Genomic DNA, 72,089 nt, shown 5'->3' on the forward strand with positions numbered 1-72,089 from the left:
TTTGTCTCCTTAGTGAAATTATGGTTTTTATTGCATGTTATGTGTATGAATTGTATGTGTACATGAATGAAAATATTTATTATATACCAAAAATAAAGATCACTATGATCATTGGCCTTAGTTTAATCTTATTTACTATGGTTTTTCTAGCAACCGTAGTTAATAGAACACAATTTGGTAGTGCTCGAAGTAAGTTTCTAGGTTCATCTGAACTACAAACTTGCTAAATTATATCCCTATTGATACTTTTAGGTTCTCATTCACAAAAAAATTATTTTGATATTTTCAAACAATATAACAGTAATTCAACTATAATATACTTACAGAGCTTTGCAAGGTCATTGGAAGGGTAAGGAATCATAAGTTTTTGTCTCGGCTCTGATACCTAAGCTATAACACCCCAAAATATTTAACTCAAAAAATATAAATTTTTTCTTAAAACACAATGGAAGTAAATAAGAATTTTGTTAAATATCTTAGGTGAGTTACAAGTAATTAGAGAGACTTTTTATCTATAAAGTGAATTGTTTAAACATCGTTTGATCAATTACATGCTAATTAAAATCTTAAACAATTAAAAAAATTATTTAAAGTAAAGTTCCTCAAGGTATAATTGAAATATATGGTCTCATGGTGCCACTTGCAGTGAGGCCCGCAACCGCTCCATTCTGATCATTCCTTATCTGAAATTTGTAAAATATAAGGGTCAGACTACAGCCAGTCTGAGTAACACATAAACAATATGTGCATTCATCATGTCAAGAGTACACAACACGTACATATTTCTATTATGCAATAAATATTTTCATTCATGTACATACAATTCATACATAAAACATGCAATAAAAAACATCATTTCACTAAGTAGAAAAATTCTGAATTTTAAACATGATACATTGCAGAAGTGAAGTACAACATTCACATTATCCAAACATACATCTAATTATACAAAAAAATTTATTTAGTTTCTCTAATTAACCTTTCATGTGGGTACACACAGGTTGAGACATTGTAGCAGACCAAGACCACACAGTGGTTCATTATGTAATATTATTTTTTCCTTTTATATAACCCGTGTGACTAGCTATATGAATACCCTAAGGGGACGGTCTGTGACTAAGAGAGTACTCCGCAAAGATACAAACTAGAATAGGATGTATACCGAGACTTCTGCAGAAGACATGGATCTACCATCTAAGATACATTGGTAGTGATGGCCTCCTAACTCTGAGGACTGGGGACGGGACGCCTAGCTTTTACAAAAATAAAATATCTCATTAAGTTTGTACCATCTACTCTCTCCAAGGTAGACCACGGGTCTGATAACATATATCATCTTTCAAGTATACCTAGAATCTAGGGAATCCGATAACATATAACATCTTTCAGGTATACCTAGAATCCAAAAACTTAAGTTATATGTGCATGTATTAATTTGTTTATTTCTTGGTGTGAGTCATAGCACCTCAAGGGATTATCGCAACCCTAACCCCAACCCCAGACATGGGGCGATCTATATACATACATACCTTTCGATGTCTTATAGCATAATTACCTATCATGTCACACACAATCAAACCCAGTGCACATAAGGCACCACAATGGTTTCTCCAAATTGTAGGCTCATACACGAGCCAAACACCTGTGCATGCATGCATGTGATAACAATAGGCACATCTCAACAAGCAATTTCATATGATACAAGTTGTGTGTCACAATTGATATATAGCACATTGCACATAATCATCGATTAGGGTGCCCAATTCATTTCATAAAAATCACCATAATGTCATGCATGATGCATTTACTTGCATATTGCTTTCAATGATAGTATCATGTTTGCCCATTTTCTTACGTTACTTATTTATCATAAAATGCATGCATATGTAAATAAGTTAACATGATTTTGTTACAAGACACATCAATATTGATGTTTCATTAATTTCAAACACTTTTACTATCAACTAGGTTACCATTAGCCCAAAATTGAGCGATCAAGAAGAAAAGTATCCTGATTATTTATAATTTTCAAGGCCCAACAGACTGAGCCTTACACTCATTGTATATATATAAAGGTAAACAAATAGTTTGTGGTTTAGCTGACCCCTACCTGTTATGGAACTTTGAACCTACAACGTCCCTCCATGAGGTGACATATAGTAACAGTCCCTACCATGATCAAGGTCTCTGTTACACAAAAATGTATTATTCTATTTATTTATTTATTTTCGAAATAGGAAGGCTGGGGATTAGACTGATCCCCACTTGTTATCAGTTTTGAGCTTGCATCGTCCCAATACAAAGGTATGTGCACTATTTGTTCGACTGGTGATTTAGCAAGCCCCAACCAGTTCTGGTACATAGTGCCCATTGGTTTTAAACTAGCAACATCCAACATAAGGTGATGTGCTCATCTCTAATAAATTTTTTTAGAAGATAGGGATTTATGGCAAAAATAGTAGAGTATGTCCAAGGTTGGCCCTGGTTTTTAATTAGGTCCCACTTAGAGCATATTTTCAACCTATCAAATTACATTTTTGGGTCTTAAGATTGAAACAAAAGTTGTAGATAAAAGTGTTATCTATCAAATAAAATAAAATAAAAATCATATTAATACCAATTATAGCTTGGGAGATATGATGAAAATTATAAAAGTTGTTTTAAACTTGTCATTTTAGACCTGTTTCACCTACAAAAATGTGCCTTGGCCTAAACCAACTTATCTAAATAATGGGCTCTCGATTTTAGGGCTTCCAAAATATTAAGATAAGCCTAGTAATCCTTTGAAAATAATTTCTTAGGGTAAGTCATGCAATTCCAGTCTTTCATTCAAAGGCAACTTGTTTCGAAGTCATTCATCTAGATGGATCCCAGGTACGCATGAAACATATCTAGATCTGCCTAAAAAACTATAAATAGGGAGTCACCCTCCCTATTTTAGCATCTAGCATTCATTTGTATTTACGTTCTCACTCTACCCTAGTCTTTAAAAGCCCTAGGCTAGCCTATCCTAGCTTAGGACCTAGATCTCTTGTCTCACATTTTTTTGAATCATGCGTCTAGCCGAAGTGTTGCTTGTGCTCCCCCATGCACACCAATGTAAAAAGGGCTACCTAAGCCCAATGTGAGATTTGATTTGTTTTATTCTTTATTTTGTTTATTTGATATATTTTTCCTATTTTGATAGTTCTAATATTTGTATAGTATTTGTGTTGTCGTTTTCCTAAGTTTTGGTGGCTCTCGCATCCAAACTTGTTTTCCTCTAGGTCTCACATATAAGGTATGAATCACCGTAATGCCACCACTCCAAAAAACAATAATTGAGGGTTCTTGGTTCGGCTAATCTTTGCTCATCGGAGGAAAAAAATGCACTTTACCTTGAAGAATGATTCTCACACTCTCGCAAAGTCCAGATCCAGTTTTGGGTCCATTTCAAGAAAAAAATATCTTTTAGTGAAAAATCTCTCTTTTTTTCTTTAAAATCTAGGAGGGATCCACAAAATGACAATCATGATGAAACCGTTTGCATAAATCGAAGATCTTAGTTTCTGAAAAATCGATGCTATGAGGTTGGTAGATTCATTATTTTTGTGATTTTTGGATATTGATCCACCTTGGATCCATAAACCTATTTTTTTGTATTCTGTTATGTCAAATATTGTCTGATTGACAAAGTCATATCTCTCTGTTTGTAAGTCAATTTTCAACGTTCTTAGGCTCATTGGAAAGCAGAAGAATATGGCTACATTTTACATGTTTGGCTTGTCTTCAGGTTTTGTCTCTGCAACCTCTAAAACAAGCATGAACACTAAGAATAATCATTTTAGTGATTGTTTCTCACTTAAAATACCTATTCTTTTATTTGTATCTCATTGACCCAGTATAAAAAAAACTTGCATTTTTGGGCTCGTTAAAAATGATCTATGCCTAGCTTTCAGCAGGATTTGAAAACCCCTCAAGGGCTTTCATTTTTTTGATTCAAAATCAAGTTACAATATTTTCTATATATGGTGAAATAGTCAACTAGGCTGCATTTATGGAGGCTTATCTCTCTTATCACTCAGATGATTGTTGTGATTTTGGTGTCATTAGAAAGATAACATACTCTTTTTTCTTTTTAGTTTTGTTGTTTTTTTGGGTTTTTAGTGCAAGTTGCTGGAAAATAGGTAGTATCAATCAGACCAGGACCAACATTGTCTGTTTAGCACATGTTTTAAGAACGTTCCTGAGACCATATTTTGGCACCCGTTAAAAATTGTCTAGCTGGCCATATGTTATTAGAAAGATCTATTTATTTTCTTTCTTTTCTCAGTTGGGAGTTTTTCCAAATTCTATCATTTTCATAGTAAAAAATTAGTAGGAGTGCCAACTACTATTCTTTGACATAGATTTCTTTTTTAGAAAACATTGCTATTTTTGGATCAAATTTGTTTTTCTTTTAGGTTTCAGAGCCCTAGTTTCTAAGACTCTGTGTTTGCACCCTAATCTTGTGTGTTGTTTGTGGCATTTAGACCCAAGTAAATCTTTTGGATAAGATCCACATTCGAATCTAAAATATGATCCATTTTTTTTCGTGTAAAAATTGTTTTGGATACAAAACCATAGTGTTTTCTCATATGTTTATTTTCTATTTTTTTAAGTAAAAACATTAGATAGATTGTGTGTTTAATTTTTTTGGCTTTAGTTTAGGAAATATCCTAAAAAACCTTGTTAAAAATTTGCATGTCAACTAGATTTTCTTAGGAAAATATCAATTTCTCAACAAGTTAGAAAATCATTTTGATTGAAAACAAATGCTTGCTTCATTTATATTCTCTCATTTTTTATCATCTTTCTTAGGATTTTGATTATAGAGACTTTGATTTTCTGAGTGAATTTTTAAAACCCTTCACTCTGTCCTATCATTGTAGATCTTTGAATCTTCTCAGTAGTACCAGAATCCATCAGCTTGGGTATAACGATGCTAGACCAAGGAGACCGATGTTCCCCTCGCAGTACCAGGAACTTTAGTTTGGGTATATCGTGAAAGATCCAGTAAAGAGAAAAGTCCTTCCTATTAGAACTTATTTGGAGCAGACCTCGTAGATATGTAGAGCTTTCAAAGAGATCTAGGAAACTCAATTTTCAAAAACCTGATCTGTGTGTTATGTAATTTTTTTAGACTCTTATTTGAATTAAATCCTAGATCATGGTTCCATCAATAGAAAAATTCATAGAGAAATCTAGGGAAGCTACCCAAAGGCGCTAGGAAGTTAAGAGCTTTGTTAGTCGGTACTCAATTTTAAGACATGAGAGCACTCCTATTTGGAAAGAGATCCACCAATGAATCTATTGAGGGAGATCCGAATAAGCTTGATCAAGAAGAAGAAGAAGAAGAAGAAGAGGATGAGGAAGAACTTCAGTATATCGAAACCGGTCTAGAAGATAAGGCAAAAAATGTCCAGTACGTCATGTCGCACAAGGGCAAACATATGGCTCAAAAGCCTTCAATCTAGAAGATAACGCAAAAAATGTCCAGTATGTCATGTCGCACAAGGGCAAACATGTGGCTCAAAAGCCTTCGAGAGGATCCATTTTGAAAGAAGTATAAAACTCCAATGCTGCCATGAGGTTGATGATATAGGAGCTACAACAATAGTTCCTGGAGAATGCGGCTAAGTTAAGAGGCTACAAGCAAGTCCATAAGCGGAGAAGCCATGGTACACATGTTAGAAAAATCTAGCTCATGAGTGTGCCAAAATTACTAATCCCAATAGGTAGAATTGTGTCTTTCAATTAGTATGAAAAACATGTGCAAAATCTTGAATAAGAACTCTGAAATGTGACCTATCAGATGAATGGAGATAAAGGATAAAGGAGACCATATGAGATCCAAGATTTTGTCTTCGGTCAAGATAGTGAGCCTTTGGGTCTTACCTCCCAGAAGTTCATCAAATTCAATAGGATAGAGAACCCCAGACTCATGTTAACTTGTTCTTGGATACCTATTCTTATTGTCTCAATAATATTCGGGCTTTGATAAGTTGGTTTTCTAGAAGTTTTGAAAGTGAAGCTCTGTCTTGGTTTTCAACTTTGGATATTCATCAGATCAGACAATTGCAGCCCCTCGTGGAACTGTTCATTGAGTGATTCCAGTACAATATAGATGTTCTGCCAACCACCGACCAACTTTATGATCTTAAGCAGAAGAAGGAAGATTTGAATGGGAATTAGGAGATGTGAAGGGGGGTTGGTGAATGAAATGAAAAAAATGATGGGGTTGGTGAATGAAATGAGAGAAATGATGGGGTTGGTGAGTGATTTAGGGAAACCCATTTGAGTCTTTATACCAAAATCCAACCCACTACCCATATCACTTACAAGATCCAAACATGGATCGACAATATGGTTTCACTCACACTGGATCCAAAATTACCTCATGTGTGTTGACCTATTCTGATCCGTTAAGATCCAAACCCATATGACTTCCAGAGCCATTGGGTCTAATGCGCTCCAATTGAATATTTTAGACTCGGAATTATATAGGTTGATTTTATCGTATCCTTACTAAATTCCAAACCTGAATACCTTTTTTGATCTCGTAAATCCAATCTAATAATTGAATAATTTAGTTTTACCCTCTTAAATTTTAAATGAATTCTTTAGTTTGTTAATTAAATATAGTCGATAAATAATACCTAATTAATTAGCCAAAAAATAGCCATTTAATATAAATTAAATTAAATTTCAGAATAATTGCCAAAAACTTCCTTTTATCTATTTAAAAATTCTGAAAAATTTACGAATGTTACATTAAACCTTGAGATCCCTTAGATACACCTACTTGCACCATACCCAAAAATAGAGTCCACACCAAAAATAGGTTTCTCACTTTGACTTCCATTTTTCTCTTTTAGAGATACAATTAAGGCCCTCTACACGTCCTTTCTTGATCTCTAATTATGGTTGGGGGCACCAAGAAGGTCGGTCCCACTGAGCTCCCCTACATGTGGGTCTCACTTGATCTTCCATGCCTTCTTTAGGAGGGTCCTCACTGGTTCTTCAATGCTACACTGAGGTGGTGCATCTTGCTTGGGCCTCACTGGTTCAAGGACTTGGTATAATGAATTTGGATATGAGTCTTCAATGATTGGATCCACATCAAGTACTCGGGACAATGGATCTCGGTCTTCATCAGTTGGGCTCACACCATTCACAATTAGGCATAGGCCAAACTTAGGCTCTCCACAAATATCCCGGACCATTAAGGGATCCTCCGTTCTTAGCTTGCTCCATAAATAGGGGAGGATGTTCCCCTTTGTGGGTCACATGTGTCACAAGCTCCGGATTAAATGGAGTTCAAATCCAAGTCAACCTGATCCATTTCTTCAAAAAATAGACTGCATCAGCTGTCCAACCTCTGATTATCGACCTGATCTAATAGTGCAAAACTTCCTTCTCTAACATGGTCCACCTTCTCAATCACCTTTTAATGGAAATGGAAAAGGAAGGGAGGAACTGTCCCAAACAACTGCTATGAGAAGTGAGAATTGCCAAGTCCATATTTGTTAATTAAATATGGTGTTAAATTTGCCCATAATTGATTATCCAAAAGAAAAGTTTCCCACAACTATTTTTTTGAAGGGAAATAAATTGTTAATTAGTGTGCCCAATTTTCTGAAATTTTATTTGCCCTTTTCCAGAATACTACCAGAGGTTTGGTAAGGTGACGCAATAGAATTATAGAAGATTAGTTTTACTCCATATTTTTGCACCTTTACTCTGTTTCAGTGACTTTGAATGCTTTATCACGTGAAATTTAAAGGCTGTAAAGGCCCACATTCCTTTGAGTACAAGAACGGGTTGTCCATGGGTCGGATCTATCCCGAGTATACCTAAAGTTCTTGGATGTGATGTGGCATTAAAACTGCCGATGTGAATATTATTTGGGACAAACTCGATCCAAATAATATATAGTTTGCCTTGGAGGTATGATTGATGCAAATTCGTCGGATATGACCTGGGTCAACCTAGATCCACTATGGATTTGGATCATCCGAAAAGTTGGACTGATTCAGGGTTTGGATCTGATTTCAGGTGGCACAACATACTTTTGGATCAGGGTAGTTTATGAGACCTTGCGAGACTAGCAACAAAGTAAAACGGGTTGGGCTGCAGCAGATCCAAACATGGATCTGAACATATTTATCTATTCGGTTCTGACCTGAATCCCGGTATATCGGACTACATCTTTTCTGAATTGGACCTCAATTTAGATACGAGTCATCTGTATGTGAAGATATTGGTAAGATCAAATTTGGATCCAGGTTGAAACTCTAACCAGCCTGCTCCGCCCGATTTTTGTTGAATGTGGCCAACTCTCCACATACAAATTTTATATGTTTTTTTTTTTGTGCAAAATATATTTTAAAGCCCCTTTGAATTATATGAAACGTGTTTTAACCTTTATCCTATGAACCCAATATAACTCTAGACTAATGCTAATTGATTTGAATGGTTTCGATGTAGCTTGATGGGTTAAAACAGCAAAATCCGTTAAGGAGAGCAAGGTTGTTAAATGGGATGAGGCCAAGCGACTGAGCTTCGCCTCTGAGGCGTACGCCTCAGGTATTGAGGTGCACACCTCTCACAACGTGAAACTCTCAAACAAGGTTGTAAATGCGATGAGGCGAAGCGAGGCGTTGAGCCTGCGCTTCCCCTTTGAGGCGTACGCCTCTCACAACACTAAAGGAGAGCACTTGAGCCATATCAGTTTTAATCTAAGAAATAGCTCATGGGAAGATGCTCTAAGCATCCACACCGTCCATCATCGTGACGATCCAATAGCCATCAATTAGGGCAGGTAAATGAGATGAACAAAGGGTGTTTAAGCTTGTTTTGTTTCTTATGTCGAGCCAAGCCGAGCTTGAGCTCATGAAAAGCCCGAGTTAAATCAGCTAAGCGCGAACTAGCTCATGTACAAACAAAATATTTTTTAAAATTGAAAATAATAAAATTTAGATCATAAACTTACTAAGTTAGGTTCAAACTGGCTCGTTTACAAAATAAATAATTGTTTCAAAACGTGTAAGAACAGGATTTGAATTCTAAACTTATTGCTTACAAGCCAAAAGCTGCACCCATCTTCACCTATCTCACCATATTACATATATAAAATATATTTAATATTAATTAAGAAGCTTATACGAGCTTCACTGAGCCAATTTCACGAGTTCGAAGCCGAACATGAGCTGAGCCATCATCACAGCTGCCAATAATGATGTGGTCAGCACTTTTATGGTAGGCCCTACCACACAAAGGGGGACGGTGCAATGGGGTCGACGGTTGGTGGGGATGTTTAGAGTATTTCATGGACGGTCGGGATGTTAAAGTATTTTCTAATTGTCATTTGGTAGATCATAGTATGAAAATACCACAAGTCTATCATAATATATCCACAAACAAAAAAAAAAACTACAATAAAATCACATTATTTTTTAAAACCATTATTAATTAACTAACAAATATCACATTTCTACACACTTTCCTAAAATTTCAAATCTTCTACACGTTAATATTTTCTTAGGAAAAAGAAGAAGAAGACCAAGATATTTTTAATTATTTGCGACGATTTGTGACTTTCGAAAACATGTTAAAATTACTTTTAGTATTTGATGCTTAGGAACAGGAAGAAGGGAAAAACTCTATGGAAAAAGAACAACTGTTTTGAATATCAAACATGGATATGGGTGCTAACTACGAACAGCCATGACCGGACCCCCTTTTCAATTGGGGTTGAATCGAGCCAACAACTCAGGCTTGATAGGACCCGACCCGAACCCACAAAAGATGTGTTTAAAAAGCATCCATGGAACTCTCCATATTGAATCGGTGGAATCATGACCCAGTTTTAACCTAAACCAGATTGGGGACCATGTCAGCCACCAAACACTAGTCAAATCACAAAACATGGATCCCGTAAAGGGCCAGACAACGGACCCCCCCCCCCCCAGGAGATCCGAACAGTCGTTATCGTTTCATTCCAAAATGGATCCAAGTCCAAGTCGGAGCAAAAGTGCAATTAAAGCAACACCGAAACCAACCAGTTTGGGATGTAAGGCAAACATGAACTATCACGATATTTTAAACATATCGCCAAAATTTTGACCACATTTGTGCTTTAACCGGCAATATTTCATTTCATTTTATTTTTCACACGTTCTTCCTTCTTTTTTATTTCAATGTGCCGTTTCTTTCCGGATAAATTGCGATAGAATGAAATTTTTTGAATATGCTACCGGAAAATGGAGGCGAAATAGCTGCCGATTTAAACAATTTTGTCACCATTGGTTCGAGCTTTGCATAAAGCAGGGCGAATTCGAAATTCAAATCTGACAGTGGACTCGGGTTATAAGGTCTATCGGGTTCGACCCGACATTTTGAAAAAAAGAGAACGGGAATTTTCCTGATTAGGTTTCCTCTTCTCCCACCGGCTCCAGATATATATATATAGAGAGAGTGAGACTAGAGAGAGAAAATCTAGAGAGAGAGAGAGAGGAGATCGACCGATCCATCTGCTTTTTCCAATAGAGAGAGGGAGAAATTCAGAGAGACAGAGAGAGAAGGGAGAAAGTTAGAGATTGAGAGGAAACCGATCGATCTATCTGCTTTTCCAAGAGAGAAGACGAAGAAGAAGGAGAAGGATGTCCGAAGATGAGAAGCTTCTTAAGGAAGCGAAGAAACTGCCATGGGAGGAGCGACTCTCCCACAAGAATTGGAAGGTCAGGAATGATGCCAACATCGACCTGGCCTCCCTCTGCGAATCCATCTCCGACCCCAAGGATCCACGCCTCCGCGAGTTCGGTACGACCCCTCAATTCTATCCGTCTCTTTTCGCGCTTTCCCGATCTCGAATTACATCAGAACCCGGGGGATTTTTGCGTTTCTATCCCGATTCGCCTTGTTTTCGGCCGGATTCTTGCAATGCTGATGCAGATATGGGGAATTAAGGCTTTCTTTTTCGTGTTTCAGTGATGGTGCTTTGGTGGTGTTAGGGTTTCGTTTCTGTGGCATTTTTTGTTTCTTTTTTCTTTTTCTTCATTTCTTATTCGATGAGGTTGGGTATTGCTTTTCAGGAGGGAAACTTAATTCATTTTCTGGTGTGTCATTTTCGTGCTTTGTTTTGTAGCCCCGTTATTTAGGAAGACCGTGGCCGATTCAAATGCTCCTGTACAAGAGAAAGCCCTAGATGCATTGATTTCATTTCTACGTGCCGCTGACGCTGATGTCGGGAGGTAGGGATTCATTTCTGTTGAATCCGAGAAATCTTATATCGGAAATTTTGGACTCTGATTGTGGCGTTGTTGCTCCCCTTTTTCTCCTGTAGTATGACGCTACACAAATGCGGCAAGGAAATCATTTCAAATCTTATCGATTTGAAGTGCTCCTAGTGTCGTCATTGTGATTATGGATCTTCTGATCATCTTGATTGGTGTAACTGTCGATAGTTTGTTTTCGAATTTGCCTCATTTGCGGGTTTTGCAATGCAGATATGCTAAGGAGGTATGTGATGCAATCGTTGCAAAATGCCTTACGGGCCGTCCAAAGACGGTGGAGAAGGCGCAGGTGTCGTTTCTACTCTGGGTGGAGTTGGAGGCTGTTGAAGTGTTTCTGGTAAGAATTGGTTCCTGTGGTTCTGAAAATTCATTATCCTTTGTTTATTGGCCCCACATACCAACAAATTTTGGTGGTTCTGGTGCAATGCTGTTCAAAACTGGTTCATTTGGCTCCCGAAATGTTGTTTTTGTCCCTTTCCACCTCTCAAGCTCCCTTCGTGGTTGTTTTGTGGATAGTGTTGCATCTTTATTGTAGGAACTTTATAAGACAACACTTCACTTGTCTTCTTTTATGGGATTTGATAGAATCATTAGTTTCTCTTTTCCCTGAGTGTCTGATGTTTAGTGGCTTGACCTCCACTCTAGGGTGGTCATTGGTTAAATGCATTAGATAAAGCATAGTAGCCACACATTGCTTGCATTCTGACATTCTAGTGTATATAGTACACATGGCTTGCATTCTGCAACACCCAAAGTACACTATGGTATGCTTTAGTGTGACAGGCCAGTGTTGTAACTTGGAGGGCATGCATGTAGGGCTTCTCAATTTTGTCACGAGAGCTGAATATGGTTGCAATTTGCACATTGGGTGTTGCGGAGACCATTTCCTACTCTTTTGTAGGAAGATTTATTTGACTCCCTTAACGTACCATTTAACATGACATCATGATTGAAACACATTTTTTCTTTGTCCATGTTATTAAGCCATCGTATTGCTTACTTGCTTTGCTATGCGACAGCATGTATCTGGTATACGCAACTAAACCATCTGTCAAGTGGTCAAAAAGTACTGTAGAAATTATGTACGTCCCTTTTGCTCTGTGTGAAGTAACCTTCTGAGTTCTCCATTTTGAACCTCTCTTTGCCTTGTTGGGATGTAGATAACAAACCCATTTGGTGATTGGGAAGTTTAGTTTGTCTTTAGAAGCCTCACGAACTCCACCCCAGAGACATAGTCCGAGATATTTGAGAATAGTTCCATTCCATTTTCTTTGCGTCCTCTAGATATTGTCCCATGTGGATCTTATATGTCAAGATGTCTCTAGGTATTTAATGGTCAGGTTGCATGTTCTACAGCAAAAGACTTGCTTTATGGGACTCAGATATCTGGCCCACATCGAGGTAATTTGTTTACACTTGTGAGTCTTGTGACCATTAATTTTGAGACCTATGACCCTTCAGAAGTGCTTATTACCAATCGTGTGTGATTTCTTATGTGGTAGCATTGCACGCAATAGTATGTTGATTGGGTTGATGGGTCAAGGGTTGTTTTTATTGGAAGGTTAAAATGTTGAAGCTAGTTCCTACTCCTTACCCTAGGGTGGCTGATTACTATGGTGTCAAACGTTTGATAGTGAACAGCTTCCTTGTTCAATGCTGTTGGCTCAGAACATCTTAATTTTTTATTGGTATTCCTATGAGAAAAGAGGATGCTAAACATGCCTTATTTCATTATGTTGTGTCTCCAAAAATCTGTCCTTGGAAGCATGTGCCTTGGCCACTTCTCTTCCATCTTATCAAAACCTTTTGAACTTCTTAATTGATCGTTCTATTCTAATGTTTTCAGATTTAATATGAAAACAAAGCATGGTTGGATTATCATTCTTTCCTGGAACTTTGTGGAAAATGTTTTGCTCCATATATGGTCAACCTCTGATATTATTTATTTATTTATTTTTAACATTCTGGAGGTAAGATCATAATGTCTGATTTCTGGTCCTTTAAAGGATGGCAATTATCATTTCTCACTTTTGTGAGCAGTATATTCACTAGGTGCAGTGGTGCACAAGCTGGTTCCTTCAAGCTTTGTTTGTCATCTCCCATTACCTTTTAATTCGTGGGCCTAAAAGTGAATTATTCCTTGATCTTAAATCATGGCCTGATGTAGCCTCAAGTGGGGTGGACCAGATTTGAAATTTAAGGGTGGACACTGCTGGGTAGCCTATTAGATATCATGTAGGCTGCTCCTCTGGTCTGGTTTTGTGCTGCTTTTGGATCTCAAGCTCAATAAAGACCAGGCCTTGGTGTGGTCGGTTTTATAAGTGGGCTGAATTTGAAGGGCCTGCCTGTTATGTATTGTCTAGCTTCACTTTGGCATGGGTAACTGGGTTAAGTCGACCCTCGTCCGGATTCGTGGAGGCTGCTTTGCTTCTTTGTGTCCAAAATTTGCAAATTTGATTGGGATGATAGCCAAAGTCTAGATACACCTTTATGGTAGGTAAGTCGTTTAGTAACAACTGAAGCTCTGTTCCAGCACATGCAACAAAGGAGCCTATGATGGCCTTGACTTGACCCAGTCCTTTGGGCCTGAGAACTGATCTTGCATTTTCCCCACAAGGGGTCCACATATTGGACTTAACATATGATGTCAGTTTCATCATGACCTTGTCTGCATCCACCCCAACTTGTACTGCCATTCATCAGTCTTAAACTCCACATCAACATCCAGCCAACTCCACTACACAGCTATGATGACTGAAAGTCCTTAATTGTTTCTCCATAGAACATTTGCATGACATTTGGATTTGCTCATTTCATGTGTAATTTGAATGGTCTGTTATTTTTCTTGCTCTACTTTTGGAAGTATTTATGAGCTACTGTTTTCAGGATTCTATGGAGAAAGCAATCAAGAACAAAGTTGCCAAAGCTGTGGTGCCGGCTATTGATGTCATGTTCCAAGCTCTGAGGTTTGTATTTCATGTTTTTCTCTCCCCTTAAATGCATGTTTGAAATGATTAAATTCTCTGTTCTTGATGTTCCTTCACTTGTCTTGTTTTGGCATTTAGTGAATTTGGGGCTAAGGTTGTTCCTCCAAAAAGAATACTCAAAATGCTACCAGAGCTTTTTGATCACCAGGATCAGAATGTTCGTGCATCCTCAAAGGGACTGACCCTTGAACTTTGCCGTTGGATTGGAAAAGATACAGTGAAGTCAATTTTGTTAGAAAAAATGCGAGATACTATGGTTAGGATCTTGAATATCATGTTTTTTCTTATTTCGTTCTTCTTGCTACACATAAACTTAATAATGTACTGTTCCTTTTGACACCTGTAGAAAAAAGAGCTTGAAGCGGAGCTTGTCAATGTTTCTGGGACAGCAAAGCCATCTCGCAAAATCAGGTGAGAATCACTAGATCATTAGAACTTTTCAAATGTTCAGACTTTGTGTAAACTATTTTGTGTTTATATGCTAGTAATATTTTTTTTTATGTTCGTTTGTACTTGAGTCTACCTGCTTTATGTCAATTGTCTCTATCTGTTGTATCTGCTTTGAAAAAAACAACAGGAAGAATGCTTTGATCACTCTATTCTGATATTTGCCAAACCTTATTTTGAATTGCCGACTCTTTTATTCTTGGTACCTTAGCTACTTATTTCTTATCCTTTTGTATTTGGAGTTCTGGATTTCTGATTATGCATCCTTAAATCTGTTGCTTCCTGTCCATGTAAATTTTATAGAGTTGCTTGAATAAATCATGTGGAGCTTTTTGAAAATGTTTATTTTGTGGAAATGCATTTACCTGATACTGTTGAATCTTACCTGCAACCTTCATTTCTGATCATCCTTTCTTTCTTCTTTTTCACATTTTATTCCTTTGATGAATGGGTTGCTTGGGAACTGAACCTCTGATAATTCTTATCTTGATGCGAGCGAAACCATAAATTTTCATATTCTTTACTATGATTTTTCATAATACTGCTGTGACACTGTCCATGAGTTGCATATATGGCATTTGCTGTCTTTCTATTTTTTGTATTTTTTTAAAAATTAAAGTGTTCTTGCTCAGTTTCTTGGATGGAGATTGAATTTTAGGCTCATTGACATTTTTATCTTCTTCCTATTTCATTAGATCTGAGCAAGACAAAGAGCCAGAGCAAGATGTGGTGGTTGAGGCTTCAGGCCCTCGTCCATCAGAGGAGTCTGTGGTTGATGGTCAGTAGAAAAATAAATGAAAAACTTATTTCTTTATTGAGTTTAACTTCTATATATTTCCGTTTAAAGTTCTAATGTGTTGGTAACTTATCACTGTTTTCTGGTGTGTTTTCCTTGCATTCCTCTTAATCTATCATGTTCTGATTCTTGTAATGCAATCATTTGAATATACTTTTCAGGCCCTCAGGAAATAGATGAATATGATCTTGTTGACCCTGTTGATATACTTACACCGTTAGAGAAGTCTGGATTTTGGGATGGAGTGGTGAGCCCATTTTTCGTACCATTTGAGAAACACAGCTTATATTTCTCTCCATTTTATTTATGTTGGTTTGGTGGAATGGATCTCTTTTTATTTCGATGACTTCGTTTGACTGTCGTTGTTATGATGGTAGAAAGCCGCCAAATGGTCTGAAAGAAGGGATGCAGTTGCAGAGCTAACCAAACTTGCTTCAACAAAAAAAATCGCTCCTGGTGATTTCACTGAAGTTTGTCGAATTCTGAAAAAGGTTGGTTTTTTTGTGTAACTAAAAACTTCTTTTGTATTCTTAACCACTGGATCACCATTTTGTCTAACCACTAATTCTTGTTCGCAGCTTATTACGGATATCAATATTGCAGTTGCTGCAGAAGCAATCCAAGCAATTGGCAATTTGGCCAAGGGCTTAAGGAACCATTTCTCTGGAAACTCGCGACTTCTTTTGCCAGTGCTTCTCGTGAGTATTTTGGTGCATACAGTTTTTGCATTTTCAGAAATGCGTTGATGCTTTTGAAACTGTTTTTTTTTGTCTAAATTGTCTGTCAAGAATTCCTTTCACAGTGCTTTTCTTTATCATCGAATGATGACATTTGTGTTCCTTAGACATACGTCAAATAAATTCACATGATGTCCTGGTATTGTCTTCATGGTCCCTTTGGAAAAGGTAGTAAAATCATAGATTTTCAAGAAGCGAACATGTTTCAAACAAATATATTCATCCACAGATCATCAAACTGTAAAGATGACTATGCTCTAAGCTTCAAATGTTTATCCATGGATAACTCCCATCTGTATGATAATCTACATAGGGTTCATTAAAAGACCTATATGAGCTGCTGGTATGTTAAACATACCAACATGAGCATGTTTAACCTTCTATATAAGCTTGCTTTCTAAATTCTGATGCTAGACAATCAAATTTGGCTCTATCTGGTTTCACCTGGATGTGCTGCAAATGGGCGTGTTGAATCTAATTGTTCTCTCGACCATGAACTTTACAACTTGGTAATCATTATACTACAAAGAGACAACATAGCTCGAGTTATTCAATCAAAGAATGTATATTTCCCACACGCTATCACCATGGATATACATTGATTTTAGCATAAGTTTGTGCAAGTTAGATTGAAGTCGTGGTTCTTGATCATGAAACAATAAAGTGATTTCCTTGTTGGAGGTGGGAAATGTGCAATTAATCCAGCAGAGTGTTTAAAAAGTCTATGCCCGATTCAACTGCCATTTGTCTGGTGGTCTTCTGAGACCCATCAGCCAATTGTTGTGAACCAGTGGACAAGCATAATGCATCCAACTAGGCTGAATTAAGAAATTTTCCAACTTGACATGCATATGATAGATAGTGATAATAAACAAGCAAATATGACTTCAACTGGCTTGACTGCTTCTGCACAAAGTGCAATCACATCTTTCTTGTAGCTATGGAGTCCATTGCTTGATCCCCATGCATTACAAAGAGATGTCAAGTTTGATTAGATTAATATTCGAGATTATGAAGCAGTGGATGGATTTCCTAAATGGAGGTGACAAACTTGCATCTAGTCCAGCATGATTGTAGTGGAACTGGTTCTTCCTATAGAACTTTGTTGCATCAAAATGTACATGCTGACTATGTCATCCTTGAACCATCTTCTGCATGTGCAAATATTTCACTGGCTGTGCTGGTCAATTTTTGTGCATGTGCAACTATTTCTGGTCATTGCACTACATTCTTTGAGTTCTTTTCCTCCCTCAAATCATTGCACTACTGTGTTCATGGGAATTTCCAAAATTGCAAATAATGAGGGGAGAGCCAGATTTGAGTATCTTACACATAGTGATAAATATTGACTTTCCACTGCAAGGATCTCATTGCCTTTTAACTTGCCCAGTGCATTGACAGTAAATAATTGAATGTTGCATCCCTATGAAACTCTTTCTGGTAATACTTCTGATTGTTATAGGTAACCATGGCTTCCTCTGCTACAGAGGTGGAGATTTGCTGCTTTTTTTTTGGTTTTGCTTGGTGGTTGTTTTTGGAGTGTTAGACTAGGATGTGATAGAATGCTCATTTTCTAACTATTAATGTTTTCTCAATTTTTGTCCTTGCATTGGTCTGCAAGTTGATTGGCAGAACTTAGATGCTTGCATGAAAAGATTTACCATACATTCATACCATTGTCCGCTATGCAGTGCGCAGTTTCCCTTATCATGACATTATTAGTAGATTTATTGTTACTTGAGATTCCCTTCTTTATTTTTTTGTGAAGTCCATGGATTGTCATCAATGTTTCTTTGACCAGTAAAATCTTTCTGTTACGATGGATTGGTAAAATAATCTGGTCGTGTTTTAATTTTGTTGCTATTGCTTTTATTATGAGTGTTATTTTAGGTCTATTAGGATGCAAATGATGTATGAGATTTGTTTCTGTTTGTTTGCTATTGTAATCCATCTCTTAGCCTGATTTTTCTTGCTTTGTGCGTTTGTACATGGTATAGGAAAAATTGAAAGAGAAGAAGCCAGTTCTCACAGAGTCACTTACCCAAACACTCCAAGCATTGCATAAATCAGGATGCTTGACTCTTGCTGATGTTATTGAAGGTAAGTTACCAAGCTTTCACGTGCTAAGTTATTGTAGATTGTTTTCAATACTTAATGGCACGAAACCAAAAACTTTTTATAGCTTAGTGATAGCAGAATCCTGTGCTTTCCACACTATGTCACATGGGTGCGGGTGCGGGGGTGCGGCACTTTCAAAAACCTTGGGTGCGGGGGTGCGGCAAAATAATATATATAGAAGGGGGGTCCGGGGGTTCCCACCGGCGTGGGTCCCCCCAAGATTTTTTTTTTAAATTTCTGCAGACCATTTCATAGGGCATTTTTTTTTAAATAATAATCCAAAAATGGACCAAAATGACCCTGGGTGCGTTGACCGCACCCAGGGTGGGGTTGACCGCACCGGGTGCCGCACCGGCACCGGCATCGCGTCGGGTGCGGCACCTGTCTGGCCAAATCCCTGTGACATAGTTTCCACATAACCTTAAGACTACTTCATTAATAGAGCAAATGTATTAGCTTGACATCAGTTTGTTTTTTTAAAAACTCCAGACATTTCTGGTTGTGCATGCAGACAATCTATTCTGAAACCACATAATACCAGCTTACAAGTTTTTGGGTTGTGATGGATTGTGGGGATGATTATAGGAAATTTCTTGGGTGGATTGATGTAGACACCATTTAAGAGATATCTTGAGACTTATTGATTCTCATATGTTCTCATGTGCGTAACAGTTTCTAGTTATAACTTGTAGTACACTTCAGTTCTAGAAGAGAAACGGTCTATTCTTATTCAGTAGTTCCATGTTATGGAACATCTTTATCTATATAAAAGTGATCATCAATTCTTGATCTGATTCATCTACTCAACTGTTCTTTTTGTTGGCTTAATTTTTCTTTGCTTACTGCTGCTGTTCTATGCTACAGATGTGAAAGTGGCTGTGAAAAACAAGGTTCCACTTGTCAGGTCATTGACATTGAACTGGGTTACATTTTGCATTGAAACAAGTAATCGACAAACAATTCTTAAGGTGCACAAAGATTATGTTCCTATCTGTATGGAGGTTTGTGATAATTTTCTTAGTTTTCTTTTCTTTTTTACTTTCTTCTGTTATGTTCTGTTGTTCCTTATTATATACGTTATTATCTACCCCTGGTTATTTTTTTCATAGATTGGTTTTCATTTACATGTAATGAATGTCTTCTATCCATGCAGTGCTTAAATGATGGGACACCTGAAGTCAGAGATGCATCATTTGCAGCTTTAGCTGCAATTGCAAAGGTACTTGATGTTCCTTTTTTCCCTTTAATCTATGCTTATCTCATGAAGAGTTATTTGTTTAGAAGATAAAAGAGAGAGAATATACTTCACCTTTCCTTTTCTCTAGTCGGTTGGCATGAAACCACTGGAAAGATCTTTGGAGAAGCTTGATGAAGTGAGGAAAAAGAAACTTTCAGAAATGATTGGAAATGCAGGCGAAGGACAGCTTGCTGTATCTGGAACTGGTTCAAACTTTTTCCTTTTACTTTTTGTCTTAATTTGATCATCTGCCCTCTTTGTGCATGTGTGTGTGTGTATTAATGTTTTTTCCTGTTTTTCCTGCAGTTTCCATATCCAGTGTGAGTTTTACTCGTTCTTCAGTTTCAGAGGTAAGTTGGGGTTTTACTTACTTTTTTGGGTTTAGAAAACAATTGTTTATTTATTTCTAAGCCTGCCATGCTGTTGTTTGGAAACAAAGATGGAGATTGAGCACATGCTACTCGAATTCCTGTGAATGATTGGATTTTTTGGATTAACCATTGTTTTGGCTATCAATTCAGTTGACAGCTTAGTGCATTTTAGCCTAAAAATAGTAGGTCTTCCCTCTTATTTTCCTTTCAATTGTTATTTTGGTTGCTTCATAAAATAAGGTTAACTAAGTAAACATAAATGAGAAATGATTTCATGAGAAAAGTACAGTGACATGGGCCGCACATATTCAAATGATGCAATTACCACCTCTACAGATGGTAAATGGGTGACAGGGTGGAGGCATATTCTTGTAAATGGGTTACACGTGTAATTCACATATAATGTGTTTTCTGAGATAGAGAGATAGTGAGAGGGAGAGACAAAAAGAGAGGGAGAATGAAAGACAAGAGAGAAAGAGGGAGAGCAAGAGGTGAGAGAGACTGAGAAAGAGAGGGAGAGTGAGAGATACTGAGAGGGAGAGATGAGAGAGAAAGAGAGAGAGAAAGGGAGACCACATCAAGAGAGAAAGAGGGAAAGAGGGAAAGAGGGGAGAGGCTGTAATCATGGCCTCTCCCCTCATACAGGACTGAGGCACATGCCTCATAGCTCCCGAGGCATGCACATCAGAGGGTTTTATGCAATAATCATGTGCCTCATGGCGCAAAGTGCCTCGCCATAAGGCAAGGCATGCCCCTTTGCACCTTGAGGCGCTTTTTTAATAACATTGCTCTTCACAAATACCAAGTTGTCACCCATGCATTTGGTCAATAAATGCATACATTTTTCAAACCTAATAGCTCTTCATAGGTACCAAGCTGCCACTCCTTAGGCTTCTTTAAAAGTTTCCTCAATCTTCATGCCACAACACATTTCTATGCAAATTACCCTCCCAAGCCAATTTAAGAACCTGCAAATACTCCAAATATATACTGAAAACTGAAAGAACTCTCCAAACACAGGTTGCTGCCCCTATCTATTAACTGTAAGCACTGTGAAAACTTGCAAATGAGTGAATACATGTCTCAAATCATTTATTCAGTGACTTCTTCTACCAAAACGACCCTAATAGAAGCAAATTAAGGCCCCCAAAGCTTTAAATCATAAAGCAGATCTGGAAAAAAAGAAAGTTTACGTCCGAGGTTTCAGAAAATATTCCGAAAATATACAAAAAGTTCGAAATTCCCTTTCTGGAACTCCAAACAAACTCAAACTTGTCTTTTTTTTTCTGTGAGTGCTCAAAGCGCCTCAGATCAAACCCCTTTAAGAGATGCTGCGTTTTTTGGTAAGTGATGATGTCAGCACTTAGTTTGTATCAAGCTGCATTAAGCCTAGACGATGGACCTATGTCACATGGGTGCGGGTGCAGCACTTTCAAAAACCTTGGGTGCGGTAGGGCAAAAATGTAAAAAATTATATATATATATATATAATTTTAAAGTTTTAACAATTAACATTGTCATAATATTATTCATCGTGCATGCAACATATCAACCTAAATATCAATCAAATAAGTAAAGCAATTATATAAATCAACCTAAATATCAATCAAATAAGTAAAGCAGAAAAAAACTAAATTACATACCAAAACTATATCCTACAATGTATATGACGATGAAGTAATGGATCTTAATAATTTTCTTCTTCATCATCAAATGCATCGTTAAAAGAAATACTGGTCTCAGCTAAATCCATGTTTGTCATGTTGAAATCATGCTCTCCTTCGAAGTCACACTCTTCTGGGTTTACATCCCAAAATTTGGATGCTTCTTGTCTGCGTTACAAACCCAATTTGAAAATGTTAAATACAATGCAAGTACATTTAAATGAAAACTAGGAAATAATCAAATAATTAAAAGAGCAAATTAGTACCTATATTTATCATTGGTTTGCGAAAATAATCGAAGATTTGAATGAACATATACTAAATCCTCTGCACGCTTGCTGATGAGTTTGTGGATTTGAGAATATGTGCTCCAATTTCTTTCACAATAAGATGAACTAGCAGGTTGCGATAACAATCTTAATGCAAGACGTTGGGGAAGTGGTGTTTCTGATCCAAATGTTGACCACCATGTGATAGGATCTATATTATCCTCCTCTCTCGCGGATAATGCCGGCCCATATAATCTCGAATCTAGAAAATTTTCAAACTCTTGTGTGACTTAATGTAGAAGATATGCTTCTGGAAAATGTCTTCTCATACACATATTTCTATGTCTTGATAGCTCTGGGTCTAAATTTGGAGGGACACGACCAATACCACCTGCCCCTCACTTATTTGCATAATATTTTGGATTAAGAAAATGTGCCATGCAATGCAAAGGAGTGTTGCTCTTATCCCATCTTCTGACTAAAATTGAATGAATATGGTTAAAAAATTCTGAATCATCCAATGCAAGATTTTTTTTTCTTCATGCTTGAAAACTATAGCTTGTATTTTTTCTATCATATTATCCGACATTTCATAAACTCTGTGAAGCATAGGCTCATCCTTATCAACTTCTCTTAACATTTCTCAAATAGGTTGCGTAAATTGAAGGAACTATACCACTCTGTTCAAAAACTCATCATCAAGAATGAATTTCTTAATTTCTTGAGCGTTGATATCATCATCAACACGATAGAATGTTCAATTTTCATAAGTCACGATGTTAACCAAAGCATTCTTCACTTTTTTAATCCTCTTCACCATCACAATGATGGACGCAAAACGTATTTCAGCGACCTTCAACAATTTTAGGTCAGAATGCCTATTAAATATAGCATTAGCACGATGGTGGTTAACAACAAAATTCCTAATGCTTTTGACATTTGTTTCTAAATCTTCAATCCATGAACATAAAGCATATGCTTGTGAATTTTCTTCTTCATTGGGGTTGCAGATGCTCTTTAGGGCTAGATTTAAGCTGTGCTACATATAGAGTTCAAAAAATATGAGGATACTCACTCTCAAAACTCAACGCTGCACTTTTACAAACTAGAGCATTGTCTGTAATGATTTATATCACTTTCTGATCACCCACTTCTTTTATGACTTTTATAAATAACCCCTTCAAATGCTCTGCATTTTTATATTCTCCAGATGCATCAACCGCTTTCAAGAATATTGGGCCACTAAGCGAACAAGCAATGAAATTGATCAGTGGACGCCTTTGAATATCTGTCCATCCATCAAAAGCAATAGAAACTCTATTTTGCTTCCATAAATATTTTTTAATCTCCAGCAACCTCTCCACATTTGCCCTCTCTTCTGCAAGAAGTGTGGTTCGTATCTTTTCTGAGATTGGAGGCACGTAGCCGCTCAAATTACAATTTGCCAAAGATGTTACTAAATCCTTCCAATAAAGATTCCTAGCCGCATTAAATGGGAGTGAACTAGAATAAAAATACCTCCCTACTTTTCTATCTATATCCTCCCTTCCATATGTATTGAATGCTGTTTGTATCGTTCCTCTATCTTTTACATTGACTTTTTTTTTCTAGCATCCTCTTAGGGGCTTCCAAATGGCACACTTATTGCACAAGAATCACTCATTGTCTTTCTCTTCTCATATTCTTCTTATATTTTCTTGTATTGTCTTCGCATTGCCTCATCAACTTATCTGCATCCTAAACTGTCATGTCCTGGTATCTTCAACAAATGAGCATTCACTCTTGTGTAAGACCCAATAAAATCTCTTTCGCAGAGCTTGCATCGAAATCTCTTGTTTCCACTACCTCCTTCTCTAGTTTTTGCAGGCTTATCTGCATGTACCCATAGTGATCCTACATCATCACTCCCACTACAACTATCAACAAAATTAACAACAAAACTCACATGTGGGGATGAAGATGACTCAAGTCCTTTCCCTTTATCCATTATTTTTTCCTGAAATCACAAAAACGAATTATATTAAAATCAATTATGCAAACAATCAAGATTTATAATATCAAGTCCAATGATAAGTTGTGGAACCTGATTCAGAGTTTTGGGCTCCCCTCCCCCCGACGCAAAATTTTTTCTTGGGAGGGGCTCGGCCCCTCTCCTTAAATCACAAGAAGCAGGGTGGGGGGCTTGGCCCCTCCCCTGCCGAAAACAAGGAGGGCCCCCCTGAAATCAGAGGGAGGGGGGCTCGGCCCTTCCTCTACCGAAAACAGGGAGGGCCTCGGTCGCTCCCCTGAAATCAGAGGGAGCAGGGTGGGGGGCTCGCCCCCTCCCCTGCCGACCCAACAAGAGAGCTAGAGGGAGCAGGGAGGGGGGCTTGGCCCCTCCCCTGCTGACCCAACAAGAGAGCGAGAGGGTACCTGCGACGAGGGAGAGGAGGAGGTGGCGTCGGGCTCCCTTGCGAGACATCAGAAGGAGAGGAGGTGAGCGAGAGAGCGGAGCTGCGCGCGAGAGGAGAGGATTAGGGCAAAATTTTTTTGCCCTAATCCTCTTTCGCAACCCTTTTGATCGGGCAACAATTTTTTTTTAAGTTAAAAAATTGGATGAAAACGACCCTTGGTGCATTGACAGCACCCAGGGTCGTGTTGACTGCACCGGGTGCCTCACCTGCACGCGCACCCGCGTCGCGTCTACGCGGGTGCGGCAAAGCGACGCGGGTGCGGCACCTGCTTTGCCGAGTCCCTTTGACTTAGTGATGGACCCAATATACCGTCTGATGCAAATTAGGAGCTCCTTTTGTAGCTTTGGTACCATCTTCATTCATTTGTAAAGAGGTGCAATCACATCTTCAAGCCTATGTAACATAGACACGCCGGATGAGGTGCCGTACACGTGTTGAGTACTGGTAACGGACTCAGTGCGGGTACACCCTGGGTCGGGTGCTGCACTGATTCGGGTCAGGTCCAACCCAGACCTGACCCAAACTTGTTTTTAGGGTTTTTGACCTTGGTCAAACCAAGGTCAACAGGGACAGATCATTTTGGTCCCACCCTCACCACAATACCCCCTCTCTCTTTGGTTTCGTTTACCCCCTCTCGATTTCCATCTTCTCTAAGATTTCCCATCTCTCTCTATTTTCCTCGTTCTCTCTTTGGTTTTCCGTCTCGTTTCCCCTAGAGAGAGAGAGAGAGAGAGAGAGAGAGAGAGAGAGAGAGAGAGAGAGAGAGAGAGAGGAGGGGGAGGTGTACCTGGCATCCTCTTCTTCTTCTGTTGGTGTGCTGTAGAGAGAAAGAAAAAGAACATAACATTTTATTTTATAAAAGAAATATCAAACTGCCCCCTCCTTTTTTAAAAAGAATTTCATCCACAACCCCCAATCTCCCCAAAATATCATCCACACCCCTAATCTCCTCAAAATATGTATAATATATATACAAGCTGGATTGGGTCTAAGCTGATCCAAAGTCCAAACAAATTATATATATATATATATATACCCGTACTCTCAATTTTTGAAATCGCCGTGTCGTACCCTATGCACCCGTACCCATAGCCATGTGACATAGCTTCAAGCATTTGGAACAACATACAAACAGTGTGGAGAGCCGAAAGCCTCAAACCTTGTTATTCAAGTCGCTTGAAAAATACAAATGAATAAATTATTTCTAATATATTCAAGGAAGGAAAGTAACTACACATATTATAGAACTGTACATAATGAATAAGGAAGTATCAGTTACGCCCTTTGTTAGATTAGAATACAGTTTGCATATGCGTATGGATCTGAATCCAGATCCATACGCATATTATAAGAAACACATGTTAAATAGGATCTCATTAATGGCATTCTTGTAAAATGTATATATTTTTACTTTATAATGTTTAGGGTTCAGGAGGTCGTGTATCGTAGTGCCGCCCCAAGCCATTTGTGAATCTCTCTCTCTCTCCCCTTATCTCCAGAAAATAAATCTGATATGGTATTAGAGCTCAGGTTAATCCTGTGCGTGAAGAAGTTCTGACAGATGGTGGTTCTATCGTGAACAACAAACCCAGCGTGATCATCTTCAGATCGTGGTTCTATCGTGGTTCTTCTTCGTGAACAGCAAGCCCAGCGTGATCATCTTCAGATCGTGGTTCTATCGTGAACAGCAAACCCAGCGTGATCATCTTCAGATCGTGGTTCTATCGTGGTTCTTCTTCGTGAACAGCAAGCCCAGCGTGAACAGTCCCAACGTGAGAAGCGTGAACAACAACCCAGCGTGAGATCATGGTTCTTCAGCTTTCAACTTCTTCAGCAAGCTCAGTGTAAACAGCAACCCCATCGTGACATCTTCTCTTAATCTGAAAAAACCCAGCGTGACATCTTCTCTTAATCTGAAATTTCATCTTCCAAGCTCAGCGTAAACAGCAACCCCAGCGTGACATCTTCTCTTAATCTGAAAAGCCCAGCGTGACATCTTCTCTTAATCTGAAATTTCATCTTTTCCTCAATCTCAACGACTGTTTTATTGCTGTTTTAGTGTTCATCTTTCCCTCAACCTCAACGACTGTTTTATTGTTGTTTTAGTGTTCATTCATCTTGTTTGCTTATTCATCGTTTCACTGCTATGGACTTCTCTTTGTCATCTGGTCCCTCTGCCAATTTCTTGAGTCAGCTCGTTACTGAAAAACTTACTCATTCTAATTTTTGACCTGGAAGAGGCAAATCCTTCCTTTTATACGGAGTCATGATCTCGATGAACATTTGGGCGGTTTAGTTCCTATACCACCATGGCTTATTTTGCAGGAAACCAAAGATGAGAAAGGTGACACAATTACCATTTCTATTAAGAATCCAGAGTATACAACTTGGAGGAAGCGGGATCAGTCTTTGGTTGCTTATATTACGTCAACACTCTCTCAAGAAGTGTTGGTTACTCTTTCAGATGATTGCACTGCGGCAGATCTGTGGAGTAAGCTGTCTCAGACATACTCTCAGATATCAGAAGCCCGAGTTATGTACTTAAAACATGAATTTCAAAGTTTGAAGAAAGGTTCCATGACACTCATGGAATACATAGGCCGCTTGAAGAGTATTACTGATCAATTGGCTGTTGTTGGAAGTGCTATTGCAGATAAAGATAAAGTTCAACAACTTCTCAATGGATTGGGTCCTGATTTTGACATGTTTACTACAACTTTATCATGCCTTCCTCACTTGCCCACTTTCGACGACCTACAAGCGAAACTTCTCCAATATGAGATGATTATGAAGCAAAGGGCAGAAGGAAATGAATCAACTCGTCCTCATTCAGTTTTGGCCATGGACACTTATGTAGGTTTTGGACGAGGGAATGGAGGGCATCAAGGAGGCAGAGGCCGCGAACGTTTCGGGCAGGGAGGACGTGGTATCTTGCCTACACCTAATATTTTAGGGGCTTTTAATACAGGGAATCAGAGGAGAGTGCCCACTTGTTTCTTATGTAACAAAAGAGGACATGTGAAAGCTGATTGTTGGTTCAATCTACAGAATAGAGGAAAAATAAACAAAATTGAGAATAAATCAGCTACTGCTCTGGACACAAAAGTGCCATCCACAGATGTGCAACAACTTTTGTTATCAGCATTGTCACAGATGACGATCAAGCAAAATGAACAAGGCGAATGGTATGTTGATTCAGGTGCCGCCACACATGTTACGGGTAATGCGGGTAAGTTATCTCACTTATTGCCTTATTTTGAAAAAGGTAGTATAGTTACGGGAGATTGAACTTATTACTCCATTAGTCATACTGGCAATGCACATATCCCTATGTCAAAATTCTTTCTTCATTTGTCAAATGTCCTTCTTGCTCCTAATATTAAAAAGAACATTGTTTCTGTAGCTAAACTTGTTGACGATATGAATTCTTCCGTCGAATTTACTCCCTCTTCTGTTTATGTTAAGGATCTACGAACGAAGGAGACGTTCACTAAGGGGGAGCGACAAAGAAACATGTACGTCTTCAAGGAGATTCCTTCAGTGTCTTCGCCCTCAGTCCCAATCCTCCAGTTGAAGTCGTCCAAGCATTCTTCAGTGTCTTCACCTTCAGAGTCTTTGTTTTTTCCTTCATTGGAAGTTTTTAATTCATCTCATTGTAATAAGCCAGATATTTGGCATAGTCGTTTGGGACATTGTAGTCGAGGTTTCGTTGAAAATCTTGTATCAGATGGTCTCCTTCCAGAGTCTAATTTAAGTTCATTTTTTGATAATAATAATAAATGTTCTTCATGCGAACTCTGCAAAAGCCATGTTCTTCCTTTTCATAATATAAATAAAAGAGCTTCAAAGCCATTTGAGATTATTTGTTCCGATGTTAAGAGACCCGCACCTATTCCTTCTCTTTCTGGCAGTCGTTACTATGTTGTCTTTATTGATTCCTATTCCCGTTATACTTGGATATATTTCTTAAAACACAAGCATGAAGTTTTTCAAATATTTCGGGAATTCCATTCGATGGTCAAAACAAAGTTTGCTTGTGATATTGTGCATTTACAATGTGATGGTGGAGGAGAGTATTCGTCGAACGAGTTTATTGCCTTTCTTCGGGATAAAGAAATAAGCCGACAGGTTTCTTGCCCTCATACTCCTCAACAAAATGGGGTTGCGGAGAGGAAACACAGGCATATTGTCGAGAGCGCGATGAGCATGTTACATGATAGCAATGTGCCCGTTAGTCTCTGGACAAAAGTTTTTCACACATCTGTTCATATCATAAATCGTCTTCCTATGGCACTTTTGGGTCGGAAATCTCCCTATTATACTTTATTTGGGCAACATCCCTCTTACGATGAGCTGCGTGTTTTTGGTTGTGTATGTTATGTACATATTGAGTCATCTCTGCGAAATAAGTTTCAGCACAAGGCTGTCAAGTGCATATTTGTTGGGTATGCAGATGAATACAAAGGTTATCGATGCTATGATCCTACTACAAAACGTATTAGGACCTCCAGAAATGTTGTTTTTGACGAACAAAATTTTCAGGTCAATGACTCTGCAGTGTTGCCACCTCGAGAATTAGAAGTATATGATCCATGGATGAGCGCAAATCTTTTTGCTAATACAGGAGAAACATGTCAAACAAATTGTTTTTCCTTCGGTTTGAGTAGGGAGTTGAATGACTCACAAATGCATGTTGAATTATCTCCAGTTGAGCCACCCTCAGTAGAACGTTTCTCTGGACAGATATACACTAGACAGAGCAAAAATACAGAGCCGAGGAATATGGAGGAAAGCATCGCCAATGATTCGACTCAAAGGCCGTCACGCATTAAGCATCCTATTCAACGATGGGTGAGTTATGAGACCTTCTCCCTTGATTTCCAGTTGTTTATGTCTCAGCTCACAAAACAGGATGAACCCACTTGTTTTAATCAAGCTCTTCAATCCCGTCATTGGACCGAAGCTATGAATGAAGAAATAGAAGCTCTTCATGAATGCCAGACTTGGGAAATAGTCCCTCGGCCAGAAGGAAAGAATGTAGTTGGCTCAAAATGGGTTTATAAAATAAAATATAAGCCTGAAGGAAGCATTGACAGATATAAGGCACGCCTTGTTGCTCGAGGATTCACACAACAATATGGTGAAGACTACGACGAAACCTTTAGTCCCGTAGTCAAAATGGGTACTATTCGTATTATCATATCCCTAGCAGTCGATCAAGGTTGAAGTCTTAGCTAGATGGATGTTAAAAATGCATTTTTGCATGGAACTTTAAAGGAAGAAGTGTATATGGAGCAACCACCTGGTTATGCCGAGAAGAATCCTATTGCCTGGGTGTGCAGACTAAGGAAATCTCTGTATGGGTTGAAACAGGCGTCCCGTTCCTGGTTTGAAAGTTTCTCTATGAAGATTCAGAGTTATGGTTTTAGAAGATGCTCTCTGGATCACTCACTCTTTATTTACCAAAAGGCGGACATTGTTGTACTTCTTCTTATATATGTTGATGACATTGTGATTACTGGGAGCTCAGATAGTCATGTGCAAGACGTGAAACAGTTTTTAATGAAAACTTTCAAGATGAAAGATTTAGGGGAGTTGCAGTACTTTCTTGGTGTGGAAGTTGACAGACAACAAGACACATTGACACTCATGCAACAAAAATACACTCTTGATCTTCTGGAAAGAGCCGGGATGACGAATTGCAAACCAGTCAGCACTCCTAGTGTATTACATCAAAGGCTGAGCTCTGAAGATGGTCATCTTTGTGTCAACCCTACAACGTATAGAAGTCTCGTGGGGATGTTACAGTACTTGACCTTTACCAGACCTGATATAGTTTATGCTGTCAATCAGGTATCCCAGTTTATGCACCCTCCAACAGAGGGTCATATGGAAGCTGTGAAGCACATTCTACGCTATTTAAAAGGAACTATAGGAGACAGACTTGTTTATCGCAAGAACGATAATCTGCATAGAGGACATGCACTCATCACTTATACAGACGCAGATTGGGCAGGGGATCCAGATGAGAGATGATCTGTCTCTGGATATTGTGTTTATATTGGGCACAATTTAGTGTCCTGGAGCAACAGAAAACAAAAAGCAGTGGCACGATCGAGTACAGAGGCTGAATACATATCGATGGTTGCAGGCACGGCAGAAGCCACGTGGATTAGACACTTATTGAGTGATCTTGGGGAGACAATTATTCAATCATTTCTTTTATGTGACAATCAAAGCGCAATAAACATTGCATATAATCCTATCCAGCATAGCAGAACGAAGCACATTGAGATTGATCAACATTTCATACGGCAGAAAGTCGAGATGAAAGAGATAGAACTACGCCATGTTCGAACCGAAGATCAAGTGGCAGACCTGTTTACCAAGGGATTAACATGACGTCAATTTTGGCTATTGAAGAGCAAGTTGTACATGCTCCAAAATCACGTACAACTTGAGGGAGGGTGTTAGAATACAATTTGCATATGCGTATGGATCTGGATCCAGATCCATACGCATATTATAAGAAACACATGTTAAATAGGATCTCATTAATGGCATTCTTGTAAAATGTATATATTTTTACTTTATAATGTTTAGGGTTCAGGAGGTCGTGCATCGCAGTGCCGGCCCAAGCCATTTGTGAATCTCTCTCTCTCTCTCACTCTTTCTCTCTCTCTCTCTCCCCTTATCTCCAGAAAATAAATCTGATACCCTTAACACTACCAACCTGTTATTTTCATTGGTTCTATCATGGACTGAATTGCTTCCGGAGCAAATTGGGTAACCCATATCTCTAATCCAAAAGTATAGCCACCAAGACTTAGATGTGAATCCATGCCCAATCACATGATGAAGCCTTTAGATTTTCGTTGCCAATAGGAGAGCAATCATTTGCATCGTAAATGATATAGAAATACTCCAATCACTTTCTATCTCATGCTAGTTATTATAAGGGACTTTGTATCAGAAAACCCCAGGTATGGAACTCATGGACCTAAAGTCTTCATTTCAATGCCAACTAATCATGTACTTTAGAGCCAATCCGTTAGGACAGTTGATTACATCTTGTATATATTTGTATATTGTTGGTGATGCAATTCAGAATGTGACAAGTAACCCATAAAATAAGATCGTTCAATATTATTTTTATTATGATATTTGGAGGATCTGTGGAACTTCGTCTGTTCCTAAACATATCATTAGAGATTATGGTCTATGAAAGACGTGCAAGAGTATCTTGTTTTCTCAAAATGAGGTTCACAACCCTGTCATGGGACAATGATTGGCTGGTTTGTTCCTAGAAAAGATCTGGAGGTCTGGAATCCTTGTTCTTCTTATTGGTGAATGTGGGATATGATCTGCTGGATGGATTTTGAATGAGCTAACTATGTTTTTTATAGGTCATGCAAGGGCATTTGTGATGAGTACTTTAGGCTTCGTTCATTATTCTTTGCCTTGATTCGTTTCTTGTAGACAGTTGGCCCTTCTTGATCTAAGTTTATTAACTTAAAGCTTGCTAGTTATAATCAAGTAGTCCAATAATGAGGCACAATGTGAATGTTAATCTCGTTGTTTGGGGTTTTCCTTGAACATAATGGCATTAAATTGAATGATGAAAACGGCTGTCCTTCTTAGGTATTATTCTTGTTAATATTGCATGAATTCTGTTTGGTTCACTCAAAAGTTTTATGGGAAGTACTGAGGAATTGTTGTTTTTTCTGAAATCTTTATCCCCTATGCGATTTGCATCATGTTGAACTTGTAGTTTCTTAATCATTTATGCTGCTTTTGGTGCCTTTTTAGCCTTTAAAAAGTAAATGTAAAAAGCTAGTAACTAGTTTTTGAACATCATTGATTGTCATGGTTTGAGGCTTTGAGCTAGTCCTGGTATTTCTGTGGGCTGGTTGGTTTCCTTAAGATACACTTTATGGAAGTGAAATAATTTCATCCGGCTTTTAGGGGTAAATGTGTTTGTTTGGCAACTTTAACATAATATGAATTGCTTGTTCTGCAGAGTGCGCAAAGCTCATATGTTAAAAGATCTGCTGCTAGCATGCTTAGTGGGAAAAAGACAGTTCAGGCAACTGTGAGACTCTTATCTTATATTCTCTCTTAGGTGTTTGATCAAATGCAGTTTGAATAATAGCCTTTGTATATTTCTGTTATTTGATTTTTTCTTTTTTGGGTTCTTGAGCAGGCTTCAGTTAAAAAGGTTGGTCCTGCAAAAAGTGGTGCAAGTAAGAAGGAGGGTTCTGGGCAGCAAAGATCTACGGTATTGGCTGTGGTTGAAGACATTGAGGTAAAATTAGTTCAAACTATTGTTTGCATGGTTATTCTGAAGGCAGTCCGGTATTGCATTATTGTTTTATAATTCCATCCTGCTAAGAAAATATTTATTCATTTATTTGTTTCAGCCAGGGGAGATGAGCCTTGAGGAAATTGAAGGAAGATTGGGAAGTGTTTTGAAAGCAGATACAATCTCTCAATTGAAGAGTAGTGTTTGGAAGGAAAGACTTGAAGGTTTCCTTTTTTATTCTTCTGCATTTTTGTTATCTTTGTACTATTTGTTGGTGACATCATTTGAGATGTCATAGTGGTGAAATTTTGAAATGTATGTTGTGGTATCTTGGTCCCCTATTCAGATTGTACAGTGGGAAGTTTATCATCTTTCATATGCTACTTTTCTATGTATGAAAATATTTTCTGTACCTGTATACAATTATGCTTCATTGATCTGTATGTTTGGTCAGCTATTGTTAGTCTTTATCCTGAAGTGATTGCATTCGACATGGTCTGGTCGGAGTTGTTTATGCTATTTTTTCATAAGAAATATTCTCTTTGGGTAATTTGCTCCAATGATAATAACAGATTGCATAAGTGCTTGATATTCATGGAGCTGCTATTATTTGCCTTTTGTCGAGTTCTCATATTTTGTTCCTTAAAATCTGAAGGTGAACCCTTTATAATTGCAGAATGTTTTTATCAATTTTGTTCTATTCTGTTTGCTGCACTTCTGGCGATGCTGCTATATCACTGTTGTATCAGCAACATTTTGGCATAAAAATTTCTTTGAAGGATTGAAAGCATTTATTTTCCAGTGAAAATAATTGATAACTATTTTATAATGTAAAAAGATAGAACTGAACAAATTGGAAGAATATGGAAGTAAAATGATGGCTTTCTTTAAATGTGGAATAAATTAAGAAATGAGAATAACATATGGCAATTTGGAATATTTTGTGATAATGTTGTTCTGCACTGAGAAATTCTTTTATTTTCATAAGATCATGATGGCATATCTTCGCTATGAATTTATGCAAGTTTCACTATTATATAGGAAATGATCATATTTTTTTTACTGTTTTGCTTTGACATTTTGATGTATTGAAATTGCTAATATTACCATATACTGTGTTGTTGACATACCTTTGGTATCTTTTTTTGGATTTATAACCCGAAGAAACTGCACCTGGCACGAAGACCTGGTTGCACTGGCTCAGTCTGCCATACCTATGGTTGTCATGGCGCAGCGTAAAACTCCAAGGCTAGGATCCCTGCCCCCGGTGCCTATGCTTTGCATTCCCTTGTGCAGAGGAGTGACTACCATGGGAATCGAACCTTGACTGCCCGTCTAGCAGCCAAGGCCCCACCCCACTATGCCAACCCCCATTGGGGCTAAAAAATTCCGTGGGCTTATCCCTTGCTCCCAGGGAGTCACCACGTTTTGGCTTTCGCAAGGGGTGACGCGCATGGGATTTGAACCTAGACCACCTGCCTTGTGGCCCTACCCCTTTGGGGATACCTTTGGTATCTTCTTAGTGAAAATCTTATGACATTGTCATGTTTTGAAAACATGGAAATAGTTGTGGTTATATGTGAACACATGCATTTAATCATTCAGATAAATGTAGTCTTGGTGGAAAATCCATTATTTGGGAAGCATATCTTTGAATGGTATTCTATAGCATGCATGTTGTAATTTTATACGTTTAGTAGGATCTTTGCTTGTAACCCTTATGAATTACTTCTAACTAGCTTTGTTAGATTTTCTATCTCCATGTAGCATGAGAAAGTTGCATATAATCTGATAAACTTTTGGCGATCGCTTTGCTTATGCATGTTAGTGCATCATTGCAGCTATTTCTTTACTAAAACAAGAAGTAGAAGGCCTTTCAGGCCTCGACCAGGTAGCAGAAATTTTGATCCGATTGCTGTGTGCAGTTCCTGGGTGGGGTGAGAAAAATGTCCAGGTACATTATATGTTCTTTGTGTGGACTTTCATATTGAGTGACTTTTTCTTGTAATCAATTCAAACAAATGGTTGAATTTGCTCTGGATGCAATCAGGTTCAACAACAGGTTATTGAAGTGATTACTCATATAGCTTCTACAGTATCGAAATTCCCAAAAAGATGTGTTGTGCTGTGCATCCTTGGTATGTGTTAGCCTCTAATGCTGATCTGCTATTGCAGCTGCTGATGACCAATTCTTCAAATTGTCATCCTTCTAGAAGTAATCTGGTAGCTGTGCATGCTTCTACTATATTTTTATTTTGGAGATGTCCTTTTCAGGAATAAGTGAAAGGGTTGCTGATATCAAGACTCGTACCCATGCTATGAAGTGCCTAACTGCGTTTTCTGAAGCAGTAGGTCCCGGATTTGTTTTTGATAGGGTAACCTCTCTTCCCCTTGAACAGTCATTCTTAAGTTACTGGAAGTGTAATTCGAATTTCTGTTTCTTTTCTTAGTGCAAGTTTCAAAAATGTTTGTTAAAATACTTCATTTCATATTTTAGCTATACAAAATTATGAAAGAGCACAAGAACCCCAAAGTTCTAAGTGAAGGAATTTCATGGATGGTCACTGCAGTTGAAGATTTTGGTGTCTCACACCTCAAATTGAAGGTGAGTTAAATCCTAGTTAAAGATCAGTAAATTTTGTTTGCTTGATATCTTTACTTGTAATTTGTTTGATTTTATCATGTTTGTTTTTGTTCATTTGTATATGTCTGCAGGATTTGATAGATTTTTGCAAGGATACAGGATTACAGTCAAGTGCTGCAGCCACCAGAAATTCAACTATTAAGCTGATTGGAATGTTGCACAAATTTGTTGGCCCAGGTGGGCATATACCTTTTTACCTTTTCTGGTATTGCATTGGTGTTATTGATTTTCAGTTTTTTTACTTCTCTTTTTACTGCAGACATCAAGGGGTTCCTCTCTGATGTGAAACCTGCACTTCTTAGTGCTCTTGATGCTGAATATGAAAAAAATCCTTTCGAGGTTTGAAATCTCATCCTGGTATTCCTTTTGGAGTTTCTCATAGACTTCTATATCATATTATGCTCTGGTGCATGTTATCAACAGGGTTCCAGTGCAGCTCCCAAGAAAACTGTGAAGTCTTGTGACTCCAATTCTGCAACTTCTGCTGCTGGGTTCGACGGGTTACCACGGGAAGACATCAGTGGGAAGATTACACCGAATCTGTTGAAGACCTTAGGTAGCCCAGACTGGAAGGTATTTATTAATTTAATTCTGTCCTTATTTCATGAAACACTATGTTCTTTTATCTGCATTTCTAAGAATAATTGTTTATTTACCTTATAGGTTCGATTGGAGTCCATTGAGTCTGTCAATAAAATACTGGAAGAAGCTAATAAACGCATACAACCGACTGGAACTGGTACTGAATCACAGCCTTTCTTCAATAAGAATGGATATGTTATGTTTTCTCAAATAGTATTATGGATTTATCCTATAATGTTATACTGCATTTGCCCTTCAGGTGAGCTGTTTGGGGCTCTCAGAGGCCGTCTTTATGATACTAACAAAAATCTGGTCATTGCGACACTTGCCACCATTGGTAATATTGCATCTGCCATGGGTCCTGAAGTTGAGAAATCAAGCAAGGTTACATTTTTATCTAGTGACAATTAATTTTTTAAGTATTTTTCTTCCAAATTTTTAAAAAAATAGTGGTATTTGTTTTCCTTCAGAAATTGTTGGCAGATGTCCTAAAATGCCTTGGTGACAATAAAAAGTTAATGAGGGAATGCACATTGAAGGCATTAGATTGCTGGGTCATTGCAGTTCTATTGGACAAGATGGTACTTTTTCACCTATTCTACTCTCAGAAATTTTAGATTACAGTCCATTTGCATTATCAGCTTTCAGGATTTCCTGTTTTAAGTTTTTGCCCATTTTTTTGGGTGCATTACAGGTTCCGTACATATCAGCTGCTTTAGTTGATCCTAAGCTTGGTGCAGAGGGCCGAAAGGATCTGTTTGATTGGCTAACAAAGCAGCTTTCTGGGATAAATGACTCAACTGAAATTTTGCAACTATTGAAGCCAACAGCTTCTGCCTTGACGGTATACTTTTCTATCTTGGTTGTCGAAAGTTCTCTTTCTTCCTATTTTGTGCTATTAATATCTATAAATTTTATTCAGTGATCTTTGTTGGGAAGTTAATATGTATTTCCCTCTTTCTTGTTTAGGACAAATCAGCAGAGGTTCGAAAATCAGCAGAGTCTTCATTGGCTGAAATCATTAGAGTTTGTGGAAATGAAGCAGTATGTGTACTTTTCTAAGAAGTTCTATTGCTGTTTTGTTTGGATTATATACATAAATACTTGCATACATATCCATGTCTCGGAATTGGACGATGCAAGGGCCGATTCCTATAAGATCAATCATGTATAACACATCTGTATGGTCAGATTCGAGAAAAACACAGAAATGAACCCTTCAAAAGCTCTATAGGCTGCAGTAGGCACGGACCAGTGTAGGCAGCTACCCTCTGCTCTATAATTTGTGTTGTAAAATTTTAAAAGTATTGTGAGCCATTGAGTTTTCAAGTATTGAAAAATATGTCTAGATGTCGTAAAATCTTCATGTAGAGCATAACAAATATATAAAATCCGATCGATGAAGCACTTGAACATTGTAGGATAGCTGTTTGCTAATCATTAGTTGTAGATTTTGGACCTTTTTTGGTGTGTGTGTGTGTGTGTGGGGGGGGGGGGGGTAATATACTCTATCCTCGTGGGGAAGGAACCCTCTGGTGGAAAACTCTATTTTTTTTAGTTTTTAATTCTTTTTTGGTGTGTGTGTGTGTGTGTGTGTTGGGCTTTGGTAGAAACCGACCCTTGGATCATGTTTTTCGACGTTCATGCTGGATTTCCATCGGTTGCAAAGTCAACGACCTACAATTTAATGAATTTCCAACACTCAAAAAACCGTATTTTTACGTCAAAAAATATGACCTAACAGTCGAATCCTACAACTTTGACCATGCTGAACACATCCACGGGGTCAGATTTGTTCAAAACAACCTCCTCCTTTGAGTCTCAAGTAGGGGGTTCCTTGCCCACAAGGGTAGTAAATACTATCCCATATATATATGGAGAGAGAGAAATTGGTTCCTCATACCATTCATATGGTGTGGACAGTGCTGATTTTCAATGTTCCAAGCTATGTGACATGGATACGGATGAGGGAACGGGGTACAATGTGGATTCACTTGGTACGATTCTGTAATTATCAATAATTAGGACACAGGGCCACGACTGTAAACACACATAGATGTATGTATGTGTGTGTATCTATAAAACAATTATGAATCACTATAATTAGGAACATCAAATAATGAAAGTAAATTGAAATTAAAACATAATGTAATTGATGACAAATTTTTAGAGAATAAGAATTAGAGTGAATAAGTTTATAAAAGAAAATAGATAAAGTTAATGACACAATGTTGATTTTGTGAAACTGGCTTGACTGTGCCATGTTGTGTTCATGAAGTGTCCGAGTGCCATATCGTGTCGATGCGGGATACACATGTTAAGTGAAGTATCCGTGTGACATAAGTTCTAAGTCATGTTTTGCAAATCAGACCTCACCGATGTGTTCAGCATGTTTTATTTGCTAGGAATTTACTTTTCGATTTTGTTCTTCTGATATAACAATACAATCTAATGCACAAACTATGTAGATCATATCCTTCAGGTCAGATTAGGAAAAAAAGTAGAAAGCAAAATAATTGAGAAATCAAAACCGACCATTCCCTGCTACCCGGGTAGGAGGAACCATATGTTTATGTATATGTATATGTATATACGTATGTATTGTATAGTGGATATGAAAAATGCTAACTACTTTACTTCTCTTGTTAGGTGACTAAGGGAGTGAAGGACCTGCATGGTCCTGTTTTAACCCTTGTTTTGGATCGAGTAAAACCTGCAGGTGCGCTTCAAGGTTCATATGCATATTTGTAGTTTATAGAGTTCATATTTTTCCACATGTTGATGTTCATGTGATCATATTTTTCCACATGATCAATGTTCATGTGTTCATATTTTTCCAAATGATCAATGTTCATATGTGCTCTTCTGTGGTGCACAGAGGCTTTTGATTCATCAAAATCTGTGTCATCCGGATTTACAAGGGCAGGTTCAAAGGTTGTAAAACCAGTTCCAAATGGCTCATCAAAACATGGCAGCAGGGTTGTCGGTTCGGTAATTAAAGTCTTGCTATATATATTATATATATGTATGTATATATATTCTTATGTTGTTGGTTGGGTGCTGACTGTTGACTCTTGGAACAGAAGGGCATCCAAATGAAAACGTCTAGGCCAGAAGCTGTAGAGATAGCTCAAGATCTTGCTGTCCAAGGCCAGGCTTTGTTCAATGTTAAAGACTCAAACAAGGTTTCCTAAGCATCTATCTGCCAAAAAATATTACTCTTGATGAATTACTAATGGTTGTTATGCTTGCAGGAGGACCGAGAGAGGATTATTGTACGTAGATATAAGTTTGAAGAGCTACGTTTGGAGCAGATACAAGATTTGGAAGTTTGTAACTGATCCTTTTTTATATCTGCTCTTTTTATTGTGTCAAATAAAATGTCATTCAAATTGATGTCATGGCATATTCCTGCAGGTTGACATGATGAAGTATTTTAGAGAAGATTTGCACCGAAGGTTACTGAGCACTGACTTCAAGAAGCAAGTGGATGGTCTGGAGATGTTGCAAAGGGTAACATTTTTTTTTTTGAAAATTTTAGATCTTTTTTAAAAATTTTGTCAAAATCCCAGCTTGTTTAACCTGTTTTACTTTTGTCATTCTTGATCTACAGGCCGTTCCATCTTTTGGGAAAGAAATATTGGAAATCGTGGATATCCTTTTGAAGTGGGTTGTTTTAAGGTTTTGTGAGTCGAATACAACATGCTTACTAAAGGTAGCTGCTCGATGTTTGCACTTTCTTTTCCAGGGTTGTTTGTGCTCTTAAGTGTCTTGGATATTTACCAGTTGAGAAATTTGACAGGTGCTGGAGTTCCTACCAGAGTTTATTGATGCCTTGAAGAATGATGGTCATACCTTAACTGAAGCTGAAGCTTCTATATTTCTTCCATGCTTAATAGAAAAGGTTTGCCTGAGAAAAAGTATAAGTGGTCATAACTTTTGTTCTATCGTGCTTCGTTTTTTCCTTTCCTTTCCGAGCATATTATCCTTTGTGGTTTCATAGAAGTACCAGTTCAAATATGTGCAACCTCTTCTAGTGCTCTTGGTCCTAGACTTGGCCTTGCACATTTCACTTTCTATTTTCCTGTTTAAATTTATTGTTAATAATAAGATATACAGTGTGGAATGGTCTCTGGATTTTATAGATTATTGATGTTTTACTGCATGCTACATACTCTTTTTCCTTCCCATTTATTTTCTCTTTCATTTTTAACAGTCTGGACACAACATTGAAAAAGTACGGGAAAAAATGCATGATCTGACAAAGCAAATTGCATGCATATATCCAGCCTCTAAGCTTTTTCCATATGTTTTGGAGGGACTACGTTCCAAAAACAATCGGACTCGAATTGAATGTGTGGATCTTATTGGATACATGATTGATTGCCATGGGCCAGAGGTAGGGCGTTGTTGATTTGACTTGCTCAGTAGTTCATTGCTGTGGTTAGTAATATTTGTATTAACTTTTGCCAGATTAGCGGGCAACTTAAAGCCTTGCAACTTGTTGCCAGCTTGACATCTGAGCGTGATGGTGAAATCAGGAAGGCAGCATTGAATACAATGGCCACTGCATACAAAATCCTTGGTATTGTCTTCTCTGCACTCGGATTATGAATTGGTATTTTGCCTTTGTTTTTCCAAATACAAAAGTTGTGATACAGTGTTGACACATGGCTATTCTTATGATGAGTTCACATTTTGCTTAAGCATGTATGGGAGTATATGATCTCTTTGTCTTGATGCCTCTGAAACATTAGTTGCTGTTGCTAGGTGATTAGGTTATATTCTCATCCGATTCAAAATTAATTGTGGTCCTTGGATTGGTATCTCATCTATATGACATTCAAAGTTTGACTTAACGAGATAAGTTTGTATTCTTATTTTTGGCTTTCTCTCACTGATAAGTGAAGCAATTGCTGATATGGGGGTTCAATGGAAGCAACTGTTAGTAGTTGGGGTTCTTCAAAATAGTTGATATCAGTTGAAAGAGTTGGAACTATATCTCTTACAGGCATTACCGCTATTGATACAAATTTCTGTACCATTGTTCTCTGTTAACTATGTAATGTTCAAGAATCTTTATAATGGAGCAGTTTGATAGTGTGATTGCTTTCTAACCTATAATGTATTGTTTTTCTTGACATTACGAAAACATTGGCTCTTTATAATTTCCTTCACTTTGAAAATATACTTGAATTTCGGTAGGTTCTCTCTCATCTATCTCATTTCCCTCTGCTGTGAGTTGTTTTGCCTAGTAGGATGGGTTTTGTTGTCTTTGTTCTAAATATTCACATTATTGAAAAGCTGTTTTGGAGGTTACTTTTACAGTAATTTGCAATGCACTCAACTTATCTGGTATTTACAGCGAACAACCTACTATTGGTTATTACATTTACTCATGTATTTAACATCTTTTTCAGAGACATTCTAGGTCCTAAAATCACTTAGTTGAACATTGTTTAGTAAAACAAAATGATTAAAATGGCCTCAATACTTATTTCTTTAACAAAGGACACGAGATAAATCATTTTATCAACAAAGGTCAAAAGGATATATCTCATGCAAATATTTGGAATACTGTAAGCTGTCAAATGTAAAATTATCCGACCGAAATCTGACTGTGGTTCAGCTTCAGGTTAGGGTATAACTGAAATTATAGACCAGTATGGGTGATTGGCGTCAGGGCCTTTTTTTTTAATCGGGTCAGATAAACACTTGTAAATTGAAAAGCCTATAAGAATTACTATGTTTAAGCATGTTAAAATTTAGAGAGGAGAAAAACATTATACGGACACTGATCAATATGGCATTCAAAAAAACAAAATCGGTAAGTTTTTAATAAACTATTCATTGAAATTGTTATTCACGTGAACATGCTATGGATTTGATCAATGCTAATGATGTTTATATTCAAGGATAGAAACTGGTTTGGGTATAAATGGGGTTCAGTTTTGTGTCAGTTGGGGTAATAAGCTAGGTCCAAAATGGTTTGGGTTCTGGTCGTCTCTGGAAGGGTTTGGGTATAGATTGCGTAGAACCTTTTGGATCAAATTTGTATTTTCTTTATGTAAGACCTCACCCATTTGTCAAAAGGTTCTAGATTTCTGGCCCAGCTGAACCCATGGGTTTATCAGGATAAGCTTGCATCGAGTCTAATCAGTTTGGGACATTGGTTTAGTCGGGTATATGAGGCCCAGTTGTACTCCTAAATGTAATAACAGAATAGTTGGGCAGTTTTCTGTAACTGATAAATTGCACAGATTTTTGTTATTTAGCTACGTTTTATTTCTCATCCATTTTTCATCTGCTGTCATGTACAGGTGATGATGTTTGGAGGTATGTTGGTAAGCTATCAGATGCTCAGAAAAGTATGCTGGATGATAGATTTAAGTGGAAGGTTCATCTTCTTTCTTGTACACTTCTTTCTTTCCTTTTTTCAAACAATATCTTTTATAGTGAGGAATTTTTCCAGGCACGAGAAATGGACAAGCGAAGAGAAGGAAAACCTGGTGAAGCTCGGGCAGCATTACGCCGCTCTGTCAGAGATAATGGGTACATTCATGAGCTTGTTTTTCCTTTATTTTTTTGTTGCATTTATAATTTGTTTTATCTTGTTTATATTTTTGAGTTTTCCTTCTTTGGTCTATCCATCTTGTTGATAGGATTTTGAATTTACATCTTGACAGTAGGTATTGGCTAAACGTTCATTCACTTTGTACACGTCCAAATATGAATTCCTCAAGAAATTTTTTTGTACCTACTGAAAAGCCCATGCCCTTGTACTGTTTCATTCTAGGGTTATTTCTTGTTTTGGATTAAAAGATGTGTCCTTGTTGTCTGCTAAAATATTAGATGTTCTAAATATTCTGATGCGTGTAGGCTTGAGGTAGCAGAGCAAAGTGGCGAAGTATTATCAAGGTCGGTCTCTGCTCCAGTCTTAACTAGGTATCTCATGATCGTTTGATCTGCACTGATTTCCCCTTTCTGGGACGTCTTTTTACTTCTCATCATGTTATTTAATTTGCTTATTTATTTCTCTATTATTTTCATTCAACAGTGCCAGAGCTAGCAATGGGCATTTCGAGGCTCATATGGATAGACATGTCCTGCCTCGGCCAGTGTCTGCTGCAAGTGGCCCATCTGATTGGAATGAAGCACTTGAGATCATTACGATGGGTTCTCCTGAACAGGTATCCACAATTTCTGCTTTTTTCATTAAAACTCAATACATTGGAATTCTGTATAATTTACCCAGAAAACATTCTTCACAAGTTTTATGCATTCAGAATTTCAGAGATTTAGTCCTTTTTGAGTTAGTGATATACCCCACGTCAATTTCAGAACTCAATTTTTTTCCACTTTAGGAGAAGGAAATGTGCTATAAATCCTCAAGTTTCCAAATTCAATGATAACTAGATTATTAGCTATAATCATAGTCACAGATATTGCTGATATATTGAAATTATCGGCAATATTTTAAAAAATTCTTTTATGGTGATATTATTGCAATAATATCATGATATTTTCAGTTATATTTACTTTTTAGATCTTTTATATATCTTAAATGTTTTTTCTGGTTTCTTTTATATTTTTTTATGTATTTCTTTTTTTTATGTGTATTTTTTTATCTAAACATGTTATTTTATTACTTATTTCTGCTATTTTTATATTTTAATTTTTTAACCCCTGAGATTTTCCCGAGATTTTACAATTAAACCTCTATTATCACAAGGATTTGCCTTACCAAGATATAGCTGAGACCGATATTTGTGACTATGGTTATAATGGTATTGTTGAATTCTTTTATCTCCCTAGGTCACATGGTTTCAAACACTAACAAGCTATGTCTCAAACATATGCTTGGTGTAGGGCATGGCATGCACATGGTTGACACAGCATGGCGGTTTTATATGAGTGCTCTAGAACATGATGGTGCATGTATACACATGTATATCATATATTATAGTCTAAGATAATACATCATCAGTACCACATTATTATTGAACACAGTCACAGATATCGTTTTCAAAATATCGCAATATTATTGCTGTAAATTCAGCAAACAATAATATAGGTAAAATATCGTGATATTTTGAAAACATTGCCAATTTGATAATGTTGTGATATTATCACAAGAATATCACGATATTCTCGTGATAATATCACGATATTCTCGTGATAATATCACGATATTCTCGTGATAATATCACGATATTCTCGTGATAATATCACGATATTATCAATTAGTTTTGCTGTTTTTATTTATCTTTTACATTTTTTACTTATTTCTTTTATTATTTATGTATTTTTTGTCTAAACATGATATTTTCTTACATATTTTTGTTATTTTTTTAGATTTTTTTAATCTCCGAGATTTATCACCAAACCTATAATATCGCAAGAAATAGCCTCACTGAGATATAGCCGATACCGATATTTGTGGCTATGTTATTGAATAAAATTCTTATCTGTTATGATTTACAAAACTAGTGAGCTTGATTGTGCCTGGGTTAATGCGGAAAATTATCTATTCAAGTGATTTTAGGGAGTTCTGATTGGCTAGGCAACTGGGGATGTCTATTATGTGGTTGTTAGAGTATGAGATCTGTTCTATAAAAGATTTTGGTTGATCCTGACATTGACCATGTTTATTGTGTCATAAGTCATCCTATGTCTGTGTCCAGAAGTGTTGACATGTGACATTGAGGTTAGGGAAAATGGACGATGATCATGATGTTGACCATGTTTGCATCAGAGTCTCCTCACACGGCTTCTCCATGTGGAGATACTTTTTTGCTATGTCACATGGGTGCGGGTGCAGGGATTCGGCACTTCCAAAAAACCCAGGTGCGGGGTGCGGCAGGGGCAAAAATGTAATATATATATATATATATATATATATATATATATATATATATATATATATATATATATATATATATATATATATATATATATATATATATATATATATATATATATATATATATATATATATAAAGGGGGGTCCGGGGGGGGGGCAACCCCCCCCCCCCCACCACCACCAAGTTTTTTTTATAATTCCGCAGCCCATTTCATAGGGCAATTTTAAAAAAAAAATCCAAAAAATGGACCAAAATGACCCTGGGTGCGGTCAACGCACCCAGGGTCGGGTTGACCGCACCCGCGTCGACGCTGGTGCGGCACCCTGCTAGCCGAATCCCCGTTACATAGCTTTTTTCTATATATCCATTCTATGTTTTCAAAATAGATGATTTCTTTTGCAAATCATGGGAATCTTAACTGTTTGTATGTGCAGTCAGTTGAAGGCATGAAAGTTGTGTGCCATGAGCTGGCCCTGGCCACAAACGATCCGGAAAATAGTTCTGTGGATGATATTGTGAAGGATTCAGATAGACTTGTTTCTTGCCTTTCTGCTAAGGTATTATATCTACATATCTCTATTTGCTTAGTTCGATTAACATCTTGTGACAGCCCTTCTGAGATTGAACCTTGACAGGTACCAAAGACTTTTGACTTCAGTCTTGCTGGAGCCTCTTCAAGGTCATGTAAATATGTTTTAAACACGCTTATGCAGGTATATCACTATTTATTAATTTATCATCCTTTGAAAATAGAGATGGAATATTTTCTACATTTTGTAGTTGATAATTGCCTCAAGCTTGGAGTAATGTTGTCAGTATCATCTCGGACCAAACGGTTCTGGTGAGTCAGGCGATACCGATTCGGAGGTGAATTGATCTCAATCGTCCAACTTTTAACCACGGAAAGACACATGTCAACAAAATATTAAAAAGCTACTTTGGACTATTTTTCAGATTTTTTTGAAAATTAGCCGGTTCAGATCATATCTGTCTTGATTTTCTGCCACTACGATACGTATCGAGCGATTCAACCTGATACTGACAACATTGGTTTGGAGCATTTGTGTGGTCCTCATAATAAACTGAAAATTAGACAGATGTTGCTGCTGTCAGTTTGTCACTAATTGTGTTCTTTCCTTTTCTCTTTTATTGCAGACATTTCAACTTAAAAGGCTTGCTCATGCTGTCAAGCAGAGTACCCTTAACAGCCTGATCACTGAGCTGCTTCTATGGCTTCTGGATGAGCGGGTTCCTTTGATGGACGATGGAAGTCAACTTCTAAAAGCCCTTAATGTTTTGATGCTTAAAATCCTGGTTGGTTCTTCCTGCTGCTTTGCTCCTTTTTCTTCTATGACTTATAATTTTGTATTTATGTGAATGGTTCCTCTTATGTGTTCACAGGATAATGCTGAGCGCACATCATCCTTTGTTGTGCTAATTAACCTCTTGCAACCACTAGATGCCTCAAGATGGCCATCACCCGCATCTGTGGAGACCTTGGCTGCCCGAAACCAGAAGTTCTCAGAGCTTGTTGTTAAATGTCTCATCAAATTGACAAAAGTAACACATCTTTTACTGGTTTTGACATATCTAACATTTAGTTTTCCCCCCAGAAATCATCATCTAGAGCACTCTTTGTCAGGTTCTTCCAAGTACAATATATGATGTTGATCTTGATCGGATTTTACAAAGCATACATGTATATCTACAAGAGTTAGGAATGGAAGAGATACGAAAGAGGTTGTTGCAAATTTGTTTCTCCTCTCGTTTTCTTTACTTTTTGGTGTTTATTGGGAATAAAAGTTGTTCACATTCTGTTTATTTGACATATAGTCCATTTTGCTAGGGCTGGTGCTGATGACAAACCATTGCGCATGGTTAAGACAGTGTTGCATGAATTAGTTAAGCTTCGTGGAACTGCAATTAAGGGTCACTTGTCTATGGTTCCTATAGACATGGAACCTCAACCTATAATCCTTGCATACATTGATCTGAACCTTCAGGTTTGGATAGTCAATTTGAGGTGTTACTCTGAAATTTATAATATATGCATGTATTTCCCACCTGCTAATGCATTTAAAACTCATCTTTCAGACTCTTGCAGCAGCTAGAATGTTGACACCATCAGGTCCTGTTGGTCAGACTCACTGGGGTGATTCTGCTTCCAACAATCCATCCACAGCAACACATTCAGCTGATGCACAATTGAAGGTACATTACCAAAGTCCATTTCTTTATGTAGTTCAAGTGAAGTTTCTTAACTGACATGCTTCTCCAGAGTTTTTACACACTGAAAGAGTATGACTTTTTAATGTGGAGCTGCAGTAGGCTTGGGATGTGGCCTGCACAGTCTCATCCATTATTTTTGAATTTGTCTTTGTCAGACATCAATGAAGGCTCTCATCATTCTTCCAACTTACCTGTTCTCTGATTTTGATGTTTATGCAGCAAGAGCTAGCTGCAGTTTTCAAGAAAATTGCTGACAAACAGACTTGCACCATTGGCCTGTTTGAACTTTACCGTATCACACAGTTGTATCCTAAGGTAAATCATGTGTTTTATTGTGATGCTGCTTTAACTTGTTTATGTGTTTGCTTAAGTTCTTGTAGTGCATTGTGTTTAGAACAACAACCTGGGTATTTTGATGCCAAAGACCTGGTGCAATATATGAATCATCTCCTGTTTATTGTTATGACATATGGTATGCTATGTACTTCATTGTATTTATTATTATTTATCAGTGAAACCTGTTTGAATTTGTTTGCTCTCAAGTGAATTTCATTGTTTTACTTGACACGGTATTGCAGTTATGGGCTTTTGAAAGGACTGACTGGAATTTCACTCATTGGTGCTGCATGAGGTCTCTTTTGTTAAGCTGCAACTATTCCACAATTAACAACCTTGGGTCTACTAGATTTCACAATTTTTTTCCTTTTTTTTGTGGTGGGATGGGAGCTTGATGAAGCCATTTGACCAGCATCCTGAAGTATAGCATAATCGGCATTTTATGTTTTGAATTTTGATTTGTCAAGTTTTCTAGGTTTTTAACGGCTTTTGTGTGCATGCTTACTTTGTTGCATATGAAGATTCAAGGTTGGTGTGTTGGTTACAGATTGTTGTAGTTAAGGATCTGAAGTTTGGTTATATTTTTTCCTTTTTGGCTCCTGATGGTAATACTCTGAGGTGTACGTGCATAACAATTCATGAGAGAAGCTCTTTGCTAAGGTTGTTACTTGTTGCTTCTTAGAGTTCTCTGAAAGGCATCACAATACCATCACTAAGAGGGGCTATCTTGAGATGTTCAGTTCTTTAGCATCAAGTCCTACATCTTAGCTTCTTACGTGATTTATTTCTTATTTCTTGTTCTCTTTCATGTTGGTGCAAGTGATCTTGCGCATATATATTTGTGCTACTGTTTTTTTTTCTATGCCATTGTCAGCCTTTTTTTCATCTTCGGATAGAAGTTCTTCTCTTAGTGTAAGGCTTAGCTTGCCTGGTTTATACATAATTTGAGCCTTGGACTTCATTTGAAGTGTCAAAAACTATGAGTGAGGACCTTCTTCTCTACACATAATTCTCATGGCTTTATCCTCGGGCAAGAATGACATTCAGTTATAGATGGGTCTACATACATTGGGATTTAATTCGCTTCTTTAATGAGAGGCTCTTACAGAGCATACAAACAATATGAATTCTAGGATCCTGTAGCTAAGAAGAAATCTTATATTTGTTTGAATGTTTTCCTTTATAGGTCTACTATATTATTGATGACTGTTCAAACGAAATTTCTTCTTTATCCTTATCATAAAGATGCTGGCAACTTTGAGCATATACATGTCCAAGTATATGGCTGGAAATCATTTGGAAGTTCCGGGCTATGATTGATCATTTATGAAATGGAGTTTTTTTTTTCTAAATTTTCTGTCCTGTTCGGTTTATGCTTGTACTAGAACATGATCATTAGCGTGGTTCTAAAACTATTTTGACATTTACTTATTTTTTCATATTGAAGTTTCCTTTTTCATCATGCAGCTTAACCTGTCTTAGTTCATTCATATGTTTAGTGTGACCCACCTATCATATGGTGTTTGATTGATAAGGCATAAAGTAAGATTGATGTAAAAGCTTCACAAATTGTTAATTATTGAGATATTTGCAATAGTTGACCATATGATGATTAGGTGATCCTTGGGATGGTTGCTGTATTAGGTATTCTTTTCTGAATTATGTTTTTCAAGGGGAATTATCCGTGCCCTTTCTTTTGGCGCAATTGCTTCCTAAAGAATTTATGAATTTGAGGGTACAAATCCATAGAGCTTTTTATGGACCCAATGATGTTGCTGGCATGATTATAGTAGGTGATAATTCAGCTGCATTAGTGTGGTCAAACAGAAAATTGGAGATATTTGACATGAAAGACTTTGGATTATTCTGGTAGTTTCTTAGGCTTGAGATTGCTTATTGTATAAGTGAGCAACACAACTTTGTCGCTTTGGCCATTGTTATGCAAGTTGATACCTTTATTGGGATGGTATGGAACTGCATTTTCCCCCTAATTTCTTGTGTTTCTCCACTATCCATATATACTTTTTCCCGGTTTAATGTTTCTTGTGTGATTCATCTGTGAGTTAGTTATGACTTATGAGTATGCTTAGCAGTGTTGTGAGAGGCGTACGCCTCAGAGGCGAAGCGCAGGCTCAACGCCTCGCTTCGCCTCATCGCATTTACAACCTTGCGACTCAGTCTCACGTTGTGAGAGGCGTACGCCTCAGAGGCGAAGCGCAGGCTCAACGCCTCGCTTCGCCTCATCGCATTTAACAGCCTTGATGCTTAGATGTGTGAATTTAAGTCCTTTTCTAAAGGGCATGCCTGACATATTGGTCTGTCCTTTTCTTTTTCCATCATCCTCTTTATTGAAACTTTGATCAATCATTCAGATTTGTAGGCTTGACTTCTAGTTGGTGATTCCCCACCATGCCTGAGTTCGGTTCTAGGGAGCAGCTAGCCACTCTCCACGTGTCCATCCTATGCAGGCTATGGTACCCGGATACTCCATTTTTCCCTCGATACCTGTGTCGACACACGTATCCCTGTGTCGGCAAAAGTCGACACCCGCATGCCCCATTTTACCCTCTGTACATACAAGTTTGTATTCAATTTATAATTTATAATTATATTTTCAGTTTATAACTTTATATTTTCAGTATATAATATATATGTTAGATATAGCATACACATTTACATTATATCCAGTTTATTTTGTATTTATGTGGTATTTAATATATATATATATATATATATATATATATATATATATATATATATATATATATATATATATATATATATATAGCCATATCCCCATACCCACTTTTTTTGGAATTGCCGTGTCAAACCCTCTACCCTTACCCAGGTAACAGTTTGCAGGTGAGAAAATGTGGGGAAAATGGGGGCAATGTCTCCCCATTTTGCCCTTTCAAATTAAAAAAAAATATAGAAAACATTCTCTCCCTGTGCAACTGCCACATTTCCCGCTTTCGCTTCCCCTGGCGTACCTCGCCACGCCCGGCAAAGAGGTGGTGCACCTCTCCAACCTCGAGACCCAGTAGGGGCTCGACTGCAGCAACAGTGGCACCATCTACAAGGCGCGTCACTGCCGGACCGGCGAGATCTATGCCCTGAAGGTCGTTCATGGCGGCTGCAATGCCTCTGCCCAGCAGCAAACAATCTGTGAGATGGAAATCCTCAAGAACATTGGGTTCATGAACGTCCGGTGGTTGTTGCTTATGAACGTCGGGCTCCCTCCCGGCTGGTATCCTGGCAGCAATCGGCTGGACTTGTATCACAGCCCTCTCCCTGTGTACTGCAGCCCACTGGAGTTGGACAGGGAGAGGGCAAAATGTTGAGACATTGCCCCCATTTTTCCCCATGTGCAAAGGATGAACACGTGGTGAGCGGCTATATGCCATGGCATATAGCAGCTCCCTGGAACCAAACTTCACCATGCCCTCTATTTTTCATGATGAATTTTCATTTTCTTGTTGCAATAAGAAGCAATTGAAGTTAGAACAGTTGATTACTGAGTGTATAGGCCATGGTCCCTCACAACGGGTAAGATAGTCTAGTTTCATTGTTTTCTTTTTGGACAGAGGTTCTGATTTTGGAGCATACTGCTCATTTGTACTAAGAAGTGCTATCCTTGTGAGATCTAGGATTTATGAGGAGCTATACCACATGGATGCTTTATTTATACTGTTGTATCATATCGGCTTATATAGTGGTGATGATTGGAAACTCATCAAATGATTATATCCCCGAAATGAGTCTGTTGTCTTATTCACCCTTTTTCTATTATATATATATTAAATTTTTTCTTGAATATTTTGCATATCTAGTTTTGACCATAAATCAATAATCAGATTAGCAAGTTTTCTCAGGTAGGTTTCAATCATTGTCGCCAATATAGTTTTTGGCAAATTCTCGGCAAAGTTTTTCTTGGGATTTTCTTAAGTTGTTTTTCTTGGGAAATATCAGAAGTTTTGAATTTTAGAAAAATAAGAAGAAGAATAAAAAAATTATAGGTATAATAGGTTTTTCTTGCAAATATAAAGAAACAATTAGAAAGTTTTTTAAAATAAAAAAGAAACAAAAAACCAAAAAACAAATGCTTAAAATATATAAAAAGATGTTTTTTTTAAAATCTCGGGAAAATATATTGATACTATATCGTGATAATATCACAACATTTTATGTTCTGGAAATATTTTGAAAATTTCAGGAAAATATTGACTGACCTTGAAATATTGATAATATCACGATATTTTCAAAATATCGGCATTATCAGTGAGTGGTTTCAATTTGTTCTTAATGTTTGACCTGAACCATGCATAGGTTCTGTACATAAATTTCAACTGAGATGCATTGTAGTTTTGAACACAGTTCTAGGATTTTGTGCTTCAGTTCAGCATGTTCCCTTCTGCACTGGTTTCAGGTGGATATATTTGCTCAGCTCCAGAATGCAAGTGAGGCATTTCGGACGTATATTAGGGATGGTCTAGCGCAGGTGCGTCTGTCTATTATTGCTGTCCACAACTCCAGCACTGTTAACAAAGGAAATACCCATCTTTTCTGCACTGGTGTTTTTTGCAGATGGAAAGTAATGCTGCAGCTGGCCGAACTCCTTCCAGCTTGCCAATTTCAACACCGCCTCCTGTCTCTTTGTCACATTCTTCACCAAAACTTGCACCGCTGTCTCCTGTTCATGCAAAGTTGCAAAACATAAAGACAGAAATTACTAGCTCGAACCTGCAGTCATCACGTGATTCAACAGATTCTGGGAGGAATGCAGTAAGTTCACCTGGCAAGCATAGTGATCAGCCTGACTTGAGAGAGCAATCTGATGTTCACAATGAAAGATACATGACTTCAGGTATTGGTTCTATTTCTGGTTAGGCATGGATAGGCTGTATGTGATTTTTGATCTCAGCCTTTGTACACAGAGGACCAGTTCAATAGGGACCTTAGTTGTGGCATGTGGCTAGTGGTCAGATTTGTTTGGTTTGAGGGTTAAATGTCTGATCTCAGTTTTTGTCTTATATACTTTATTATTTTCAAAAATGAGGTTGATGACACTGTTACTATTTGCAGCCGTTGCACCTGCTGGTGGATTGGATGCCCTCAAAGAAAGAATGAAAAGCATACAAGCAGCAGTTGCTGCTGGAATGACAGAAGGTGGTAACCGGCCGCTAATATCCTTTAATGGTTCTATACAAAATTCAATACAAGAGAGCCAGCTAGCCCATGGATCCGATTCTCATGATGTGGAGGCTCCTGTTCAGTCTAGCATTCTTCCCATGGATGAGAAGGCTCTTTCAGGACTCCAAGCTCGCATGGAAAGGCTCAAAAGTGGATCTGTTGATTTGCTTTGAGTATCTGGGTTGACAAACTTGTGTTGTGATGAGATAAAGGTCAAGTTTCATTCTTTTTCTTGACTGATGGGCTTCGATCAGAGCCAACAGTTTGTGTAACAACCAGAGATGAGCAGGTTGCAGAGAATCATGCGTTTTTTTTCTATTCCTGGAAAAATTGATTATCCAGTCATCTGCAACTGGCTGGCCATGATTGGCAGCCGGCACGTCTTTTTCCATTTGGTTCTGGATGTTCATCATCCCAGGTATGTTTCAGCCGAGATTAAGTGAAAATGTGAATGATAGGTGATACCATGTGTTTGTATGTAAGTACCAACTACAAGAACTTCATTGTTTTATATCATTAGTTTTTCATAATATCAATGTATCTATATCTTTTACCAATAGCGTGGACATTTTGTTTTCACAATCTCTTTTACCAATTTTCCTATAACGGTTGGGTTACATCAAGGATCTGCTTTGAGCCCTTTCCTATTTGCTATAGTGATGGATGAGCTTACGAGATCAATTCAAGAAAATGTGTCGTCGTGTATATTGTTTTGATTGATGAGTCTAGAGCTGAAGTTAATGCTAAGTTAGAATTATGGAGACAAACATTGGAAGCAAGATGTTTTAAGTTGAGTAAGAGTAAGGCAGAATATATGGAATGTTGGTTTAGTAAGCAACGAAGTAGTGATAAGAGTCTAGTAAAGCTTGGTGAGCAAAAAATACCAGTGGATGATTGTTTCAAATATTTGGGATTCATCATTCAAAAGTATGGAGAAATTGATGGATAAATCATAGGATAAAGGTTGGGTGGATGAAATGGAAAAGTGCAACCGGAGTGTTGTGCAATCGTAGAATGCCATTGCGGTTGAAGAGAAAGTTTTATAGGATGACTATTAGGCTCGCTTTACTATATGGTAAGGAATGTTGGGCTGCCAAGAGACATCATATTCAAAAAATGAGTGTAACTGAGATGCGTATGCTTAGATGGATGTGTGAAATTACAATAAAAGATAAGATTCAGAATGAGGAGATACGTAAGAAGGTAGGCGTTGCACCCATTGAAAATAAGATAAGAGAGAATCATTTATGGTGGTTTGAACATATTCGATGAAGGCCTAATGATGCTCCAGTTAAAAGGATGGAGAAATGAGAAAATATATTAGTTAAAAAAGGTCGGGGTAGGCCTAAGAAGACTTGGATGAAGATGATAGGAAAGGATATGAATGCTTTGAACCTCATCGAGGACATAGCATTGGATAAAAGTGATTGGAGGAGAAGATTCATGTGGAAGACCCATAATGATTTTCTTTGTTGGTTCATATCGCCGACCCCAATTGTTTTGGGATAAAGGCGTAGTTGTTGTTGTTGTAATCTCTTTTTACCATAGCATGGTCAAACAAGAATGTTTGACATGAGTCATGAGTGCACACTGAAAAAGATACTGTTAATCTATGGGTAAATATTGGCTATTAATGAAGGTAAGGAACTAATGAGTATAAATCATCTTTTTTCTTTTGAAGGTTATCATTTTTTGTAGATCAAATGTTACGGATGTGATCTACATGGTTTGTTTAGTAGGAAACTTGTTTTGAATCGTGTGATTATGACAAGTAATTAGTTTTCTAAAGGAGTACACAATCAATGGCTCACAAATTTTTAAAATTTTATAACTCAAAATATCACATTTTTACATAAAAAAAGCGCGATCCAAGGCTTGATTCTTAGCAAACAAACCATGCTGAATACATCTTAGTGGTTAGATTGACTAGATACAGCTTCCACCTATAATTTCTAGCTCATTACTTCCGTACCTTCATTAGTAGCCAATATTTAACCAAATCTATGCAATGGGAGGGTACCCTACTCTCTAGTAGGGGTGTCAATGGGTCGGGTTTACCCGGACCAAACCCTATAGGGTCCGGATATGGTGACAAATAAGAAGACCAAATTAAGACCTGGGTCCAGACCCAAAGGTCCTATAATACATGGACCCAAGTATAGTTTGTGAAATTTTATGCCTGACCCGGGCCCGACTTGAGTTCCAGTTAAGACCCAAAATTTTTTAATATAGAAATGACATTATTATTGTATCGGGTATGTTCCAGGTCTGGTTCATGTAGTTCTTATTGAGTCCGAGTATAGTTTCTCTTATAGTAGGTCCGATTAGACTAGGGTTCAGACCGGGTACCATACCAAAAAAAATCTGGTGCAAGTCTGGTTCCAAACCAAAGCCGACCTGTTGACACCCCAGACTAGTAGGCCAAATAAGTTTTACAGGTTCTCACTGAGTGTTTTAGGGATCTGACAGTAAAGATGTGATCTCCACAAATATCTTTTAGATCGTTTTTTCAACTTACGGCTAGTCTGCAGCGATAGCAAATAAAAGGTTGGTGAGTAGGTTAACATTGTCCTAATCGTTGTTTAGGGATACAAATGGCAGTCCAAGACTCGAGCCTTCTCTTGTCGTTGCCCCCACAAGGTACTCTACAATTGTTTCTAATATTTGATACGCTACAATGAGAATGAACAAAAATAAGCTACAACTGTCCAATTAGGTGAGCAGAATACAATAAATTGTATGTTTAATTGGGCTAATTGATAGGCTTTTAGTCCTCTCAGATCTTGCGAATCAAAGTTGGTGGAGTTATTATTTTACTTGAAAAAAAAAAAGAACATGATGATATCATGGAAACGAAAGAGGGAAGAAAAATAAGATGATGCTGAGGAAGGAGCGAGGAGATAAAGAATAGAAGACAGGTAATTTGAAGTAGCAACAGAAAGAAGGATAAGAGTAATGAGAAGCAAGTGAAACGAGGACAAGTGCTTTTTACATTATATATCCCTTTTATATAGAATGTCACAATCAATGTTATGGGTATCAATGGATATCGGCCGATACACATAGTATGAGCAGAAAATCGATATGTTTCACCCCTGAATGGCTATTTTTAATAAATGTGAAAAATACAAAATTTAATTTTTTAATATCATTTTAATAGTTTTATCACGTCACATTATGATTGACACGTAATATTTTTTTTGTGACAACCACTTTAAACATGCTGCTATTTTCAAGCAGTCAATTGTAAATTTTTTGAAATATTTCCTTTTTCTTTTTCAAGTACTCCATGAAAGAGCTCTCTCTCTCTCTCTTTGTTTGGTTGGTGGAGAGCACCAGCACATTTCTAGTGTTATGAAATGTAAACCATATACATTGATGTTTTTTTAGGTTATTAGGCCCGCTTTACTATATGGTACAGAGTGTTGAGAAAAAATGAGTGTAACTGAGATGCGTATGCTTAGATGGATGTGTGCAAATACAACAAAAGATAAGATTCGGAACGAGGAGATACGTAAGAAGGTAGGCGTTGCACCCATTGAAAATAAGATGAGAGAGAATCATTTATGGTGGTTTGAACATATTCGGCGAAGGCCTAATGATGCTCCAGTTAGAAGGATGGAGAAATGAGAAAATATATTAGTTAAAAGAGGTCGGGGTAGGCATAGGAAGACTTGGATAGAGATGATAGGAAAGGATATGAATGCTTTGAACCTCACCGAGGACATGACATTGGATAAAGATGATTGGACGAGGAGGATTCATGTGGAAGACTCAAAATGATTTTCTTTTTTGTTTCATATGGCCGACCCCAATTGTTTTGGGATGAATTGTAGGTTTTTTTTGAAAAATAGTCGGGGCCTTTTCAACCCTTGCAAGCCTAGAGGTTAGCAGCCGTTTAAGTGCAGGCAAATTGATGGTTCTACCCTCAGAGAGGACCATTTTGTAAAAATCGAATAAGACAGGGTCTAATTCATAAAAAGTGAGTATAAAAATGACTATTTGCTCTCATTAAGGACCATTTTGCAAAAACAAATAAAGCTGATTTGCAAAAAAGGAAAACACATTTTAGAGGGTTTAATGGTCGTTTTGGTCAATATATGAGCATGGTCAATGCTTGACCATGCTTAGCTTGATGCCAAATTAACGGAAGGACCATTCTGCATTAACGGATGGAAAAATTTGCAAAATCTGATAAGGCAGACTATTCTGCAAATTGCCAATAAGATGAGCACGATTTTATAAAATCCTTGCATTATATAATATGAAATGTCGTAAACCATGCATGTTATGCTCAACAAGGGAGTGTGATTGATGACACGTTTAAGATTAGATGGAATAATAGAACATAACAGACAAAACACATGTTCTGTAATAGCTGTACTGCATCCAAAGTTTATTTTGACTGAACAAGAAGTTGTGTTTCTTGTGTCTAGTGTTTGATTTTCATGTTGTGCGGACAACTGAAACACATATGTATATGGGTCGGATAACTTTGTTTTGGATCGTACGATTCGATCCGTCAAACTATATGAGTGTTTTAACATGTTTATTATGGATTTTAACTCTGGATATGGATTGTGGATTGGATCTAAAAACAAAAAAATATTTAAAATTTGAGTAATTTAAAAAAAATTAAGAATTAGTATTTTTTGATATATAAATGCTTTAATCGGTGTCATATTACAAAAATTATAGATTTTAGCCCCCAAATATAAATGTCAAACTGGATCAAAGTACAAAAAAATATTTGAATTTTGAGTGTATTAGGAAAAAATAAGAATTTATATTTTTTTATATAAAAATACAAAACCATAAATAAATCATAAAACCATAAAATAAAAGAAAATAAATCATAAAAAAACCATAAATAAATTTAGAAAACCATAAACTACAAGAAAAGTAAACCATATAATCAAATAAAACATGAATAAATCATAAAATTGAATATAAAACCCTAATTCAAACTCTAATATAAAAAGATCAAAGAAAAACAACCCTAAACAAATACAAAAAAGCCTTAATCAAATTAAGTATAAAAAATTTTAATTAAAGAAATTTGATTTAAAACCCTAGTCAAAGAAAAAAACCTAATCAAATTAAATATAAAAAACCTTAATTAAATATATTTGATTTAAAACCCTAATCAAAGAAAAAACTCTAATCAAATTAAATATCAAAAACCCTAATTAAAGATATTTGATTCAAAACCTTAATCAAAGGAAAAAGCCCTGATCAAATCAAAGAAAATTCCTAATAAAATTAAATAACAAAAACTTTAATTAAAGATATTTGATTTAAATCCCTAATGAATGAAAATCAAAGAAAAAATCCTAAACAATGAAAACAAAAAAAAACTTAATAAAAAAACAAAGTAAAAAAAAACTTAATCAAAGAAGAACGAAGAAAGAGAGAAAGAAAGGAGCGAAGAAGGGGGAGAGAGAGAGAGAGGGTCGGGGTTAGACCCCCTCCGCGTGTGCTTTTTTAAGTGGCGTCCCTCACAACGCGCGAAACACATGATCAAACACCCCCTTAGGGTACGTGTGAATGATACCCAAAACCAGGTTTGGTGAATGTTTGGGTGGACTCAAAACCTGGTTTCTATGAATAGCATGTTTACCAGTTTTTTCAGTGGGTAAACCAGTTAACCGGGTTACCCCCATCCCCACCCCATGACTACCTTGCCTCTCCACCCCACACCCATTCCACCCCAACCGTTCCTCTCTCCCTTCCATGTCTGGCTAGTGATGGACCGGGCAATGGCCGGCTTGATGCCACCCACATCGGGCAGCATCGATCAGACATTTTCCGACTGAAATTTTTCCTCTTTTTTTTTTTTTTAAATTTACTGCCACAAAACAATTTTCTGGCTATCCACCAGCCGGAAAATGGCCGGGCTGGTGCCACTGGGCAAGGACAACACTGATCAAGTGACTTTTTTTTTATGTTTTTTCTTTGTTTTAGGCTACTCGGCCATTTTCTGATAGCCACTGGCCGGGAAATGGCCAATAGGATTAATTTTTTCACATTTTTTTAAATATTTTTAACTTTTTTTGTTTTTAGGATATCCGGCCATTTTCAGCCAGAAAATGGCTGGACTGGTGACTGACTGGTAGCACTAGCTTGACCATTTTCCGGCTGGTGGCTGGTTGAAAAATGGCCTACTTATTTATTTTTTTAACAATTTTTTTTTTTGTTTTAAGGATATCTGGCCAGTTTCAGACCAACCACCAGATGCAAAATTGTCTGATCCATTCCTCCTTGCCTGGTGGCACCAGCTTGGTAGGAAAACAACCCATTTTTTCTTATTATAATGTTTTTTTAATGATAGCTGACCATTTTTCGGCTGGTAACTGGTGCCTCCCTTGCCGGGTGGCACTAGCTTGCCATTTTGCAGTTAGTGAATGGCCGAAAATTGGCCTAACCATTTCATGTTGTTTTTTACTATATCCGGCCATTTTCGTCTAGCCACCAGAGCTGTGCCACTCGGCAAGGGAGGGGCCTGACCCTTTTTTTGAACATTTTTACGTTAATTTATGTTTTGGCCAGAAAATAACCTAGTGAACATTTTTTTTTTCATGTTTCTACATTTCTTAATTTTTTTATGTTCTTTTGTTTGAAAATGGCTGAAAATAGTTAGCAATCATCTTTTTACTTTTAATCTTTTTTTTTTTAGTTTTGGAAACAGAAAACCTGTTTTCTGAGGTTTTGAGTCATCCACAAAAGAGCCGAGATCTACGATCGTACACACATCCATAATCACAAACACGTAAAAGAAACAAATTAGACAATGTTTAACGTGGTTGGGTTCTTCTCAGAATCTACATCCACGGAATCCTCACTTTCCCTCAGTGCAGTAGGCCTTCCATTAAATATATATATATATATATATCTAGAGAGAGAGAGAGAGAGAGTACAAAAAAGGAAATGGAATGGCACAGTGCCCATAAGAGCAATCCCTAAGATTGTGCCAAAGAAACAGGCAACAAAATTTCCTACGTGATTTGTGAGGATCATGCTTGAGTTGGATAATTTTGAGAAGCCTTATCTTCAACTACTTGCTCATTTGGATGCATCTCTAGATTCTTCTTGGCATACGATATTTCTGTATCTTGATTACTGGATTTATGCTCAGGTCCATCTTGACGTGTTCTAACAACCCCCACAAATGCAATGGGCCAGCAGTCAGGATGAGTTTGGTGCGGAGCTGACTGAATTGAGGAGCCGGTAGAGGTTTTGTCAACACATCTGCAAGCTGATGTGAAGAGCATGGATCTGGCACTTAGCAATCTCATCTCTGTCATAGCGGTCGATTTCAATATGCTTACTCGGGCTACGAAGCATGGGGTGAGCAGTAAGATAATGTTGTCACACCACATGATAGTGTGGCCTATGGCAGGATATCCCTAGTTTATGCAACAGAGACTTTACCCAAGAGAGTTCAGCGGCATTATTCCCCACAACCCGCTACACAACTTCACTGTTAGATTGAGCAACATGTTGCCTTTTGGAGTTCCAAGAGAGAAATTTGGGACCCAAGAACACCACATATCCTAAGGTAGACTTCCGATCATCTGGTCAGCCAACCCAGTATGCATGTTAGAAAGCACAAATCGAAGAGAATGAAGATGGATGTAAGAAAATTCCCATATGAATAGTTTTCTTTAAGTAGCGAAGAATTTGCGTTACTGTTGTCAAGTGGTTGTTGGTAGGCTTGTGCATATACACGGATTGACCACAAAAGAGAGATCTGCCAAGTGAGAGTAACATATTGTAATACACCAACTTTTTTTGTACATGGTGGGATCATCAAATGACGTGCATAAGTTAGCAGTAAGATGTACACTCAAGGATGTCTAAAACATATTTGCATTGAGACAACAAAAGGCCTTTGCTTATACGAACAATTTCAATTCCAAGAAAATAAAAAAGCTAACCAGGACTTTCAAAGCAAAACTTTGATTTAATTGATGGATAAGAGCTTGACATAACTTTCAGAACTACCAATGATCATAATGTCATAAACATAAACTAAAATGCAAACAATCACCATAGGAGAGCGAAGAATAAACAAAAAGGCATCTAAGTGGGATTCAACAAACCCATAAGACAAAAGAGTGAAACTGAGGTATTGGTACCACACTCTAAGGGCTTGTTTTAAGCCATAGATAGCTTTGTTGAGATGACAAACATAATTCAGATGAGTACTTTGGAAACTCAAGGGTTGTTCCAAGAACACTTCTTTTTCATGAGTCTCGTTCAAAAAGGCATTATGGACATCTAATTGGTGAACTGATCAGCTTTTTGATAAAGCAATCAACAAAACTATTGATCCGAACCCAATTCCTACAAACCTAGATCTGAATCTAATGGTCCAAGTACTTTGGTCATAATAGCCATCTTAGTACCAAAATCTCCACTTACATCCTTAAAGAGCACACAAGCTGAGGACATTAATTATTTGTAAAAAAAAACTTATTTTAAATGTCTTTCACCATGATATCTTTTAATGCCCAATAATCTACACAAAACCTTTATGTGCCATTTTTCTTCTTCATCAAGAGCACTATTGAGTATAGGGATGACAACGGACCGGGGCGGGGTGGGGGACAAGATCTCCACCCCCGCTCCATCTTTAAAATTTAACCTTCATCCTCGGTCCACCCCTGTGGCGGGGGAGACTTTGAACCTCCACTCCTGCCCCATCTCAAAATACTAATCCCCGTCCCCACCCCGCCTCATCCCCTGTCCCCACCCCCACCTCCTCCCCCGTCCCCATCCCGCCTCCGCCCTCGCAATTTTACCCACGCACTAGACACCATGGCTTCACGCATCTAATCCGCAAAGAATGGAACAAAAGCGGGTAAAGCAAAACCAAGCGACATCAGTTTGGCATTTTTCGGTGATTCGACCGATCAATCGGTAAGATGATAGAGGAACCAAAAGTGGGAGCAGAGCAAATAGAAATAGCAAAGGAAACCAATGACGGTGATCGAAATCGAGGAGGAGATAAAAGGATACCTGCGAGTACGTGGTTGAGGGCGACACCGGTGCTGGATGGCTGCGGGGATGCGATTGGTGTCTCTGTAAGCGAAGATGGAGACAGGGCCTCTGTAGTCCATTTCGGTGAGAGCAGAGCTTATGTTCTGGGTGATGGTGTGGGGTCAGCCCCGCCCCCGCCCCATTGTTGTTTGGCATCTTCCAGAAGCTCAACGTCGAGGACCTACTGCTGAGCATGCCGCTGGTTTGTCGCCTCTAGAGTGTCGCGTCCCTCAACCCTCTCTGTTGGACCTCACTCGACCTCCACACATGGGAAAGCCTCTTCTGCAGGTTCTTCCCCCAGGGAATGACCCGGATCATCCTTGACTTCGTGAAGTTTCTCAAGTTCATCGTCGACCGCAAACGCAAAAACCTCAAGTCCATCACCTTCCCCAAGCGCGATGTCACCGATGGGATCTTGCTCTACGTCGACAGAGATGGAGTGAGGGAAGAAGGAAGGAAGGAGGGAGATATGGCGTCGGCCAACGGTGGTCAACGACGGCTCGACTCCAGCGACAATGCTGATAGGGAAGAGAAAGAGGCCACGACGATGACTCCGACAGATAAAACATAGGGTTAGGGTTTATTTTTTGATTCAGGGTCTTTTAGTATTATAGGGCAGGGCAGAGATGGGGCGGGGCGGGGGCGTGGATGGGGCGAGGCGGGGGAAAGTGTCAGTCCATCCCCGCCTCCATCCCCACACGAGGATCAATTTTAACATTCATCCCTGCCTCCATCCCCATTTCATGCCCTGCATCTCCGATCCAAACGGGGCGAGGCGGGGCCCCACTTTCCTCCGGTTCACTGCCATCCCTAATTAAGGAGAATGACTCATACTAGGGTGGATGATCTCTTGGCCCAACATCTCTCTCATGAGTTTTTCAATCTCATATTTTTAGGAGTGGGCATATTGATAGGACCACATACTCATATGTTTCATGCCCTCCTTTAAGGGTATTTAATGGTCTTGGGATATATGGTCTAGGTGGAAGCCCATATAGCTCATTAAATACATCAAAAAATTCAGCCAACAAATCTACTATATGAGAAGGAACGTCCATGGGGACCAGGGTGTTTTTTGCTTCACCGCTTAGGCGATGAGTATGTAGACAAAATGGGTGCTACATAACATCTTCAAGTACCCTTTTTGTTGCATTTCCTCCACCGTTGAAGGTCTAATAGAAGCAAGTTTAATCTCTCATTCATTCTTCTAAAAAGATATCTCTATATTAGAGAAGTCTCAAGCTACTTTTCCTAAAGTTTGTAGCCAATGCATACCAAGGAGCACAATCACACCATGGACAACAAGGACGTATGGATCCACCACAAATTTTGCTCATTGAAGCTATAAACACATATCAGAACATACCGTTAAACATTTAAGATTAATCTCGTTCTCAACCATTACAATAAAGAAGTGGTGCTCCTTGAATTTGAACTTGATTTCTTGAACAACACTCTCACAAATGAAGTTATGATTGCTTTATGTGTCAATAAGATTATCGATCAACCAAGTGCTTAGGCGGACATAGATCCATATGGAGTTGGGCATAAAGATGCCTGAGTGTGTGTGGTAGGAGATGTCATGCAAGGCTCCTCTTCACTTTCATCCTTGTGTGGTGGATGGTCGTTCAATGACTCATCTTCTTCGGAATCTTACTCTACCACTTGAAAGATGTGATAACGCTTGCATGCATGACCCTTAAACCACTTCTTATTGTAGTGGAAACACACACCCTTCTTGATTTACTTTTCACATTGTGCACATGAGATGGGTTCCACCTTAAAGGTTGATGTCAGTTTCCATCAGAGACAAAGTTGACTCAATCCAGTTCAGTTTCAGTTAGGGATAGATTGAATTAGATCCAGTTGAGTTTTAGTCAAAGACATACTCAACTAAAAAAAATTTGTGCTTTAGTAAACTTGTCACATGTCCTTGACTCTCTAAGAAGGCTATCTCATTTGAGTGAACACGTTCTTTGTCCAGTTGTCTTTGAGAAAAGAACCCCTGTGCTTTCAATGTAACTTCCAGGAAGTAAAAGATTCTCTACCGAAAAAGAAAATAATCCAAAAGAAAGATCTTTGTCCTCTCTATTAAAAAATAAAGTCCCCTTTCTACTAAAGTTTGGCAAGACCCCCCTTCTCCTAGGGATGGCAGTGGACCGGGGGAAAGCGGGGCCCCGCCCCACCTCGCCTCGTTTGGACCGGGGATGGAGGGCATGAAACGGGGATGGAGGCAGGGATGAAGGTTAAAATTCATCCCCGTGCAGGGATGGAGGCGGGGATGGACTGGCACGTTCCCTCGCCCCGCCCCATCCCCGTCCCGGCCCCGCCCCATCCCCGCCCCAACCCTTTATATTTTTCTCTTACTGTTTACTAACCCTAACTCCCTAAGTTCCTAACCCTGGAGTCGCCGAGCCGGGCCGTCGCCTCTTCCCCTTCCCCAACTGCATTATCGTTGGAGTCGGGCCATCGCCGACCACCGTTGGCCGACACCGACCATCGTTTTCCGACACTGACCACCGTTGGCCGACACCATCTTTCCCTCCTTCCATCTCTACCGCTGCCTTGTGCCACTGTCGTGAGCCTCCTCTGTGGTGCCATCTCCTTCCTCTTTTTTTTTTCCTTTCCCTATCTGTGGCCTTGCATCGTCGGAGCAGCGTCGTCGCCGACCCCTCTCCTCACCTTCTTCTCTTTCCCTTTCGTCCGAACGTTGGCCATTGTCGACGCCCCTCCTCTTCCCATCTTCTGCACCTTCTTTTTCTTCTTCTCCCCGTCTTCAAGTATTTAAATGGATCAACATGAAAGAAGGCATCACTTCTCCTGTAGTACAACAACCTAGCTTCACCTGTGTACATGAGTGATAAATGGTGGAGCATGTCATGAAATCTTGCAGGCTGGTATCAGTGGTGGTGGAAGCTTACCTTTGCATGTGGACAAGTTTTTTGAGGTTAGCATAATTTGAGTTCATATAGAAATTATACTGAACTTTATCTTTTATTTGATTATTTATCGCATTGTTGACAGGCAATTGGGATTAAGTTGCAGAATGGTTATGGTCTGACAGAGACATCGCCTGTTGTCGCTGCACGTCGACCCAAGTGTAATGTATGTGTGTCTCTTAAAAATAAAGACAAATCATCTTACAATAATTATTATGTTCAAATACTTTATGGCTTATATTTCCTAGATATGCATGAATCCTATAGAGTCACTATTAGGTGTTAAAATTATTTACTTCACATTACCGCATGTGTTTTCTATCTATGAGCGATGTAGCTTGTAATGCTGTCTTCTTCCAAAAAAAATGAAACTGGTAACTTTTGCAGTAAATAAAATATCTTTACAGTACTACCAGAAATCATGCTCTTTAGAGCTGATCTTTTGTGACAGATGGCCCTCATTCCATTCATCATAGTTTCATATGCAATGGAAATCTGATGACTTCGTATGCATTGTGATGCTGTGCAAAAATAGATATTATGTAATGTCACCATATGTACTTCATGTATGCAATCTCACAGTTGATTGCACATGAAGTAAGTTTGGTTCTTTTAGTCTGTTATCCTCACATTGAGAATGCAGGAACTTTGTGCCCTCCATGATATCGAGAACCTGCTGCCATAACATTTCATTATATTTCTCTCTCAATATTTCAATGGCATTTTGCCCTTTTCTTCTTTTGCCATTGTGTAATCAAATATTACCAGTTTACCATAGAAGAGGCAGTTCACTGGCACAGAGCTTTCAGCTATTGATTCTGATGAAGCCATTGCAAGGTTGTATCTTTTTCATCTAGAAATACTTTTAGGAATTAATTAAAATGAAAAGTTTAGGGAGGACCAGCTAGCAAGAGAATGAAAAAGGTTTCACGCATGATGCCTAAAGATGTCTTGAGGAGGTTTAATTTTCTAGTTCAATTAATTTTTGGATATCCAAAGTGTAGAGTTTTTATGTTGTGCTGAAATGTCATTACTAGGCACTGTAGATCTGATTCTCATTTGTTTAGTGTCTTATGTTTCCAACACCACTGGATTTCAGAGTTGTTGGTGGACTTTTAAGCACATATAACCTATCGGGCGACAAAATATTTCTTTAAAAAGCCAAAGACATTGCCGATAAGTTGCTTCTTGCTTGGAATACTCTTTCAGGAATTCCTTATAACCGGATTAATTTTGCAAGCAGACATGCATATAATTCAATGCCATATTGATGTCTAACAGTGCCATATTGGTTTATCAAATTAGTATTTTCTTTTCCATATTGGTCACATTTGTTCAAGTTGTTACTGTTTCTGTTTGTTTCTTGCATTTCAATTTTGGTTGGTTTCGGTTGGTTCAAGTTGTTTCTGTTTCTGTATGAAATTTTAATTGTGGAGAAATCAATTAAAGTTCATATCTGATAAGCAGTTTGGAAATTTGTTGATAGTCTCTTTTTTGTGAATGTTTTGTAGATCTATAAGTTGGTGGCCCGTAATTTGATATGGAAGAGGAAGAACCAATAACCAATAAATTAAGTTCTCAACCTTCCAGTTCACATAGTATGTTTCAAGCTCTGGTTACACCAGTTGATAGCAACCATGTTTCAATGGAAGACAATGAAGATCAATCATCTGATTCAGGTAGATTTGCACTTGAACAAACAAGTAGACATAAATCAGTTGTATGGAAACATTTCACTAGGAAAATGATTGGTAGAAAGGATAAGTCAGAGTGCAATCATTGTCATAAATGTCTTGCTGGTGGTGCCAAGGCTGGAACTACTCATTTGCATGATCATATTAAAATCTGTCCTAGGCTTAAGCATAATAATATGAAGCAATATATTTTGGTTACAAACAAAGCTACAGTGAATGCCGAAAAAACAATAGAGAATTGACAATTTGTTCAAGATGCTGGAAGAAGGGATCTTGATATGGTTATTCTACATGAATATCCTCTTAGTATGGTTGATCATTATGAGTTTAGAAAATATTCTAATACTCTTCAACCCTTGTTCAAAATGATTACTCGAAACACTGTAAAGAAAGATATTCACAAAATTTATAATGTGGAACGAGACAAGACAATAAAGTTGTTGGAAAAAACTAAGAGTAGAATTGCCATCACTACAGACATGTGGACATCTTCCAATCAAAAGAAGGGATACATGGCTATCACTGCACACTTCATTGATAATTCTTGGAGATTGCAAAGTCGAATCATAAGGTACTTGTCAAATGTCAATCATTTTTTTTTTCAATTCTTACTAACATGTTTTTGTAATATCAATATTTAATCACCTTATTAAATTATGTTCAGGTTTTTATATGTACCTTATCGACATATCAAAGAAGTTCTTGCTGAGTGTTTGATGGATTGTTTGTTTGAGTGGAACCTTGATAGAAAGTTGATAAGTTTGACGATGGATAATTGCACCACTAATGATGCAGTTGTAGATATTTTATTGGATAAACTTCCATTTGGTTCATTAATATTACATGGACGGTTGTTTCATATGCGTTGTTGTGCCCATATTCTCAACTTGATTGTCCAAGATGGTTTGACTGTGATTGGGGAAAGAATTGAAAGAATTCGTGATAGTGTTGCTTATTGGACATCATCTCTCATGAGAATACAAAGATTTGAAGAGTCTTCTCATCAAATGCATATTTCAATTACCAAAAAACTTGTTCTTGATGTTAAAACTCGATGGAACTCAACTTTTATCATGCTTCAAACTGCTTTGCTTTATAAAGATGTTTTTACTCATTTGACATATCGAGATCCCCACTATAAGCGTTGTCCGATGGAAGAGGATTGGGAGGTGGCACAAGACAATTGTAAGAAATTAGAGTTATTTCATCGTGCAACAAAATTATTTTCAGGTACAAAGTATCCTACAACAAATGCCTACTTTCCAACTATTTGTGGGATTAGAGTTGAGATGACTAAGTGGCTAATTGATCCAAAAGATGTGGTGAAAAACATGATGCTTAGAATGCTAGAAATTTTTAATAAGTATTGGAGTGTGATCCATGGTATTATGGGAGTGGCCACTGTTTTAGATCCAAGATACAAGTTGAGCATGTTGAAATATTATTACAAGAAGATTTATGGAGACAATGAGGCTTTAAATGAAATTATGAGGATTAAGAATCTTTGTGTGGAGTTGATTAGTGAATATGAAAAACAAGAAAATAACTCCAATGAACCTGAACTTTTTCCTCCTCCTCCTCAATCAAGTATTGGATCCAAATGTCCACTAATTGATGATCTTTTTGACTTTGATAAGTTTATACAATCTAAAGATATTAGAAAAGCATGTGGGAGATCAGAATTGGAACATTACTTAGAAGATGGGATGATGCCAAGAACTCCAGATTTTGATATACTATCATTTTGGAAGTCAAGTGGTCCCAAGTATCCTCTTCTACAAATGATTGCAAAGGATATATTTGCCATTCCTGTCTCCTCAGTTGCTTCAGAGTCTGCTTTTAGTACAGGCGGAAGGGTGATCAGTCCACATCGTAGTAAACTTCTTCCAACTACAATAGAGGCTTTGATGTGCTCTCAAAATTGGTTGTGGGCTGAAGCACGAGGTAATGAAAGTTCATTTTTTTATAATTAGTGAATGCTTATGTTATAATGTATAACTAATGCATTATTTTTTTATTTATAGGTTCATCATCATTGAAGGATCCACAATGTTACACATTCTTAGAAGATATGGATGTGGTAAATTTTATTCTTTTACTCACTTTTTTTATCTGCTACTATTACTTGTTAACAAAATCTATTTTGTTTGGTTCATAGGAAAGTGAAGTAGAAGATACAAATGCTATCAATGTTGATGATATTTAGAGTTTAATGAGCTAATGGTAATTCTTTGATGTTCAACAAAATCACTTAATGTTGTATTGCAGCTAATGATATAGTGCATTTGACTATTCCACAGGTCTTGGTTGTAAGAAATGACTTGAAGATGGGGAAAGGGAAGATTGATGCTTAATGCAGGTAATGTAATACTTGATCACACTCGTTCATGTAATTCTGTTGCAACATTCTAATAAATTGAAAATATATTTATTACAAGAATCATTCTATCTACTGTTATATTCAAGAATCACATATATATTCATCAAACTTTCTCACTTATATTCATAAATATGGGAACATTTTCAAACATTCATAAAATTATTTTTGACATAGCTTTCCAAGATTGTTTGGATATCTTCTAAGAACTCTGAAAATATCCACATCACAAGCTTTGCTACCATTATTCAAACCCTGACTGACTAGGCATAATTGCACATGATCACAATAGGATACCACCAACATATCATGCTCACATGACATTGGCATTATCAAGCACAAAACCTCTCTGCAGTCTCTGCTAAAGCCTCTTGGGCATGAAATTCTCAAATAACTTCAAAAGTTACACCAATCATGTTTTACAGTAGATAATGAAGATTAGGATATATATTAAGTCTCAGATACTAACTTAGAATATATGGTTTTTGTTTTTTCTTTCTTTCTTTCAGTTTGAATGAGAGGAAGACACTATGTTTGGAACAAATACATTGCTAGTGCAATTTATTTGGTCTATTTTCTTTCTTGTTGACTTTATTAGTCTGCTTTCATTTAAACAAGTTACAAAATGGCTATATTTTTAATGGCTACATATGAAATTAGTGGAAAGGTCTGGATGAAAGATGAAATCACAACGAGATTTGCTTCCATCTAATGTGATTTCATCTCAAGTGATTCATAAAGTTAACAGGGTGAATAAAGTTTTAGGGGCTAATGTTCAGTTTTTGTTATTCTTTTGGCTTTAAGTAAAACTTTCCTTTTAATATTTTTGGTTAATTAGGACTTCTGTTGTTTCAGGACAAATAAGAATATTGGTTTTTGATTGAATAGAAGAGCTACCATAAATTACTGGAACCCAATGTTTTAAATTCACTGGTTGTTAATAAAGTTTAAATATTTTGGTTTCTTCTATAGTTTCTTATGGACTCAAGATTGGCTTGTAGATGCAAGGAAAGAGTTGAACGTGTTTGTCTTTTCCTTAGCAAAAAAAAAAAAACAAATTTGATTTGGATATCTTGGTTCAAAAGGGTTCCTACTAACACATCCAAGTTAGGAATTCAAAATCCTGGATTCTATTTCCTAATGCAACTCTTTTTTTTGGATTTAACCATGGACAATTGGAAATCATTTTTTTGAAAGGCAAGCTGGGGTTAGGCAGACCCCTACCAGTTATACAACTATACCATTGGGTTTTGAACCTGCAACACCCCAATACAAAGTGACATGCACTAGGGGATCCTACCAGACAGGTGGAGCCACGTTGGTAGACAACTGGAAATAATTGTGTAGACTGAGCCGTAGAATTGGAAAATAATTATAATTTAATCAATTATAGATGCAAATCATTGTAATAATCACCATCATGTCTTGCTATTCTTCCTTTACAGTCATTATCTTCTGTCGTGTCAATCATCTTTCTTTTTTCTTTTTCTTTTTGATCTTTTATCATTTATTAATCGCATGTGACGAACATTCATAGACTTACTTGAATATGAACTAAATCCATTAAACATATTGTTTATGACTTTATTGAATGTGTACTCAGAGGGACCACATTTGAGCCAGGTTAACTGAACCAAACATAGCAAAGATCGAGTCGAGTCATTTCTGAAACAGGAGTTAGGTTCTCATTTATGAAAAGAATTTATCATCCTCTTCTGTCTATTGACTTTGGATTTTACATACCACAATGTTTGGTACTTTATCAATTGCATAAAAACATGAAGAAGCAAAATTTTTATCTAGTAATGTTGTATACATCAATAATCATATCAACAAAGAATGAATAAATGTTCTACAAAAATAGCCCTTAAAAGAATGAACTAAAAAAATAATACAGAAAATATAACCATCTATCCCTGCTTGCCCTCACTAATTTCATATGTAGCCATTTTGTAATGGCTACATATGAAAAAGAATGAACAGAAAAATAGCCCATAAATGTTTTAAACTTTGTTGTCATGGAACTTTTCAACTCCCATAAACGATTAAATGTTTTAAACTTTTCAACTCCCATAAAGGTTGTCTTTGTTGTCATGGAACTGATCATTCTAATACCTGTAATCATTGACTGTAATTACTGATTTTGTTCTGCATTGCAGGAGGTGTCAAACTTGCATTGATAGCCCAGTACTCTTGGCAGGCTGAGCCTTACTGGCAGGTTAGGCCTGTGCTTTGTGTTGAAAGCTTAGAGCTCAACAACTTGCTTTGTGTAACTTTTGTAATGTGTTTGGACACAGATATTATCACACCAAACCTTTTGGATGTGGAATGATATTGGCTTAGCTCCGACTAAGTGATATCCTATTCATTCCTGTATGTTGAAAATTATGAATGACACTGGTCAGATTTCCAATTAATGTTGAATAGTTGTGATAACAGAGCTTTGCTTGATGAATTGTTGGGGAAAGAAATCCTCATATGGATTTTTCGCAGGGTGCATTTGGATTTTGAGATGAGCATTCTTGTAAATGAGAATTCTCACTGGCCCCCACAATTTTATTTTGTTTGGGAACTCACAAGAATCCCAATTTCATCGTTTTCTCATGAATTCCCCAAATCAAGGACAAAAGTATACCTTCACCATTATAATTTAATTTACCATCTAAAGGTGGCAATTGTATTGTTTGAAGCTTCAGGTGTCATTAATTTTATCTTTTCTTAAAAATTATAGGCATACTTTGTTTTGGAGAATTGGTTTTCTTATACGGGGGCAGGGACGGGGGTGGGGCGGGGACGGGGCGGGGGTGGGGCGGGGACGGGGACGGGGACGGGGCGGGGGCGGGGATTAGAATGTTGAGACGGGGCGGGGGTGGAGGTCCAAAGTCTCCCCCGTCACGGGGGTGGACCGGGGATGAAGGTTACATTTTAGAGACGGGGCGGGGGTGGAGACCTTGTCCCCCGCCCTGCCCCTTGTCCACTGCCATCCTTACCTTCTCCCGAGGACCCTCGTGTACAACAAGTCACTATCCTTGTCTTGAAACTAGTGATTGAACCGGTATGACTCCTTTTTCTCAAAGACTTTCATGTGAGGCAGCACTTCTCCTTTAGCACCAAACTCTACCAAACCAATCCAACGAAAATCTTTGTCTTTGGATTGCTTTATCTGTATAAAAAATTCGAGTGTCTACTTTGTTATCAACTGAGTTTCACATACTTGATAGCAAAGAAGGGCATCAGTAGATTCCTAATCAACTATTATTGGCCTCAACAGAAAAGTCATGAAGAATGACTTGACAAAAAATAGGATGCTTACTCATATTTCAAGACAAATTCGAATGTGAGTTTTGAAATGTTTAGTTACTCACAAGAAGCATAAAACACTTCATGAAGATAAATATGACAATTCAGGCATAGTCGACCATAAAATCAACAAAAAAACTTTAAAAAATTGAGAGAGAGGCTTTATGCAAAGCTTTACAACAGATCATATCCTTAA

At 37.7% G+C, this 72,089-nt stretch overlaps 1 protein-coding gene across 3 annotated transcripts; it reads left to right on the top strand.

Annotated features, from left to right (window-relative positions):
- The first annotated feature begins 10,540 nt into the window (after nucleotides 1-10,540).
- LOC149845027 (protein MOR1-like) lies at nucleotides 10,541-53,098 on the top strand. Of its 3 annotated transcripts, none has more exons than XM_089995451.1 (54): nucleotides 10,541-10,842; nucleotides 11,168-11,273; nucleotides 11,529-11,652; nucleotides 14,202-14,281; nucleotides 14,381-14,558; nucleotides 14,649-14,713; nucleotides 15,445-15,527; nucleotides 15,707-15,792; nucleotides 15,923-16,036; nucleotides 16,124-16,243; nucleotides 18,280-18,382; nucleotides 19,265-19,401; nucleotides 19,554-19,619; nucleotides 19,726-19,843; nucleotides 19,944-19,987; nucleotides 32,415-32,486; nucleotides 32,598-32,699; nucleotides 32,815-32,920; nucleotides 34,538-34,650; nucleotides 34,747-34,834; nucleotides 34,971-35,071; nucleotides 35,194-35,301; nucleotides 35,412-35,517; nucleotides 35,600-35,679; nucleotides 35,764-35,913; nucleotides 36,004-36,079; nucleotides 36,182-36,306; nucleotides 36,393-36,503; nucleotides 36,617-36,766; nucleotides 36,892-36,966; nucleotides 38,572-38,641; nucleotides 38,801-38,913; nucleotides 39,006-39,107; nucleotides 39,177-39,251; nucleotides 39,340-39,435; nucleotides 39,536-39,637; nucleotides 39,725-39,826; nucleotides 40,139-40,321; nucleotides 40,396-40,507; nucleotides 42,243-42,319; nucleotides 42,395-42,474; nucleotides 42,802-42,867; nucleotides 42,980-43,112; nucleotides 45,221-45,343; nucleotides 45,422-45,499; nucleotides 45,942-46,100; nucleotides 46,188-46,346; nucleotides 46,429-46,526; nucleotides 46,633-46,789; nucleotides 46,881-46,997; nucleotides 47,235-47,330; nucleotides 51,778-51,849; nucleotides 51,936-52,215; nucleotides 52,434-53,098. In XM_089995451.1, exons 1-54 carry the CDS (start codon nucleotides 10,683-10,685, stop codon nucleotides 52,712-52,714), a joined length of 6,078 nt encoding a protein of 2,025 aa, XP_089851577.1. In that variant the 5' UTR covers nucleotides 10,541-10,682; the 3' UTR covers nucleotides 52,715-53,098. The 3 variants fall into 3 exon arrangements, with proteins under 3 accessions (XP_089851577.1, XP_089851580.1, XP_089851579.1); XM_089995454.1 differs by having other exon boundaries at nucleotides 42,802-42,840; XM_089995453.1 differs by having other exon boundaries at nucleotides 39,009-39,107.
- Nucleotides 53,099-72,089: the final 18,991 nt, after the last annotated feature.

This window comes from Nuphar pumila, chromosome 2 (assembly GCF_984573655.1).
Source record: "Nuphar pumila chromosome 2, dmNupPumi1.hap1.1, whole genome shotgun sequence".
Classification (NCBI taxonomy): Eukaryota; Viridiplantae; Streptophyta; class Magnoliopsida; order Nymphaeales; family Nymphaeaceae; genus Nuphar; species Nuphar pumila.

What these genes read in the sequence shown, in the direction of transcription:
- LOC149845027 (XM_089995451.1), top strand. Translation starts at nt 10,683, where the DNA reads ATGTCCGAAGATGAGAAGCTTCTTAAGGAAGCGAAGAAACTGCCATGG. An exon ending in TCCACGCCTCCGCGAGTTCG is followed by an intron (nt 10,843 to 11,167) that starts GTACGACCCCTC and finishes TTTGTTTTGTAG; the next exon opens with CCCCGTTATTTAGGAAGACC. An exon ending in CTGGATTTTGGGATGGAGTG is followed by an intron (nt 15,793 to 15,922) that starts GTGAGCCCATTT and finishes TTATGATGGTAG; the next exon opens with AAAGCCGCCAAATGGTCTGA.